This window comes from Syzygium oleosum, unplaced genomic scaffold, assembly GCF_021117445.2.
Source record: "Syzygium oleosum isolate NSW1041296 unplaced genomic scaffold, Sole_v2.1 Sole_v2.39, whole genome shotgun sequence".
In the NCBI taxonomy this organism is placed as follows: Eukaryota; Viridiplantae; Streptophyta; class Magnoliopsida; order Myrtales; family Myrtaceae; genus Syzygium; species Syzygium oleosum.
The window spans coordinates 1-71,179 of NW_026607523.1; the positions used below are offsets into that span (position 1 = coordinate 1).

The window sequence follows — 71,179 nt, forward strand, 5'->3', positions numbered from 1 at the left end:
AATAGGGGTTAGTTAGAAGTTAGGGGTTGGATAGTCTTTGGAGATGCCCCTTTTGGTGGTAGTATTAGTTTGCCCCTTTTGGCAAAATCTTGACATGAGCTCAAAACCCTCCGAGCCTCATGGAAAATCATGAAAGATCACTTTGAGCTTCCCATTTACTACTCCTGATTTTTAACCAAACAATCTGTTAAGCCTACTTGAAAACGATGCCATAATATTCTGCACAAGAAACAGAAAACAGAGATAGGGTTAACAAATGGGGAAACGAAAGGAAAGAAAAATGCTATAGTCAATTCAAGATGGTTTTCATCTTCAAAACCATTACAGGGATTTCCTGAAAATTTTCAAAAAGTACGACAGGCTTCTCAATTTAGGAGAGACATTCTCTTTTTCAAGAAACAGAAATTCATCGATTAAGCAGAAGTCCATTTCATCAGCTGAGTGATTTCACAGTTCAAGAAAGCCAAAGCCAATTACCAATAGTAAAAAACTATAACAAGAAGCACCATCACAAGAATTTGAACTGAAGCAGGTGATAAAGATAGAAAGGTGATGAACTGAAAATTGAGAGAGAAATCAGAGCAAGTAATTACCTTGTCCACCAGGAAAGTCTTCAGGCCATTGACATCTACTTCAAGAATGCAGCACATTTCCATTGCTGGAGAAGAAGACTGTAAATTTAAAACCCATCTAGAGACAAAACTTTACCGATTCATGAAAAAAGTTCTGCATATTAAAAAGCTAGAACTTTTGGGATCTTTCCCACGAGGGAATTAAGTGAAGAGTTGGACTAAGTACTCGATATGGGACGGTCAGCGCGAACTGAGAAAGAGGCCAGAGAATCTGATTTCTATGCTTGGTCAAAATACCTTTCTGACAATTGTGGGTTATAACATATAATAGACAATGGAGGGAACAAGAAGCAAGGTAATGTGTGTGTGTGTGTGTGTTTTATTTATAGGAATGCATGATCTCTCTTACTTGAGGTGGCTTCTGGTCTCATCCACCCTCAAAATACCTGTTTATCAAACCGTTACAATGGTTTGCAACGAGTTAACCCTATTACAGTATTTACAGTATCACGTGTTTGCGATAGTGTTGACTTTAGCTATCAGACTTAAATTCCGAACAAAAGACGTGCATTGTAAACATGAAGCGAAGTGCAGCCACTTTAGGTTTTTGTGCTCTGGATTTCGATTTCGTGCTAGAAGCCATAAGTTGGGGACAAAGCCCTCAAAACACATTCATAAATTTTCATTTCTGAGAAAGAGGAAATTACAGATATGACCTAAGTTCAGTCAAGTCAACATGGTCTATCATCTGATTTTAAGTTGAATATGTTGGATTCTTTCAAATCAATTCGAGCTTTGCGGAGGTTGATTTGATATACATTTACTTCAATCAAACTTGACTCCGTAAATCAATCGCAGCTTGACTCTATAGTTTTGACTGCGCCAATATGTCAATACACATCAAATCCAAATCTACTGAGTTGATAAAGCATCTTCCAGCAACTGAGACCTGATGACAAACTTTCTAGTCGAGAACCCAGAATCAAAATTTCAGACCAAGGAGTGCTTTACGGTTTTGAAGGTCAAATAGTTTGACACAATTTAACCTTTTTGCCGTTTCTAATGCCGCCCGTGAATGCACTGGCATTTGATTCTGAGGCTGCTTGTTTTTTTTAAGGTATTTGGCCGATATTCCGGGTGAAACACAAACGTAATTATTGCTTTGCCTAGGATACAATTTGCCTATAGCCCTCAATCTTTGGACTTGCAGCAGCTAGTCTAGCTTACACAGCCGCTATGTGATTAGACTTGCGCTAATATCTCAGTCGTGAGCGAGAGGCTTGATCACAATAGATAGAATTTGCTGCCGAATGTCGCCGTGCTGGACGCCGAACCCATCTCCAAACAGGTAAAGCATATGCGCAACACGAGCAGCGTTCACGGTGACATTGATGAAGGATCGGAGAAATGGCGTCTCGGCATTGCCGAAGCAACGAGCATTAATTCTTTTCCATGCTTGGTTTATCAATACCTTGATGTGCTTACGAGCAACGTCCTCTGATACATTTGCTTCTCGCATGTAACACACCACTGAGGATGGAGCATCTCCTCTGTCTCTTTCAGCCTAATCAAATAGATAAATCAGTTAACTCGTTAATCATATTCAATTTCCTAAATTTAGTTACTCCTTACATCGTGTAAGTACAAAAGCTAAGCATTTGTCCATCATGTCATATTCAATTGGTTTATAACATTTCCACAGAAGTTTGATAATTACCGTTGATGTTCCTAGGTCGTTGCAAAGTCGAATTATCATGGACACATTGTAAATCAGATCCTTGTTTCTCTGTAGCAAATCTGCTGCATCGTCCAATTTCATATGTCCCGTGAAGTAACAAGCATGAGACAAGATCAGTGGTCCAGAAGATGATGTCCATGCATTGTTTAAGTACTCTTCCAAAGATGGAGTGTAGCCCATATTGTCCCACTTTGCTTCATTAAGTAACGCTTTGCAAAAATCTTCCCACTATGGAAAAATAAGGAAAAAAGAAGATTTAATCGTAGATGATTAATTATGCAGGACATAAAATAGTTAGGGTGACATATGCATGGATATCCAGTTATCCAACAGTTTTTTCTTACAGCTTTCGTGAGATGTGGTAGCACTCGATGCCAATCTTCATCCTTGCCAATATCATAAGCGATGTCGTATGTAACATCGGGAAGCGCTCGGGAAACAGACCTTCATGCAATCGGGAAGCTGTTGAATCTGTTCTGAATCCCATCTAGAAGCATTGGACTTTCAGATTAGAGAAAATGAGCTGAACAAACACGAAAGGTAGAGATTGGGAGGCATGGTGGCCAACCTCGTAATGGCACCGGTGAAGCATTCTAGCTCCTCCAACGAACCATATAGGTCATAGATATCGTCGATCACCAGTATCAAGATGATGACCTTGGTAAGAGATTTTCGGAGAGAGCTGAACCGTGATCCCTGAGAGAGTCCAAGGGCGCACAAGAAACTTTCGACCAGCCGATCCCTCGCGAAGTTAACATGTTCGATAAGTCCCAGATCCCTCCACCACCTGAATTTACCGAAGCAACTAATCAAAATCCAAAGCTATGAAAATCACATCATGTCCGGTACACATAACTTCAAAGAAGGCAATTTCCTAGGATGAATTTAGACCATATACACCATGAGTAGTTTTTTTTTTGGTTGAAATATCATCAGTAGTTTGAGCGTGATGAAATTACCTGGATATATCTCTAAGGTCTCCTTGGTGTGTGGCTTGGACCATGTTGAAATTGAGTTTTGCAAGCTCAAGCAGATTACTTTGCTTGTCCTCCTGTTGCTCATACAAGCCAATTTGCCATTTGATGTTGAACCACTGGACCCTCCAGTGCATCGGAAGCTCCAAAGCATGGACGGCACGTTTCAAGAGCTGACCATCCAAACCGGAGACTCTCTCTCGGACAATCCCAGTTGAGAAGGCTTTCGCTTCATCCAAAATGTTTTCGCCTTCCAAAGCCAGATGTGAAGCCTAAAGAAGCTCTATCATATCTTCAACATCTTCGCAGTTGCTTCCGTTCAATGTGTTCCTTCCTTCCTTGAACATCCTTAATTCATCTGATTACAAAATGAAAGTCGAAGATTTACGGCCGGACAGAACCAACAATAATTGCTGATAGTACTAATTATACTCGATGTTAATAAATATTAGAAAGTACGACGACTGATGACTAAGAAGATGTTATTGGAAAACAGTGAATAATGGCATATGAACTTTGAGCGGATTGTATGCATTCAATTCGATAAAACCTCTCTGTGGACGAAACCTTCTTCACCGTCTAGTCCACAATTACACTTTCCTTTAGTGATCCTCTCTCTAGAAACAAGAAGGTTTTTCAGTAGAGCTAAGTCCCAATAGGTATGACTGCTACGGAAGGAACCAACTTTTGTGGAGTAATCTTCAGTACCTATAGCATTATTCGTTGATTTATTTGGCTTGTGCTGTCATTTGTTAGTAACATCTCAGACGAAGGAAATCACACACATCCATATTTACGACTTACCTTGTGAAACGACATGGTCATGCTGTCTGAGGAGTCTAAACCGAAATGCACTGGCATAGAGCCGATCTTCCACGTTGAAAACGCCACCGTTGGTGGATGCAACGGTTTCAAGAGCTTCTTTTATTTCAGTGACAAAAAGGTTGGACAGCCCCAATTTTCTCATGCTGTCAATCAACTCTAACTTGAGGAGTGAATCGACTGCTTCTGATAACATTGGCTTTACTTCCTCCACGAGCCGTTCTACCCGTTCTTTAGTTCCTTCTTTCTACAGAATCGAGTCGAATTCGTAAGATCGAAATCTACCTCGAAAAGGCCTCAATTAATTCAACCTATAGAGCAATGCCAAGATGTTGTGATTATACTACTTTATCCTTTACGAATTTATGGTAAAATATATTGCAAAGTCTTGATTGCTTCTAATAAGGTTTTATCTAGACTCATTCTAATTGACCGGTTTAATCATATTTTAAGAAGTAACAACCAAAATAATGTGGACTCGTTATGTTTCTAATAACATGATTGATTTTTTTATTATCGCGATTGACTTTGTTGTATAGTGAGTCTGAAATGGTTGGTTTCATTTCAATCCCTAGAGGACTCAACCGTGAGCAAGCTAATTTTTCAGAAAAATTTAGTACATGCAAATGTATATAGCTAGATGAATTGGTTTTTTACATGCATGTTAGCTATAAATCAAGTCTAGATGATGGCTGATATATAGGATTACCACACATATTAAGATCATGTATGTGATGTTACAAATCAATTTAGCAAAATACTACCTTGCTCGAATTAAAAAATAAATAAAATCAACGTGTGTCTCATGTGCAATACTTGAATAAAGGAGTACAACCAAAAAACCAACCGGTTCGATAATTAACGATCAAATTTGATGGAACTTATGAGCACGGGAGGTACAAATTAGAATCTTACGAGGTCGTTGTTGTTGTTAAGCGACTGGAGGAAAACGTATTTCCAAAGGTTAGGTCTATAATTGGCCGATCTTTTTTTATGCAACTTGTCTCCGACTTGCGGCGAATCCGCTTGGCTAGGCTGGAACTGGGCTTGTTCTGTTTTGTACTCCATGACGAATGAGTGGAAGTTGAGAAGATTGGTGAGATAACGAATTTGTACGAGTTTAGTGATGGAATGAGTGTGAGTGTTGTTGAGCACAATGCTTCAATTTGTATAGGCGAGTTCGAGGTGGGAGTGTTGTTGAGCACAAGAAGCCCCACATGTCAACCTTGTACTCGGTCGGTCTCATCTCCGACCACACACAGTAATCACGAATCACATGAGAACACGACACAACATAAGATAGCAATGCGCTTGCTTCGTATGGGACAGATGAGGTTACGAGTCGTGTTGGCACTGTCCATGCCTCACATGGGCCATTTAAGGTTATGAGTCAAATTAGCAAATATCCGCCCATGTTTCTCATGCCTTAGTCCAAACAAAACTAGATGAATCTATAAATGCCTGACTAGAAAAACGCAAGCCCCGTTCGTCCAACCAAAAAAATCAGATTTAAGAGATTATCTAGGAATAAAGTGGGTGCGCAAGGATTTTTGTTGGTAGAATACTACACTCTATGATCTTAATCAAGTAGGGCATGCTGTTGTTAGGATCGATTTTTTCTAGATAAGCATGGACTCCTCTAGGATTAATGTCTACAAGTCTCTAGTTTAATAGGTTATACTTTATCGCGACCTCCTCGAACGGAGTGGACCACCTAGGGTTTGGCTAATGAATTACTAAGCTTACGCCTAACTCGGGTTCTTCCAAGCACGTACCAATTTGCAACTAGCAAAACGCAAGCCACATTTGTCTAACAAAAATCAAGCACTCTATATCTTAATCAAGTTGGCTATGTTGATGTCTTAGACTCTCTAGGATTAATGTCTACAAGTCTCTAGTTTAATAACGACCTACTGGGAGACCACAGGGTTTGGCTAATGAATTACTAAGCTTATGCTACCTCGTTTAAGCACATACCAATTTGCAACTAGCAAAACGCAGCCACATTTGTCTAATCAAAAATCAGATTGAAGAGATTATGGACATTTGTTGGTAGAATACTACACTATATGATCTTAATCAAGTTGGCTATGTTGATGTCTAGAAAAGCATAGACTCTCTAGGATTAATGTCTACAAGTCTCTAGTTTAATAGGTTGTAGTTGAAGTTTGTGGCCAGGTTAAAACAAGAAGAAAGTCTTTGGCTAATGCAGAGATAAACTGTATGTGTAAGTTGGTGGATTGAGTCTATGAATAGGCAAAGCTGGTGGGTACGTGTATGAAAGAAAGAAGCATCCCGTGTACACAAGCCCTTGACGTACAAAATTTTATCGAATTTCTAGTGGTCCTTCTTTGTGAAATTCCGAAATCCGACCCACTTGGGATTTATGAAATGGATGATTTTATGGACGTGCTTGTAGTTAGATCTTGCCCGGAACTGATCACTCCTAGGAAACTAACCGATAGGGAATGGCTAATTAGGGATTTAAATTCGCGCGACCAAATAAACTCGATCGTGAATCGACTTTCGACCATAAAAATTGTCGAGGTGACATTTTGAGCCAATGTAGGCCGATCCAAGGATAGTTAGGGATCAATTCGCCGCTGTCATATCAGTGGATCGCGGGTGATTCCGCTTGACCACGAGATGAATTGACGAATGACCCCAAACCTATACCAATCGATCGTGCCGTCGGAACTAGCGATCGATCCTCACAATTAAGTGACAACCGAGGTCGTCACGACCTGAGCAAACTTAAACGTGGCATGATTCAGTATCGGCCACGGGTCAAATGTGCGAATTTCCCCAAAAGCCACCCGTTAGTTCGAGATACGCTCAAGTTACGTAAATTAAATTTGATCCTTAATTAGAAACCAAGTTTGGGCATCGGAAATTGTGAAGGTCATGACAGGATAATCGGACGATGTTGTCATTAGCTCGGTTAGCCTCTTAGTTGTCCGGATTCTTCAGAAAAAAAGAATTTCGGCGAGAAATGGAAAATGACCGTTTTACCCCTGGGATTTTATTAAGGCCAAGTATAATGGGAGAGGGGCCATTTGGTCATTTCACACCTACTGTAGAAATAAAAAAATTTGGACAATTTTGCCCTTGAAAATTTTGTGAAATTCCAATTTTGCCCCTGGATATTTTTGGCGAGGATTAATCTGGACCGTTGATCTTAGGATAAGATCGAATCGTGGCCGTTGATTTGGAATATAGAGAGAGGGGCATGATGGTCATTTGCTTGGAGATTAGACACCAATTATTGCCTCTTTAGTATATATCTCTGATTTTCTCTCTCTCCCCCTCATTCTCTCTCTTATTCACGCCAATCTCTCTCTCACCCCTCCCTCGGCCAAGCCTTCCTCCCCCACCGTGAAGTGGCCAGCCGGCCACCCCCTTCGGCGCCGCTTCCTCGCCGAGCCGGAGCCACCGCCGCCGCCGTGGCCGCTCACCATCACCACCACCACCGCCTCACGTCTCTCTCTCTCTCTCTCCTGTTTGTGCCCCACCGAAACACCACCAGCCCCATCTCAACCCTTGTTCAGCTGGGAAAACCAGCAGCCAATCGCCGCCGGCAACCCTCACCGATTGTTGCCGCTGCCGCTTCTGTTCGCTCCCTGTCCAGCCGCTGTTGAGGCCTCAATTTCGCGTATGAATCACAAGTAAGTGATATCCTAACCCTCGCCTAGGATAACGGGCATTTTCGGGTTAGTTCGGGGCCGTTTTAGTGAGTTTTAGGGGTTAATCGTGGGACAACGGTGGGACTGATTTGGCTGAGTGTTTTGGGAGAAATTGTGATGATTTTTTAGGTGGATTTGAGGTTAGAATTGATTGGTTAGGTAATCGGAATGATTCCGAGTGATTATTGTGGCTTATTGCGCGAAAAACGGGCCTAAATGCGCCGTTATAGTGATTTTCCATGGTGGCCGAGTTACTGTTCATGCTGTGGCCGAATTAGTGCATTTTGGTGATTAAAATATAGTGCGTGTTGGTTTTGGGGTTGTCGGTAGGAGTACGACACCCGTGAATGGCGGAATTTTGCCTAAAATGCAGAAATTCGGGTTAATTGTGCACGTGCGAATTGAATTGGGTTGGCTGGTTTGTGTGGCTATTATGGCTTGAAATACACATGAAAATGTTGAATTTGTGCCCATGTTAGTGGCTCTGATTGTGAGCCCAATGGCGGCCTTGTATGCTTGTTGAATTGTGAATTGATTGATTGAAATGTGGACCGTTATATGCGCGCATGGACTGAATTGAATTGACTGGCAATTGGCCATGATTGGGTGTTAATTGAGCATGTGAAATGCATGAGGTTTGATGCGTGCATGGGCCGAATTTGATCGGCTGGTATATTGGCATGCTGGCGTGTAAATCGAGCGAGCGAATAAATGATAAATTGTGTGTGATGTTGTATGAGTGGTCACGAAAATCCCTGAGGCGGTACTATTACGCGGGGAATTGAGCCGTCTTGAGGCTGTACTACTACGCGGGTTGATGCCCGGTACTACCGGAAGACTGCCAACCTGAGGCGTGTACTTCAACGCGGGTTGTGCAGTAGGTGGTGGATGTTGAGCCTGAGGCGGTACCATTACGCGAGGCGGCTAAGGAGTGTTGTGAATATGAGTTGGTCGCAGTGAACCTGAGGCGGTACTATTACGGAGGTCACTGGCGAGTTGAGTGAAAATAGTGTGATGAGGCAGGATCGAGTGTTGGAATGTGGGATTGGAAATGCCATGTGTTCGACTTGTGTATCGGGCATGAAATTAATTTGAAATGTCAATGTGATTGGAAATTATATAGTTGAGACTAACCTGCAGATTGCGCGGATCAAAAGCCCATGTAAGTACAATTGGATGCATGATGTGTTTATTGGGTGATCTCATGTTTGGTCTTGTCTGGAGGTACGTGTTAGCCTAGGTGGGGTTTAGGGTTTCGCTTGCTGAGAAGTGTTCTCACGGTTTTATTTAAAACCATTTAGCTGATCGAAGTTCCAGCGGAGTCGGGAGACAAGGACAATCCGATTGAGATCAATACTGAATCCAAGTCTTGAGAGGAACAGACTGGCATCGACGAGACTGATGCTGAGTGAACCCCCCCTTTAGGGCAAATAGGGGTTAGTTAGAAGTTAGGGGTTGGACAGTCTTTGGAGACGCCCCTTTTGGTGGTAGTATTAGTCTGCCCCTTTTGGCAAAATCTTGACATGAGCTCAAAACCCTCCGAGCCTCATGGAAAATCATGAAAGATCACTTTCAGCTTCCCATTAACTACTCCTGATTTTTGACCAAACATTCTGTTAAGCCTACTTGAAAACGATGCCATAATATTCTGCACAAGAAACAGAAAACAAAGAGAGGGTTAACAAATAGGGAAACGAAAGGAAAGAAAAATGCTATAGTGAATTCAGGATGGTTTTAATCTTCAAAACCATTACAGGGATTACCTGAAAATCTTCAAAAAGTACGACAGGCTTCTCAATTTAGGAGAGACATTCTCTTTTTCAAGAAACAGAAATTCATCGATTAAGCAGAAGTCCATTTCATCAGCTGAGTGATTTCACAGTTCAAGAAAGCCAAAGCCAATTACCAATAGTAAAAAACTATAACAAGAAGCACCATCACAAGAATTTGAACTGAAGCAGGTGATAAAGATAGAAAGGTGATGAACTGAAAATTGAGAGAGAAATCAGAGCAAGTAATTACCTTGTCCACCAGGAAAGTCTCAAGGCCATTGACATCTACTTCAAGAATGCAGCACATTTCCATTGCTGGAGAAAAAGACTGTAAATGTAAAACCCATCTAGAGACAAAACTTTACCGATTCATGAAAAAAGTTCTGCATATGAAAAAGCTAGAACTTTTGGGATCTTTCCCACGAGGGAATTAAGTGAAGAGTTGGACTAAGTACTCGATATGGGACGGTCAGTGCGAACTGAGAAAGAGGCCAGAGAATCTGATTTCTATGCTTGGTCGAAATACCTTTCTGACAATTATGGGTTATAACATATAATAGACAATGGAGGGAACAAGAATCAAGGTAATGTGTGTGTGTGTGTGTGTGTGTTTTATTTATAGGAATGCATGATCTCTCTTACTTGAGGTGGCTTCTGGTCTCATCCACCCTCAAAATACCTGTTTATCAAACCGTTACAATGGTTTGCAACAGTTAACCCTATTACGAGTATTTACAGTATCACGTGTTTGCGATAGTGTTGACTTTAGCTATCAGACTTAAATTCCGAACAAAAGACGTGCATTGTAAACATGAAGGGAAGTGCAGCCACTTTAGGTTTTTGTGCTCTGGATTTCGATTTCGTGCTAGAAGCCATAAGTTGGGGACAAAGCCCTCAAAACACATTCATAAATTTTCATTTCTGAGAAAGAGGAAATTACAGATATGACCTAAGTTTAGTCAAGTCAAATGGTCTATCATCTGATTTTAAGTTGAATATGTTGGATTCTTTCAAATCAATTCGAGCTTTGCGGAGGTTGATTTGATATACATTTACTTCAATCAAACGTGACTCCGTAAATCAATCGCAGCTTAACTCTATAGTTTTGACTGCGCCAATATGTCAATACAACATCAAATCCAAATCTACTGAGTTGATAAAGCATCTTCCAGCAACTGAGACCTGATGACAAACTTTCTAGTCAAGAACCCAGAATCAAAATTTCAGACCAAGGAGTGCTTTACGGTTTTGAAGGTCAAATAGTTTGACACAATTTAACCTTTTTGCCGTTTCTAATGCCGCCCGTGAATGCACTGGCATTTGATTCTGAGGCTGCTTGTTTTTTTTTAAGGTATTTGGCCGATATTCCGGGTGAAACACAAACGTAATTATTGCTTTGCCTAGGATACAATTTGCCTATAGCCCTCAATCTTTGGACCTGCAGCAGCTAGTCTAGCTTACACAGCCGCTATGTGATTAGACTTGCGCTAATATCTCAGTCGTGAGCGAGAGGCTTGATCACAATAGATAGAATTTGCTGCCGAATGTCGCCGTGCTGGACGCCGAACCCATCTCCAAACTGGTAAAGCATATGCGCAACACGAGCAGCGTTCACGGTGACATTGATGAAGGGTCGGAGAAATGGCGTCTCGGCATTGCCGAAGCAACGAGCATTAATTCTTTTCCATGCTTGGTTTATCAATACCTTGATGTGTTTACGAGCAACGTCCTCTGATACATTTGCTTCTCGCATGTAACACACCACTGAGGATGGAGCATCTCCTCTGTCTCTTTCAGCCTAATCAAATAGATAAATCAGTTAACTCGTTAATCATATTCAATTTCCTAAATTTAGTTACTCCTTACATCGTGTAAGTACAAAAGCTAAGCATTTGTCCATCATGTCATATTCAATTGGTTTATAACATTTCCACAGAAGTTTGATAATTACCGTTGATGTTCCTAGGTCGTTGCAAAGTCGAATTATCATGGACACATTGTAAATCAGATCCTTGTTTCTCTGTAGCAAATCTGCTGCATCGTCCAATTTCATATGTCCCGTGAAGTAACAAGCATGAGACAAGATCAGTGGTCCAGAAGATGATGTCCATGCATTGTTTAAGTACTCTTCCAAAGATGGAGTGTAGCCCATATTGTCCCACTTTGCTTCATTAAGTAACGCTCTGCAAAAATCTTCCCACTATGGAAAAATAAGGAAAAAAGAAGATTTAATCGTAGATGATTAATTATGCAGGACATAACATAGTTAGGGTGACATATGCATGGATATCCAGTTATCCAACAGTTTTTTCTTACAGCTTTCGTGAGATGTGGTAGCACTCGATGCCAATCTTCATCCTTGCCAATATCATAAGCGATGTCGTATGTAACATCGCGAAGCGCTCGGAAACAGACCTTCATGCAATCGGGAAGCTGTTGAATCTGCTCTGAATCCCATCTAGAAGCATTGGACTTTCCAATTAGAGAAAATGAGCTGAACAAACACGAAAGGTAGAGATTGGGAGGCATGGTGGCCAACCTCGTAATGGCACCGGTGAAGCATTCTAGCTCCTCCAACGAACCATATAGGTCATAGATATCGCCGATCACTAGTATCAAGATGATGACCTTGGTAAGAGATTTTCGGAGAGAGCTGAACCGTGATCCCTGAGAGAGTCCAAGGGCACACAAGAAACTTTCGACCAGCCGATCCCTCGCGAAGTTAACATGTTCGATAAGTCCCAGATCCCTCCACCACCTGAATTTACCGAAGCAACTAATCAAAATCCAAAGCTATGAAAATCACATCATGTCCGGTACACATAACTTCAAAGAAAGCAATTTCCTAGGATGAATTTAGACCATATACATCATGAGTAGTTTTTTTTTGGTTGAAATATCATCAGTAGTTTGAGCGTGATGAAATTACCTGGATATATCTCTAAGGTCTCTTTGGTGTGTGGCTTGGACCGTGTTGAAATTGAGTTTTGCAAGCTCAAGCAGATTACTTTGCTTGTCCTCCTGTTGCTCATACAAGCCAATTTGCCATTTGATGTCGAACCACCGGACCCTCCAGTGCATCGGAAGCTCCAAAGCATGGACGGCACGTTTCAAGAGCTGACCATCCAAACCGGAGACTCTCTCTCGGACATTCCCAGTTGAGAAGGCTTTCGCTTCATCCAAAATGTTTTCGCCTTCCAAAGCCAGATGTGAAGCCTCAAGAAGCTCTATCATATCTTCAACATCTTCGCAGTTGCTTCCGTTCAATGTGTTCCTTCCTTCCTTGAACATCCTTAATTCATCTCATTACAAAATGAAAGTCGAAGATTTACGGCCGGACAGAACCAACAATTATTGCTGATGGTACTAATTATACTCGATGTTAATAAATATTAGAAAGTACGACGACTGATGACTAAGAAGATGTTATTGGAAAACAGTGAATAATGGCATATGAACTTTGAGCGGATTGTATGCATTCAATTCGATAAAACCTCTCTGTGGACGAAACCTTCTTCACCGTCTAGTCCACAATTACACTTTCCTTTAGTGATCCTCTCTCTAGAAACAAGAAGGTTTTTCAGTAGAGCTAAGTCCCAATAGGTATGACTGCTAGGGAAGGAACCAACTTTTGTGGAGTAATCTTCAGTACCTATAGCATTATTCGTTGATTTATTTGGCTTGTGCTGTCATTTGTTAATAACATCTCAGACGAAGGAAATCACACACATCCATATTTACGAATTACCTTGTGAAACGACGTGGTCATGCTGTCTGAGGAGTCTAAACCGAAATGCACTGGCATAGAGCCGATCTTCCACGTTGAAAACGCCACCGTTGGTGGATGCAACGGTTTCAAGAGCTTCTTTTATTTCAGTGACAAAAAGGTTGGACAGCCCCAATTTTCTCATGCTGTCAATCAACTCTAACTTGAGGAGTGAATCGACTGCTTCTGATAACATTGGCTTTACTTCCTCCACGAGCCGTTCTACTCGTTCTTTAGTTCCTTCTTTCTACAGAATCGAGTCGAATTCGTAAGATCGAAATCTACCTCGAAAAGGCCTCAATTAATTCAACCTATAGAGCAATGCCAAGAGATTATACTACTTTATCCTTTATGAATTTATGGTAAAATATATTGCAAAGTCTTGATTGCTTCCAGAAGTAACAGCCAAAATAATGTGACTGTTATTATCGCGATTGACTTTGTTGTATTATCTGAAATGGTTGTTTCTTTAGCGAATTTATGGTAAAATCAAGTCTAGATGATGGCTATAAATCAAGTCTAGATGATGGCTGATATATGGGATAACCACACATATTAAGATCATGCATGTGATGGTACAAATAAATTTAGCAAAATACTACCTTGCTCGAATTAAAAAATAAATAAAATCAACGTGTGTCTCATGTGCAATACTTGAATAAAGGAGTACAACCAAAAAACCAACCGGTTCGATAATTAACGATCAAATTTGATGGAACTTATGAGCACGGGAGGTACAAATTTGAATCTTACGAGGTCGTTGTTGTTGTTAAGCGACTGGAGGAAATTGTATTTCCAAAGGTTAGGCCTATAATTCGCCGATCTTCTTTGATGCAACTTGTCTCCGACTTGCGGCGAATCCGCTTGGCTAGGCTGGAACTGGACTTGTTCTGTTTTGTACTCCATGACGAATGAGTGGAAGTTGAGAAGATTGGTGAGATAACGAATTTGTACGAGTTTAGTGATGGAATGAGTGTGAGTGTTGTTGAGCACAATGCTTCAATTTATACAGGCGAGTTCGAGTTGGAAGTGTTGTTGAGCACAAGAAGCCCCACATGTCAACCTTGTACTCGGTCGGTCTCATCTCCGACCACACACAGTAATCACGAATCACATGAGAACACGACACAACATAAGATAGCAATGCGCTTGCTTCGTATGGGACAGATGAGGTTACGAGTCGTGTTGGCACTGTCCATGCCTCACATGGGCCATTTAAGGTTATGAGTCAAATTAGCAAATATCCGCCCATGTTTCTCATGCCTTAGTCCAAACAAAACTAGATGAATCTATAAATGCCTGACTAGAAAAACGCAAGCCCCGTTCGTCGAACCAAAAAAATCAGATTTAAGAGATTATCTAGGAATAAAGTGGGTGCGCAAGGATTTTTGTTGGTAGAGTACTACACTCTATGATCTTAATCAAGTAGGGCATGCTATTGTTAGGATCGATTTTTTCTAGATAAGCATAGACTCCTCTAGGATTAATGTCTACAAGTCTCTAGTTTAATAGCTCGTACTTTATCGCGACCTCCCCGAACGGAGTGGACCACCTAGGGTTTGGCTAATGAATTACTAAGCTTACGCCTAACTCGGGTTCTTCCAAGCACGTACCAATTTGCAACTAGCAAAACGCAAGCCACATTTGTCTAACAAAAAATCAGATTTAAGAGATTATGGATATTTGTTGGTAGAATACTACACTCTATGATCTTAATCAAGTTGGCTATGTTGATGTCTAGAAAAGCATAGACTCTCTAGGATTAATGTCTACAAGTCTCTAGTTTAATAGGTCGTACTTTATCGCGACCTACCTGAACGGAGTGGACCACCTAGGGTTTGGCTAATGAATTACTAAGCTTATGCCTAACTCGGATTCTTCTAAGCACATACCAATTTGCAACTAGCAAAACGCAAGCCACATTTGTCTAACCAAAAATCAGATTGAAGAGATTATGGACATTTGTTGGTAGAATACTACACTATATGATCTTAATCAAGTTGGCTATGTTGATGTCTAGAAAAGCATAGACTCTCTAGGATTAATGTCTACAAGTCTCTAGTTTAATAGGTTGTAGTTGAAGTTTGTGGCCAGGTTAAAACAAGAACAAAGTCTTTGGCTAATGCAGAGATAAGCTGTATGTATAAGTTGGTGGATTGAGTCTATGAATAGGCAAAGCTGGTGGGTACGTGTATGAAAGAAAGAAGCATCCCGTGTACACAAGCCCTTGACGTACAAAATTTTATCGAATTTCTAGTGGTCCTTCTTTGTGACATTCTGAAATCCGCCCCACTTGGGATTTATGAAATGGATGATTTTATGGACGTGCTTGTAGTTAGATCTTGCCCGAAACTGATCACTCCTAGGAAACTAACCGATAGGGAATGGCTAATTAGGGATTTAAATTCGCGCGAGCAAATGAACTCGATCGTGAATCGACTTTCGACCATAAAAATTGTCGAGGTGACATTTTGAGCCAATGTAGGCCGATCCAAGGATAGTTAGGAATCAATTCGCCGCTGTCATATCAGTAGATCGCGGGTGATTTCGCTTAACCACGAGATGAATTGACGAATGACCCCAAACCTATACCAATCGATCGTGCCGTCGGAACTAGCGATCGATCCTCACAATTAAGTGACAACCGAGGTCGTCACGACCTGAGTAAACTTAAACGTGGCATGATTCAGTATCGGACACGGGTCAAATGTACAAATTTCCCTAAAAGCCACCCGTTATTCGAGATACGCTCAAGTTACGTAAATTAAATTTGATCATTAATTAGAAACCAAGTTTGGACATCGGAAATTGTGAAGGTCATGACAGGATAATCGGACGATGTTGTCATTAGCTCGGTTAGCCTCAGATTTGTCCGGATTCTTCAGAAAAAAAGAATTTCGGCGAGAAATGGAAAATGACCGTTTTACCCCTGGGATTTTATTAAGGCCAAGTATAATGGGAGAGGGGCATTTTGGTCATTTCACACCTACTTTAGAAATAAAAAAATTTGGACAATTTTGCCCTTGAAAATTTTGTGAAATTCCAATTTTGCCCCTGGATATTTTTGGCGAGGATTAATCTGGACCGTTGATCTTAGGATAAGATCGAATCGTGGCCGTTGATTTGGAATATAGAGAGAGGGGTATGATGGTCATTTTGCTTGGAGTTTAGACACCAATTATTGCCTCTTTAGTATATATCTCTCATTTTCTCTCTCTCCCCCTCATTCTCTCTCTCACTCACGCCAATCTCTCTCTCACCCCTCCTTCGGCCAGCCGGCCACCCCCCTCGCCGCCGTTTCCTCGCCGAGCCGGAGCCACCGCCGCCGCCGTGGCCGCTCACCATCTCCACCACCACCGCCTCACATCTCTCTCTCTCTCTCTCCTGTTTTTGCCCCACCGAAACACCACCAGCCCCATCTCAGCCCCTGTTCAGCCGCGGAAAACCAGCAGCCAATCGCCGCCGGCGAGTCGCCGATAACCCTCACCGCTTGTTGCCGCTGCCGCTGCTATTCGCTCCCTGTCCAGCCGTTGTTGAGGCCTCAATTTCGCATATGAATCACAAGTAAGTGATATCCTAACCCTCGCTTAGGATAACGAGTATTTTCGGGTTAGTTCGGGGCCGTTTTAGTGTGTTTTAGGGGTTAATCGTGGGACAACGGTTGGACTGATTTGGATGAGTGTTTTGGGAGAAATTGTGATGATTTTTGAGGTGGATTTGAGGTTAGAATTGATTGGTTAGGTAATCGGAAAGATTCCGAGTGATTATTGTGGCTTATTGCGCGAAAAACGGGTCTAAATGCGCCGTTATAGTGATTTTCCATGGTGGCCGAGTTACTGTTCATGCTGTGGCCGAATTAGTGCATTTTGGTGATTAAAATATAGTGCGTGTTGGTTTGGGGGTTGTCGGTAGGAGTACGACACCCGTGAATGGCGGAATTTCGCCTAAAATGCAGAAATTCGGGTTAATTATGCACGTGCGAATTGAATTGGGTTGGCCGGTTTGTGTGGCTATTATGGCATGAAATACACATGAAAATGTTGAATTTATGCCCATGATAGTGGCTGTGATTGTGAGCCCAATGGCGGCCTTGTATGCTTGTTGAATTGTGAATTGATTGATTGAAATGTGGACCGTTATATGCGCGCATGGACTGAATTGAATTGACTGGCAATTGGCCATGATTGGGTATTAATTGAGTATGTGAAATGCATGAGGTTTGATGCGTGCATGGGCCGAATTTGATCGAATGGTATATTGGCATGCTGGCGTGTAAATCGAGCGAGCGAATAAATGATAAATTGTGTGTGATGTTGTATGAGTGGTCACGAAAATCCCTGAGGCGGTACTATTACGCGGGGAATTGAGCCGTCTTGAGGCTGTACTACTACGCGGGACGATGCCCGGTACTACCGGAAGACTGCCAACCTGAGGCGTGTACTTCAACGCGGGTTGTGCAGTAGGTGGTGGATGTTGAGCCTGAGGCGGTACCATTACGCGGGCAAGATACATAGCCTGAGGCGGTACCATTACGCGGGCTAAGGAGTGTTGTGAATATGAGTTGGTCGCAGTGAACTTGAGGCGGTATTATTACGCAGGTCACTGGCGAGTTGAGTGAAAATAGTGTGATGAGGCAGGAACGAGTGTTGGAATGTGGGATTGGAAATGCCATGTGTTCGACTTGTGTATCGGGCATGAAATTAATTTGAAATGTGCTTGTGATTGGAAATTATATAGTTGAGACTAACCTGCAGATTGCGTGGATCAAAAGCCAATGTAAGTACAATTGGATGCATGATGTGTTTATTGGGTGATCTCATGTTTGGTCTTGTCTGGAGGTACGTGTTAGCCTAGGTGGGGTTTAGGGTTTCGCTTGCTGAGAAGTGTTCTCACGGTTTTATTTAAAACCATTTAGCTGATCGAAGTTCCACCGGAGTCGGGAGACAAGGACAATCCGATTGAGAGGAACAGACTGGCATCGACGAGACTGATTCTGAGTGAACCCCCCCTCTAGGGCGAATAGGGGTTAGTTAGAAGTTAGGGGTTGGATAGTCTTTGGAGACGCCCCTTTTGGTGGTAGTATTAGTCTGCCCCTTTTGGCAAAATCTTGACATGAGCTCAAAACCCTCCGAGCCTCATGGAAAATCATGAAAGATCACTTTCAGCTTCCCATTTACTACTCCTGATTTTTGACCAAACAAACTGTTAAGCCTACTTGAAAACGATGCCATAATATTCTGCACAAGAAACAGAAAACAGAGAGAGGGTTAACAAATGGGGAAACGAAAGGGAGGAAAAATGCTATAGTCAATTCCGGATGGTTTTAATCTTCAAAACCATTACAGGGATTACCTGAAAATCTTCAAAAAGTACGACAGGCTTCTCAATTTAGGAGACACATTCTCTTTTTCAAGAAACAGAAATTCATCGATTAAGCAGAAGTCCATTTCATCAGCTGAGTGATTTCACAGTTCAAGAAATCCAAAGCCAATTACCAATAGTAAAAAACTATAACAAGAAGCACCATCACAAGAATTTGAACTGAAGCAGGTGGTAAAGACAGAAAGGTGATGAACTGAAAATTGAGAGAGAAAGCAGAGCAAGTAATTACCTTGTCCACCAGGAAAGTCTCAAGGCCATTGACATCTACTTCAAGAATGCAGCACATTTCCATTGCTGGAGAAGAAGACTGTAAATTTAAAACCCATCTAGAGACAAAACTTTACCGATTCATGAAAAAAGTTCTGCATATGAAAAGCTAGAACTTTTGGGATCTTTCCCACGAGGGAATTAAGTGAAGAGTTGGACTAAGTACTCGATATGGGACGGTCAGTGCGAACTGAGAAAGAGGCCAGAGAATCTGATTTCTATGCTTGGTCAAAATACCTTTCTGACAATTGTGAGTTATAACATATAATAGACAATGGAGGGAACAAGAAGCAAGGTAATGTGTGTGTGTGTGTGTGTTTTATTTATAGGAATGCATGATCTCTCTTACTTGAGGTGGCTTCTGGTCTTATCCACCCTAAAAATACCTGTTTATCAAACCGTTAAAATTGTTTGCAACAGTTAACCCTATTACGAGTAGTTACAGTATCACGTGTTTGCGATAGTGTTGACTTTAGCTATCAGACTTAAATTCCGAACAAAAGACATGCATTGTAAACATGAAGGGAAGTGCAGCCACTTTAGGTTTTTGTGCTCTCGATTTCGATTTCGTGCTAGAAGCCATAAGTTGGAGACAAAGCCCTCAAAACACATTCATAAATTTTCATTTCTGGGAAAGAGGAAATTGCATATATCACCTAAGTTCAGTCAAGTCAACATGGTCTATCATCTGATTTTAAGTTGAATATGTTGGATTCTTTCAAATCAATTCGAGCTTTACGGAGGTTGATTTGATAAACATTTACTTCAATCAAACTTGACTCCGTAAATCAATCGCAGCTCCACTCTATAGTTTTGACTACGCCAATATGTCAATACAACATCAATTCCAAATCTACTGAGTTGATAAAGCATCTTCCAGCAACTGAGACCTGATGACAAACTTTCTAGTCAAGAACCCAGAATCAAAATTTCAGACCAAGGAGTGCTTTACGCTTTTGAAGGTCAAATAGTTTGACACAATTTAACCTTTTTGCCATTTCTAATGCCGCCCGTGAATGCACTGGCATTTGATTATGAGGCTGCTTATTTTTTTTTAAGGTATTTGGCCGATATTCCGGGTGAAACACAAACGTAATTATTGCTTTGCCTAGGATACAATTTGCCTATAGCCCTCAATCTTTGGACCTGCAGCAGCTAGTCTAGCTTACACAACCGCTATGTGATTAGACTTGCGCTAATATCTCAGTCATGAGCGAGAGGCTTGATCACAATAGATAGAATTTGCTGCCGAATGTCGCCGTCCTGGACGACGAACCCATCTCCAAACTGGTAAAGCATATGCGCAACACGAGCAGCGTTCACGGTGACATTGATGAAGGGTCGGAGAAATGGCGTCTCGACATTGCCGAAGCAACGAGCATTAATTCTTTTCCATGCTTGGTTTATCAATACCTTGATGTTCTTACGAGCAACGTCCTCTGCTACATTTGCTTCTCGCATGTAACACACCACTGAGGATGGAGCATCTCCTCTGTCTCTTTCAGCCTAATCAAATAGATAAATCAGTTAACTCGTTAATCGGATTCAATTTCCTAAATTTAGTTACTCCTTACGTCGTGTAAGTACAAAAGCTAAGAATTTGTCCATGATGTCATATTCAATTGGTTTATAATATTTCCACAGAAGTTTGATAATTACCGTTGATGTTCCTAGGTCGTTACAAAGTCGAATTATCATGGACACATTGTAAATCAGATCCTTGTTTCTCTGTAGCAAATCTGCTGCATCGTCCAATTTCATATGTCCCGTGAAGTAACAAGCATGAGACAAGATCAGTGGTCCAGAAGATGATGTCCATGCATTGTTTAAGTACTCTTCCAAAGATGGAGTGTAGCCCATATTGTCCCACTTTGCTTCATTAAGTAACGCTTTGCAAAAATCTTCCCACTATGGAAAAATAAGGAAAAAAGAAGATTTAATCGTAGATGATTAATTATGCAGGACATAAAATAGTTAAGGTGACATATGCATGCATATCCAGTTATCCAACAGTTTTTTCTTACAGCTTTCGTGAGATGTGGTAGCACTCGATGCCAATCTTCATCCTTGCCAATATCATAAGCGATGTCGTATGTAACATCGCGAAGCGCTCGGAAACAGACCTTCATGCAATCGGGAAGCCGTTGAATCTACTCTGAATCCCATCTAGAAGCATTGGACTTTCCAATTAGAGAAAATGAGCTGAACAAACACGAAAGGTAGAGATTGGGAGGCATGGTGGCCAACCTCGTAATGGCACCGGTGAAGCATTCTAGCTCCTCCAACGAACCATATAGATCGTAGATATCATCGATCACCAGTATCAAGATGATGACCTTGGTAAGAGATTTTCGGAGAAAGCTGAACCGTGATCCCTGAGAGAGTCCAAGGGCGCACAAGAAACTTTCGACCAGCCGATCCCTCGTGAAGTTAACATGTTCGATAAGTCCCAGATCCCTCCACCACCTGAATTTACCGAAGCAACTAATCAAAATCCAAAGCTATGAAAATCACATCATGTCCGGTACACATAGCTTCAAGGAAGGCAATTTCCTAGGATGAATTTAGACCATATACATCATGAGTAGTTTTTTTTTTGGTTGAGATATCATCACTAGTTTGAGCGTGATGAAATTACCTGGATATATCTCTAAGGTCTCTTTGGTGTGTGGCTTGGACCGTGTTGAAATTGAGTTTTGCAAGCTCAAGCAGATTACTTTGCTTGTCCTCCTGTTGCTCATACAAGCCAATTTGCCATTTGATGTCGAACCACTGGACCCTCCAGTGCATCGGAAGCTCCAAAGCATGGACGGCACGTTTCAAGAGCTGACCATCCAAACCGGAGACTCTCTCTCGGAGAATCCCAGTTGAGAAGGCTTTCGCTTCATCCAAAATGTTTTCGCCTTCCAAAGCCACGGGATGAATTGACGAATGACCCCAAACCTATACCAATCGATCGTGCCGTTGGAACTATCGATTGATCCTCACAATTAAGTGACAACCGAGGTCGTCACGACCTGAGTAAACTTAAACGTGACATGATTCAGTATCGGCCACGGGTCAAATGTGCGAATTTCCCCAAAAGCCACCCGTTAGTTCGAGATACGCTCAACTTACGTAAATTAAATTTGATCATTAATTAGAAACCAAGTTTGGGCGTCGGAAATTGTGAAGGTCATGACAGGATAATCGGATGATGTTGTAATTAGCTGTTAGCCTCGATTTGTCCGGATTCTTCAAAAATTCGAATTTCGGCGAGAAATGGAAAATGACGATTTTACCCTGGGATTTTATTAAGGCCAAGTATAATGGGAGACGGGCATTTTGGTCATTTCACACCTACTTTAGAAATAAAAAATTTTGGACAATTTTGCCCTTGAAAATTTTGTGAAATTTCAATTTTGCCCATGGATATTTTTGGCGAGGATTAATCTGGACCGTCGATCTTAGGATAAGATCGAATCGTGGCCGTTGATTTGGAATATAGAGAGAGGGGTATGATGGTCATTTTGCTTGGAGATTAGACACCAATTATTGCCTCTTTAGTATATATCTCTCATTTTCTCTCTCTCCCCCTCATTCTCTCTCTCACTCACGCCAATCTCTCTCTCACCCCTCCCTCGGCCAAGCCTTCCTCCCCCTCCCACCGTGAAGTGGCCAGCCGGCCACCCCCTTCGCCGCCGCTTCCCCGCCGAGCCGGAGCCACCGCCGCCGCCGTGGCCGCTCACCATCACCACCACCACTGCCAATCGCCGCCGCTCGTGACCGCCGGCGAGTCGCCGGTAACCATCACCGCTTGTTGCCGCTGCTGCTGCTGTTCGCTCCCTGTCCAGCCGCTGTTGAGGCCTCAATTTTGTGTATGAATCACAAGTAAGTGATATCCTAACCCTCGCCTAGGATAACGGGTATTTTCGGGTTAGTTCGGGGCCGTTTTAGTGAGTTTTAGGGGTTAATCGTGGGACAACGGTCGGACTGATTTGGCTGAGTGTTTTGGGAGAAATTGTGATGATTTTTGAGATGGATTTGAGGTTAAAATTGATTGGTTAGGTAATCGGAATGATTCCGAGTGATTATTGTGGCTTATTGCGCATAAAACGGGCCTAAATGCGCCGTTGTAGTGATTTTCCATGGTGGCCGAGTTACTGTTCATGCTGTGGACGAATTAGTGCATTTTGGTGAGTAAAATATAGTGCATGTTGGTTTGGGGGTTGTCGGTAGGAGTACGATACCCGTGAATGGCTGAATTTCGCCTAAAATGCAGAAATTTAGGTTAATTGTGCACGTGCGAATTGAATTGGGTTGGCTGGTTTGTGTGGCTATTATGGCTTGAAATACACATGAAAATGTTGAATTTATGCCCATGTTAGTGGCTGTGATTGTGAGCCCAATGGCGGCCCTGTATGCTTGTTGAATTGTGAATTGATTGATTGAAATGTGGACCGTTATATGCGCGCATGGACTGAATTGAATTTACTGGCAATTAGCCATGATTGGGTGTTAATTGAGCATGTGAAATGCATGAGGTTTGATCCGTGCATGGACCGAATTTGATCGGCTGGTATATTGGCATGCTGGCGTGTAAATCGAACGAGCGAATAAATGAGAAATTGTGTGTGATGTTGTATGAGTGGTCACGAAAATCCCCGAGGCGGTACTATTACGCGGGGAATTGAGCCGTCTTGAGGCTGTACTACTATGCAGGACGATGCCCGGTACTACCGGAAGACTGCCAACCTGAGGCGTGTACTTCAACGCGGGTTGTGCAATAGGTGGTGGATGTTGAGCCTGAGGCGGTACCATTACGCGGGCAAGATACATAGCCTGAGGTGGTACCATTATGCGGGCTAAGGAGTGTTGTAAATATGAGTTGGTCGCAGTGAACCTGAGACGGTACTATTACGCAGGTCACTGGCGAGTTGAGTGAAAATAGTGTGATGAGGCAGGATCGAGTGTTGGAATGTGGGATTGGAAATGCCATGTGTTCGACTTGTGTATCGGGCATGAAATTAATTTGAAATGTGCATGTGATTGGAAATTATATAGTTGAGACTAACCTGCAGATTGCGCGGATCAAAAGCCCATGTAAGTACAATTGGGTGCATGATGTGTTTATTGGGTGATCTCATGTTTGGTCTTGTCTGGAGGTACGTGTTAGCCTAGGTGGGGTTTAGGGTTTCGCTTGCTGAGAAGTGTTCTCACGGTTTTATTTAAAACCATTTAGCTGATCGAAGTTCCACCGGAGTCGGGAGACAAGGACAATCCGATTGAGATCAATGCTGAATCCAAGTCTTCAGAGGAACAGACTGGCATCGACGAGATTGATTCTGAGTGAACCCTCTAAGGCGAATAAGGGTTAGCTAGAAGTTAGGGGTTGGACAGTCTTTGGAGACGCCCCTTTTGGTGGTAGTATTAGTCTGCCCCTTTTGGCAAAATCTTGACATGAGCTCAAAACCCTCCGAGCCTCATGGAAAATCATGAAAGATCACTTTCAGCTTCCCATTTACTACTCTTGATTTTTGACCAAACAATCTGTTAAGCCTACTTGAAAACAATGCCATAATATTCTGCACATGAAACAGAAAACAGAGAGAGGGTTAACAAACGGGGAAACGAAAGGAAAGAAAAATGCTATAGTCATTTCAGGATGGTTTTAATCTTCGAAACCATTACAGGGATTACCTGAAAATCTTCAAAAAGTACGATAGGCTTCTCAATTTAGGAGAGACATTCTCTTTTTCAAGAAATAGAAATTCATCGATTAAGCAGAAGTCCATTTCATCAGCTGAGTGATTTCACAGTTCAAGAAAGCCAAAGCCAATTACCAATAGTAAAAAACTATAACAAGAAGCACCATCACAAGAATTTGAACTGAAGTAGGTGATAAAGACAGAAAGGTGATGAACTGAAAATTGAGAGAGAAAGCAAAGGAAGTAATTACCTTGTCCACAAGGAAAGTCTCAAGGCCATTGACATCTACTTCAAGAATGCAGCACATTTCCATTGCTGGAGAAGAAGATTGTAAATTTAAAACCCATCTAGAGACAAAACTTTACCGATTCATGAAAAAAGTTCTGCATATGAAAAAGCTAGAACTTTTGGGATCTTTCCCACGAGGGAATTAAGTGAAGGGTTGGACTAAGTACTCGATATGGGACGGTCAGTGCGAACTGAGAAAGAGGCAAGAGAATCTGATTTCTGTGCTTGGTCAAAATACCTTTCTGACAATTGTGGGTTATAACATATAATAAACAATGGAGGGAACAAGAAGCAAGGTAATGTGTGTGTGTGTGTGTGTTTTATTTATAGGAATGCATGATCTCTCTTACTTGAGGTGGCTTCTGGTCTCATCCACCCTCAAAATACCTGTTTATCAAACCGTTACAATGGTTTGCAACAGTTAACCATATTACGAGTATTTACAGTATCACGTTTTTGCGATAGTGTTGACTTTAGCTATCAGACTTAAATTCCGAACAAAAGACGTGCATTGTAAACATGAAGCGAAGTGCAGCCACTTTAGGTTTTTGTGTAACAGCCCGAATTTCGGCGTAAATTCCGGGATCAATAAAATTGACATTATTTCGCATTTTATTTTGGTAAGTCTCGCCCAGAGCTGATCACTCTAGGGATACTAACCAGTGGAGTATGGCTAACTAGGAAAATCGGTACGTGGACCAGGGACCCGATCGTGAATCGGGCACCGATCACAAGAAATGACGAGGGAATATTTTGGTCCAACGTGGGCCGATCTCAGAAAAAGTGATGGATTTGGTTTGGCCAAGGCTAACGATGTACAATCGGATCGCAGGTGATTCTACACGACCGAAACTGCACGTGGCCAACCAGTCTTGAATTGGAACCGAATGATCGCGACCTCTGGGACTAGTGATAATTTCTCATCTTCTCAATGATCGAGATCGTCATGGTTCGGATAACCCTAGGTCGATACGCGTAACCCCTAAACAGCTGCCCGTTAGTGAGAGACTCTGAAATTGGAAATTTAGCGAGCTTTGGTCACAAAATTGGACCCGGACTTCGGTGTCGATCTTCGAGGGCTTGAGAAGCTATTTTTACGATTCTGACGTCATATTATGCTGGCCACGCACGTTTGGGGATAGTACGGTTGAAAAATGGAATTTCGACCCGGAAGTCAAAAATTACGATTTTGCCCCTCTGGACCCCAACGTTGATTCTGAGGCCGTCTGAGGTTATTTTTCACGGCCGATGTCAATTTAGGGTGGCCACGCGCATTTAGAGTTGTTTCGGTCAAAAATTGGAATTTTGGCTCGGAAGTGAAAAATAATATTATTTTATTCCCAGAACTCGGTAGTCGATTTTCAAAGGCTTAAGAGGCTATTTTCGCGATTCCGACGCCATATTATGTTGGCCACACTCATTTAGGGTTGATTTAGCCAAAAATTGGAATTTCGCCCCAGGACCGGAAAAATGACCATTTTGCCCCTCAGATATTTTCGGGTCCGAATTTTTGGGAAATTTTTGGGATAATTATTAAGGGTCTTCAGCTGCATTATTGGACCTAATTACCTTTTTGCCCATCAATTATTGGATAGGAATGATTCAAGGCCGTTGGATTAGGGGCATTTTCGTCAATTGCCCGGATCGGCGACACTTGGCATCCTAAGCCCCCAACATTTGACCGGTTGGACCCCCCCTCTCTCTCCTCCTCCTTCATTCGGCCAAGACCCCCACCAAGCAGCCCCTCCTCCACGTTTTCCTCCTCCTCCGCCGGTTTTCCTTACCGCCGTGAATCGTTGGCCGCCGCCGTCCAGCTGCTGCTCCGCCTTACCTCACCTCGCCAGCACTACCCTCCCGCCGTTCTCTCTCTATCTCTCCCTCGTCCCCGTTCTCTCTCTCTCCCTTGTTGTCCGTCCAGCCAAGGAACGCCGGAGCACCGCCGGACCGCCGTTCCGCCGCCGTGACCCACCAGCCATCTATACGTCGCCGTACGTCATTGTCTTGTACAATGTCCGTACGGGGGTCCGTACGCCGTCCGTATGTCGTCCGCCGGGAACTCCGCCACCGGTTTCACTGTTTATCGGTGATCGGCCGTCATTCCTCGTCGTCGTGATCTAGAATTTAAGTGAGTATACCTCCTAAACCCGGATTAGGACTGATAGTGCATTTTTTTGGACTGACTTAGGTATTATCGGTGTATTTTGGACTGGCTTAGGTAGTATCAGTGTATAATTCGGACTGGATTGAGGATTGTTTGGTGGAAATAAAATTCGAGGAATTTAGTGCGATTATTATAGATAATTATTGGGCTCGGATTAATGGAATAGTGGCTATCCGTATTTTGGGGAAATGTACCGGATTATAACGGGCAGTAAGAATTGCTAGCTGAATGGACATGATTACCCGGAGTGATTGGCTATTGATTGATTGGTGATTAATTGTGCTTAATTGTGAAATGCCATATTGTGTGCTCGTGTGACTGAATTGGACAGTATGTGATTGGCCAATTGTAGCTTGAGTCGAATGCTGAATTGAGATTTGTGTACTGGACAGCATAGTATTAGATGGGCCAATTGAGCACGTGTTTGTGGCATTGAATTGATTGGGCGCTTGAGTTATTGTTTGATGCTCATGGTGCATGGTGTGGCATTACATGGACACGCATTGCGTATGCCGAGTATGAGGCATGAATTGAAATTGTGCGAGAATGCGTGTCTGCCATGAGCATGTGATCACCTAATATTCCCTGATGCGTTTTACGTGGGGTTCATATAATAACTGGCAGTGTGTGTATGTGTGATCACAATTCGCCCTGAAGCGTATTACGCGGGGTGTGCCGTCCTCATGCACTTTGAAGCAGGACGATACCCGGTTAGTCCGGAAGATGACCATCCTGATGCGTTTTACGCGGGCTCTGGTTCGTGAGGAGATCAGTGTTGCGCTTCATGCACTTTAAAGCAGGCAAGAGACACTGGGCCAGATCGGTGTTGCGCCTCATGCACTTTGAAGCAGGCAAGAGACACTAGGCCAGATCGGTGTTGCGCCTCATGTACTTTGAAGCAGGTTAGACGCACCGGGCCGGGAATTGTGTTGACTCGAGTCGTAATAATTATTAATAATTGAGACAGTGTGTAGAGTGAACCGAAATGGAAGCATGACATGACATTGACATTGCATGCATAGAGTACATGACCCGGCATGTGAGATGAATACTGTGAGCATGAGCATGCGTGTGGTGCACGTGGGACCATTGTATTCGCGCATGTGCCTTGGGAATTTTAATGAACTGCCTAACCTGCAGGGTAATTTTTATGTTCTATTTGGGTCGAGGGCCAAGTTATTGTTTGCGTACTATGTTGTTTTGCCTGTCAGGAGAATGCATGCTAGCCTAGCCTAGGTTTAGGGGCTGTACTCGCTGAGATTCGTCTCATGATTGTAAAAATCCACATTTTCAGACCCCCAGCCGTAAAGATGCCGAATCCACCGCTTTTTGGAATACCTATACAGATACATCAGTATACAAGTACATACCCCGCATGAAATGGGGAATCTTATGTGAGATACCGATCCGTGGTGTTTATAAACGTGGGAGAGTATTTTCATCAGACTCAGGAATATGTAGCTTGGTGCTTGAGAGATGCAGATGGAAACCTCGGGCAACCCCTTAGGACTTTTGACGTGCCGGTTGGTCAAGATGGATTGATGGATCCACAAATGGCTGATGGTGGGATTGTGGATCCCCAGATCATAGACGAGCCGGTCGATGTAAATCCGATACCCGCGATGTGGTATGAGGACCCCGAACCGATGGAAGAGAAGCCAGAACCCGAGCCGATGGATCAAGACTCAAGCGAGGACGGAGAAGTCGCTGAGGTAGGATATGACGAAGAGCTGGGAGTGGACGACGAGTTAGGTTTCTACCTAGATCCAGAGTTGGAGCAGGACTCTAAAGATGAGCGAGCCCAAGCCGAAGATATGGATTCTGAACTGTCCGAGTCTTTAGAGAATCCTTCAGAGGAGCCGTCGGATGACACTACTGGGTCTTCCGACCCTGAGTAGGAACCCTAGGTTTATCCTGAGCCATAGCTAGTAGTGAGGGCTGGTAACTTTTTGAATGTAGCCCTCTCTTTGAGTTAGTCTGACCTCCCTAGCCACTTCCATTTTTGACCACGTGGCTGCTGACTGTGTAGGTGTGGACTTGTATCTTTTTATAGTTGGTTATGGATGTTTGTAAAGAAGTTTTCAATAGCAATGTATAGTGCAAGTATGTTTTCATCATCGTTGGTTGCTTGTTTGGTTATCCTTGGCTCATGTATATACTGTCAGGGTTTGTTATTTATTACTTTCGCTTGTGCTTTACTCTCGGTTTGGGCATTGGGTCGGCGACGCTTCCTGGGACGTCGCACACAATCAAATCGACCTTTGCGTGGGAGGTTACCGCTTCGTGGGGTACGGGGCGTGACATTTTGTGCTCTGGATTTCGATTTCGTGCTAGAAGCCACAAGTTGGGGACAAAGCCCTCAAAACACATTCATAAATTTTCATTTCTGAGAAAGAGGAAATTGCAGATATGACCTAAGTTCAGACAAGTCAACATGGTCTATCATCTGATTTTAAGTTGAATATGTTGGATTCTTTCAAATCAATTCGAGCTTTGCGGAGGTTGATTTGATATACATTTACTTCAATCAAACTTGACTCCGTAAATCAATCGCAGCTTGACTCTATAGTTTTGACTGCGCCAATATGTCAATACAACATCAAATCCAAATCTACTGAGTTGGTAAAGCATCTTCCAGCAACTAAGACCTGATGACAAACTTTCTAGTTAAGAACCCAGAATCAAAATTTCAGACCAAGGGGTGTTTTACGGTTTTGAAGGTCAAATAGTTTGACACAATTTAACCTTTTTGCCGTTTCTAATGCCGCCCGTGAATGCACTGGCATTTGATTCTGAGGCTGCTTGTTTTTTTTAAGGTATTTGGCCGATATTCCGGGTGAAACACAAACGTAATTATTGCTTTGCCTAGGATACAATTTGCCTAGATTTAAGAGATTATCTAGGAATAAAGTGGGTGCGCAAGGATTTTTGTTGGTAGAATACTACACTCTATGATCTTAATCAAGTAGGGCATGCTGTTGTTTTGATCAATTTTTTCTAGATAAGCATAGACTCCTCTAGGATTAATGTCTACAAGTCTCTAGTTTAATAGGTCGTACTTTATCGCGACCTCCCCGAACGGAGTGGACCACCTAGGGTTTGGCTAATGAATTACTAAGCTTACGCCTAACTCGGGTTCTTCCAAGCACGTAACAATTTGCAACTAGCAAAACGCAAGCCACATTTGTCTAACAAAAAATTAGATTTAAGAGATTATGGATATTTGTTGGTAGAATACTACACTCTATGATCTTAATCAAGTTGGCTATGTTGATGTCTAGAAAAGCATAGACTCTCTAGGATTAATGTCTACAAGTCTCTAGTTTAATAGGTCGTACTTTATCGCGACCTACCTGAACGGAGTGGACCACCTAGGGTTTGGCTAATGAATTACTAAGCTTATGCCTAACTCGGATTCTTCTAAGAACATACCAATTTGCAACTAGCAAAACGCAAGCCACATTTGTCTAACCAAAAATCAGATTGAAGAGATTATGGATATTTGTTGGTAGAATACTACACTATATGATCTTAATCAAGTTGGCTATGTTGATGTCTAGAAAAGCATAGACTCTCTAGGATTAATGTCTACAAGTCTCTAGTTTAATAGGTTGTAGTTGAAGTTTGTGGCCAGGTTAAAACAAGAAGAAAGTCTTTGGCTAATGCAGAGATAAACTGCATGTATAAGTTGGTGGATTGAGTCTATGAATAGGCAAAGCTGGTGGGTACGTCATCCCGCGTACACAAGCCCTTGACGTACAAAATTTTATCGAATTTCTAGTGGTCCTTCTTTGTGAAATTCCGAAATCCGACCCACTTGGGATTTATGAAATGGATGATTTTATGGACGTGCTTGTAGTTAGATCTTGCCCAGAACTAATCACTCATGGGAAACTAACCGATAGGGAATGGCTAATTAGGGATTTAAATTCGCGCGACCAAATAAACTCGATCGTGAATCGACTTTCGACCATAAAAATTGTCGAGGTGACATTTTGAGCCAATGTAGGCCGATCCAAGGATAGTTAGGGATCAATTTGCCGCTGTCATATCAGCGGATCGCGGGTGATTCCGTTTGACCACGAGATGAATTGACGAATGACCCCAAACCTATACCAATCGATCGTGCCGTCGGAACTAGCGATCGATCCTCACAATTAAGTGACAACCGAGGTCGTCACGACCTGAGTAAACTTAAACGTGGCATGATTCAGTATCGGCCACAGTTCAAATGTACGAATTTCCCCAAAAGCCACCCGTTAGTTCGAGATACGCTCAACTTACGTAAATTAAATTTCATCATTAATTAGAAACCAAGTTTGGGCATCGGAAATTCTGAAGGTCATGATAGGATAATTGGACGATGTTGTCATTAGCTCGGTTAGCCTCAGATTTGTCCGGATTCTTCAGAAAAAAAGAATTTCGGCGAGAAATGAAAAATGACCATTTTACCCCTGGGATTTTATTAAGGCCAAGTATAATGGGAGAGGGGCATTTTGGTCATTTCACACCTACATTAGAAATAAAAAAATTTGGACAATTTTGCCCTTGAAAATTTTGTGAAATTCCAATTTTGCCCCTCGATATTCTTGGCGAGGATTAATCTGGACCGTCGATCTTAGGATAAGATCGAATCGTGGCCGTTGATTTGGAATATAGAGAGAGGGGTATGATGGTCATTTTGCTTGGAGATTAGACACCAATTATTGCCTCTTTAGTATATATCTCTCACCCCTCCCTCGGCCAAGCCTTCCTCCCCCTCCCACCGTGAAGTGGCCAGCCAGCCACCCACTTCGCCGTCGCTTCCCGCCGAGCCGGAGCCACCGCCGCCACCGTGGCCGCTCACCATCACCACCACCACTGCCTCACGTCTCTCTCTCTCCAGCTTTTACCCCACCGAAATACCACCAGCCCCATCTCAGCCCCTAATCAGCCACAGAAAACAAGCAGCCAATCGCCGCCGCTCGTGACCGCCGGCGAGTCGCCGGTAACCCTCACCGCTTGTTGCCGCTGCCACTGCTGTTCGCTCCCTGTCCAGCCGCTGTTGAGGCCTCAATTTCGCGTATGAATCACAAGTAAGTGATATCCTAACCCTCGCTTAGGATAACGGGTATTTTTGGGTTAGTTCGGGGCCGTTTTAGTGAGTTTTAGGGGTTAATCGTGGGACAACGGTCGGACTGATTTGGCTGAGTGTTTTGGGAGAAATTGTGATGATTTTTGAGGTGGATTTGAGGTTAGAATTGATTGGTTAGGTAATCGGAATGATTCCGAGTGATTATTGTGGCTTATTGCGCGAAAAACGGGCCTAAATGCGCCGTTATAGTGATTTTCCATGGTGGCCGAGTTACTGTTCATGCTGTGGCCGAATTAGTGCATTTTGGTGATTAAAATATAGTGCGTGTTGGTTTGGGGGTTGTCGGTAGGAGTACGACACCCGTGAATGGCGGAATTTCGCCTAAAATGCAGAAATTCGGGTTAATTGTGCACGTGCGAATTGAATTGGGTTGGCTGGTTTGTGTGGCTATTATGGCTTGAAATACACATGAAAATGTTGAATTTATGCCCATGTTAGTGGCTGTGATTGTGAGCCCAATGGCGGTCTTGTATGCTTATTGAATTGTGAATTGATTGATTGAAATGTGGACCGTTATATGCGCGCATGGACTGAATTGAATTGACTGGCAATTGGCCATGATTGGGTATTAATTGAGCATGTGAAATGCATGAGGTTTGATGCGTGCATGGGCCGAATTTGATCGGCTGGTATAATGGCATGCTGGCGTGTAAATCGAGCAAGCGAATAAATGATAAATTGTGTGTGATGTTGTATGAGTGGTCACGAAAATCCCTGAGGCGGTACTATTACGCGGGGAATTGAGTCGTCTTGAGGCCGTACTACTACGCGGGACGATGCCCGGTACTACCGGAAGACTGCCAACCTGAGGCGTGTACTTCAACGCGGGTTGTGCAATAGGTGGTGGATGTTGAGCCTGAGGCGGTACCATTATGCGGGCTAAGGAGTGTTGTGAATATGAGTTGGTCGCAGTGAACCTGAGGCGGTACTATTACGGAGGTCACTGGCGAGTTGAGTGAAAATAGTGTGATGAGGCAGGATCGAGTGTTGGAATGTGGGATTGGAAATGCCATGTGTTCGACTTGTGTATCGGGCATGAAATTAATTTGAAATGTCAATGTGATTGGAAATTATATAGTTGAGACTAACCTGCAGATTGCGCGGATCAAAAGCCCATGTAAGTACAATTGGATGCATGATGTGTTTATTGGGTGATCTCATGTTTGGTCTTGTCTGGAGGTACGTGTTAGCCTAGGTGGGGTTTAGGGTTTCGCTTGCTGAGAAGTGTTCTCACGGTTTTATTTAAAACCATTTAGCTGATCGAAGTTCCAGCGGAGTCGGGAGACAAGGACAATCCGATTGAGATCAATACTGAATCCAAGTCTTGAGAGGAACAGACTGGCATCGACGAGACTGATGCTGAGTGAACCCCCCCTCTAGGGCAAATAGGGGTTAGTTAGAAGTTAGGGGTTGGACAGTCTTTGGAGACGCCCCTTTTGGGGGTAGTATTAGTTTGCCCCTTTTGGCAAAATCTTGACATGAGCTCAAAACCCTCCGAGCCTCATGGAAAATCATGAAAGATCACTTTCAGCTTCCCATTTACTACTCCTGATTTTTGACCAAACAATCTGTTAAGCCTACTTGAAAACGATGCCATAATATTCTGCACAAGAAACAGAAAACAAAGAGAGGGTTAACAAACGGGGAAACGAAAGGAAAAAAAAATGCTATAGTCAATTCAGGATGGTTTTAATCTTCAAAACCATTACAGGGATTACCTGAAAATCTTCAAAAAGTACGACAGGCTTCTCAATTTAGGAGAGATATTCTCTTTCTCAAGAAACAGAAATTCATCGATTAAGCAGAAGTCAATTTCATCAGCTGAGTGATTTCACAGTTCAAGAAAGCCAAAGCCAATTACCAATAGTAAAAAACTATAACAAGAAGCACCATCACAAGAATTTGAACTCAAGCGGGTGATAAAGATAGAAAGGTGATGAACTGAAAATTGAGAGAGAAATCGAGCAAGTAATTACCTTGTCCACCAGGAAAGTCTCAAGGCCATTGACATCTACTTCAAGAATGCAGCACATTTCCATTGCTGGAGAAGAAGACTGTAAATTTAAAACCCATCTAGAGACAAAACTTTACCGATTCATGAAAAAAGTTCTGCATATGAAAAAGCTAGAACTTTTGGGATCTTTCCCACGAGGGAATTAAGTGAAGAGTTGGACTAAGTACTCGATATGGGACGGTCAGTGCGAACTGAGAAAGAGGCCAGAGAATCTGATTTCTATGCTTGGTCAAAATACCTTTCTGACAATTGTGGGTTATAACATATAATAGACAATGGAGGGAACAAGAAGCAAGGTAATGTGTGTGTGTGTGTGTGTGTGTTTTATTTATAGGAATGCATGATCTCTCTTACTTGAGGTGGCTTCTGGTCTCATCCACCCTCAAAATACCTGTTTATCAAACCGTTACAATGGTTTGCAACAGTTAACCCTATTACGAGTATTTACAGTATCACGTGTTTGCGATAGTGTTGACTTTAGCTATCAGACTTAAATTCCGAACAAAAGACGTGCATTGTAAACATGAAGCGAAGTGCAGCCACTTTAGGTTTTTGTGCTCTGGATTTCGATTTCGTGCTAGAAGCCATAAGTTGGGGACAAAGCCCTCAAAACACATTCATAAATTTTCATTTCTGAGAAAGAGGAAATTACAGATATGACCTAAGTTCAGTCAAGTCAACATGGTCTATCATCTGATTTTAAGTTGAATATGATGGATTCTTTCAAATCAATTCGAGGTTTGCGGAGGTTGATTTGATATACATTTACTTCAATCAAACTTGACTCCGTAAATCAATCGCAGCTTGACTCTATAGTTTTGACTGCGCCAATATGTCAATACAACATCAATTCCAAATCTACTGAGTTGATAAAGCATCTTCCAGCAAGTGAGACCTGATGACAAACTTTCTAGTCAAGAACCCAGAATCAAAATTTCAGACCAAGGAGTGCTTTACGGTTTTGAAGGTCAAATAGTTTGACACAATTTAACTTTTTTGCCGTTTCTAATGCCTCCCGTGAATGCACTAGCATTTGATTCTGAGGGTGCTTGTTTTTTTTAAGGTATTTGGCCGATATTCCGGGTGAAACACAAACGTAATTATTGCTTTGCCTAGGATACAATTTGCCTATAGCCTTCAATCTTTGAACCTGCAGCAATTAGTCTAGCTTACACAGCCGCTATGTGATTAGACATGCGCTAATATCTCAGTCGTGAGCGAGAGGCTTGATCACAATAGATAGAATTTGCTGCCGAATGTCGCCGTCCTGGACGCCGAACCCTTCTCCAAACTGGTAAAGCATATGCGCAACACGAGCAGCGTTCATGGTGACAATGATGAAGGGTCGGAGAAATGGCGTCTCGGCATTACCGAAGCAACGAGCATTAATTCTTTTCCATACTTGGTTTATCAATACCTTGATGTGCTTACGAGCAACGTCCTCTGATACATTTGCTTCTCGCATGTAACACACCACTGAGGGTGGAGCATCTCCTCTGTCTCTTTCAGCCTAATCAAATAGATAAATCAGTTAACTCAATCAGATTCAATTTCCTAAATTTAGTTACTCCTTACGTCGTGTAAGTACAAAAGCTAAGAATTTGTCCATCATGTCATATTCAATTGGTTTATAACATTTCCACAGAAGTTTGATAATTACCGTTGATGTGCCTAGGTCGTTGCAAAGTCGAATTATCATGGACACATTGTAAATCAGATCCTTGTTTCTCTGTAGCAAATCTGCTGGATCGTCCAATTTCATATGTCCCGTGAAGTAACAAGCATGAGACAAGATCAGTGGTCCAGAAGATGATGTCCATGAATTGTTTAAGTACTCTTCCAAAGATGGAGTGTAGCCCATATTGTCCCACTTTGCTTCATTAAGTAACGCTTTGCAAAAATCTTCCCACTATGGAAAAATAAGGAAAAAAGAAGATTTAATCGTAGATGATTAATTATGCAGGACATAAAATAGTTAGGGTGACATATGCATGGATATCCAGTTATCCAACAGTTTTTTCTTACAGCTTTCGTGAGATGTGGTAGCACTCGATGCCAATCTTCATCCTTGCCAATATCATAAGCGATGTCGTATGTAACATCGCGAAGCGCTCGGAAACAGACCTTCATGCAATCGGGAAGCTGTTGAATCTGCTCTGAATCCCATCTAGAAGCATTGGACTTTCCAATTAGAGAAAATGAGCTGAACAAACACGAAAGGTAGAGATTGGGAGGCATGGTGGCCAACCTCGTAATGGCACCGGTGAAGCATTCTAGCTCCTCCAACGAACCATATAGGTCGTAGATATCGTCGATCACCAGTATCAAGATGATGACCTTGGTAAGAGATTTTCGGAGAGAGCTGAACCGTGATCCCTGAGAGAGTCCAAGGGCGCACAAGAAACTTTCGACCAGCCGATCCCTCGCGAAGTTAACATGTTCGATAAGTCCCAGATCCCTCCACCACCTGAATTTACCGAAGCAACTAATCAAAATCCAAAGCTATGAAAATCACATCATGTCCGGTACACATAGCTTCAAAGAAGGCAATTTCCTAGGATGAATTTAGACCATATACATCATGAGTAGTTTTTTTTTTGGTTGAAATATCATCAGTAGTTTGAGCGTGATGAAATTACCTGGATATATCTCTAAGGTCTCTTTGGTGTGTGGCTTGGACCGTGTTGAAATTGAGTTTTGCAAGCTCAAGCAGATTACTTTGCTTGTCCTCCTGTTGCTCATACAAGCCAATTTGCCATTTGATGTCGAACCACTGGACCCTCCAGTGCATCGGAAGCTCCAAAGCATGGACGGCACGTTTCAAGAGCTGACCATCCAAACCGGAGACTCTCTCTCGGACAATCCCAGTTGAGAAGGCTTTCGCTTCATCCAAAATGTTTTCGCCTTCCAAAGCCAGATGTGAAGCCTCAAGAAGCTCTATCATATCTTCAACATCTTCGCAGTTGCTTCCGTTCAATGTGTTCCTTCCTTCCTTGAACATCCTTAATTCATCTCATTACAAAATGAAAGTCGAAGATTTACGGCCGAACAGAACCAAGAATAATTGCTGATAGTACTAATTATACTCGATGTTAATAAATATTAGAAAGTACGACGACTGATGACTAAGAAGATGTTATTGGAAAACAGTGAATAATGGCATATGAACTTTGAGCGGATTGTATGCATTCAATTCGATAAAACCTCTCTGTGGACGAAACCTTCTTCACCGTCTAGTCCACAATTACACTTTCCTTTAGTGATCCTTTCTCTAGAAACAAGAAGGTTTTTCAGTAGAGCTAAGTCCCAATAGGTATGACTGCTACGGAAGGAACCAACTTTTGTGGAGTAATCTTGAGTACCTATAGCATTATTCGTTGATTTATTTGGCTTGTGCTGTCATTTGTTAGTAACATCTCAGACGAAGGTAATCACACACATCCATATTTACGAATTACCTTGTGAAACGACATGGCCATGCTGTCTGAGGAGTCTAAACCGAAGTGCACTGGCATAGAGCCGATCTTCCACGTTGAAAACGCCACCGTTGGTGGATGCAACGGTTTCAAGAGCTTCTTTTATTTCAGTGACAAAAAGGTTGGACAGCCCCAATTTTCTCATGCTGTCAATCAACTCTAACTTGAGGAGTGAATCGACTACTTTTGATAACATTGGCTTTACTTCCTCCACAAGCCGTTCTACCCATTCTTTAGTTCCTTCTTTCTATAGAATCGAGTCGAATTCGTAAGATCGAAATCTACCTCGAAAAGGCCTCAATTAATTCAACCTATAGAGCAATGCCAAGATGTTGTGATTATACTACTTTATCCTTTACGAATTTATGGTAAAATATATTGCAAAGTCTTGATTGCTTCTAATAAGGTTTTATCTAGACTCATTCTAATTGACCGGTTTAATCATATTTTAAGAAGTAACAGCCAAAATAATGTGGACTCGTTATGTTTCTAATAACATGATTGATTTTTTTATTATCGCGATTGACTTTGTTGTATAGTGAGTCTGAAATGGTTGGTTTCATTTCAATCCCTAGAGGACTCAACCGTGAGCAAGCTAATTTTTCAGAAAAATTTAGTACATGCAAATGTATATAGCTAGATGAATTGGTTTTTTACATTCTTGTTAGCTATAAATCAAGTCTAGATGATGGCTGATATATAGGATAACCACACATATTAAGATCATGCATGTGATGTTACAAATCAATTTAGCAAAATACTACCTTGCTCGAATTAAAAAATAAATAAAATCAACGTATGTCTCATGTGCAATACTTGAATAAAGGAGTACAACCAAAAAACCAACCGGTTCGATAATTAACGATCAAATTTGATGGAACTTATGAGCACGGGAGGTACAAATTAGAATCTTACTAGGTCGTTGTTGTTGTTAAGCAACTGGAGGAAATCGTATTTCCAAAGGTTAGGCCTATAATTGGCCGATCTTCTTTGATGCAACTTGTCTCCGACTTGCGGCGAATCCGCTTGGCTAGGCTGGAACTGGACTTGTTCTGTTTTGTACTCCATGACGAATGAGTGGAAGTTGAGAAGATTGGTGAGATAACGAATTTGTACGAGTTTAGTGATGGAATGAGTGTGAGTGTTGTTGAGCACAATGCTTCAATTTATATAGGCGAGTTCGAGTTGGGAGTGTTGTTGAGCACAAGAAGCCCCACATGTCAACCTTGTACTCGGTCGGTCTCATCTCCGACCACACACAGTAATCACGAATCACATGAGAACACGACACAACATAATATAGCAATGCGCTTGCTTCGTCTGGGACAGATGAGGTTACGAGTCGTGTTGGCACTGTCCATGCCTCACATGGGCCATTTAAGGTTATGAGTCAAATTAACAAATATCCGCCCATGTTTCTCATGCCTTAGTCCAAACAAAACTAGATGAATCTATAAATGCCTGACTAGAAAAAGGCAAGCCCCGTTCGTCGAACCAAAAAAATCAGATTTAAGAGATTATCTAGGAATAAAGTGGGTGCGCAAGGATTTTTGTTGGTAGAGTACTACACTCTATGATCTTAATCAAGTAGGGCATGCTGTTGTTAGGATCAATTTTTTCTAGATAAGCATAGACTCCTCTAGGATTAATGTCTACAAGTCTCTAGTTTAATAGGTCGTACTTTATCGCGACCTCCCCGAACGGAGTGGACCACCTAGGGTTTGGCTAATGAATTACTAAGCTTACGCCTAACTCGGGTTCTTCCAAGCACGTACCAATTTGCTACTAGCAAAACGCAAGCCACATTTGTCTAACAAAAAATCAGATTTAAGAGATTATGGATATTTGTTGGTAGAAAACTACACTCTATGATCTTAATCAAGTTGGCTATGTTGATGTCTAGAAAAGCATAGACTCTCTAGGATTAATGTCTACAAGTCTCTAGTTTAATAGGTTGTACTTTATCGCGATCTACCTGAACGGAGTGGACCACCTAGGGTTTGGCTAATGAATTACTAAGCTTATGCCTAACTCGGATTCTTCTAAGCACATACCAATTTGCAACTAGCAAAACGCAAGCCACATTTGTCTAACCAAAAATCAGATTGAAGAGATTATGGACATTTGTTGGTAGAATACTACACTATATGATCTTAATCAAGTTGGCTATGTTGATGTCTAGAAAAGCATAGACTCACTAGGATTAATGTGTACAAGTCTCTAGTTTAATAGGTTGTAGTTGAAGTTTGTGGCCAGGTTAAAACAAGAAGAAAGTCTTTGGCTAATGCAGAGATAAACTGTATGTATAAGTTGGTGGATTGAGTCTATGAATAGGCAAAGCTGGTGGGTACGTGTATGAAAGAAAGAAGCATCCCGTGTACACAAGCCCTTGACGTACAAAATTTTATCGAATTTCTAGTGGTCCTTCTTTGTGACATTCTGAAATCCGACCCACTTGGGATTTATGAAATGGATGATCTTATGGACGTGCTTGTAGTTAGATCTTGCCCGAAACTGATCACTCCTAGGAAACTAACCGATAGGGAATGGCTAATTAGGGATTTAAATTCGCGCGACCAAATAAACTCGATCGTGAATCGACTTTGGACCATAAAAATTGTCGAGGTGACATTTTGAGCCAATGTAGGCCGATCCAAGGATAGTTAGGGATCAATTTGCCGCTGTCATATCAGTGGATCGCGGATGATTTCGCTTGACCACGAGATGAATTGACGAATGACCCCAAACCTATACCAATCGATCGTGCCGTCGGAACTAGCGATCGATCCTCACAATTAAGTGACAACCGAGGTCGCCACGACCTGAGCAAACTTCAACGTGGCATGATTCAGTATCGGCCATGGGTCAAATGTGCGAATTTCCCCAAAAGCCACCCGTTAGTTCGAGATACGCTCAAGTTACGTAAATTAAATTTGATCATTAATTAGAAACCAAGTTTGGGCATTGGAAATTGTGAAGGTCATGACAGGATAATCGGACGATGTTGTCATTAGCTCGGTTAGCCTCAGATTTGTCCGGATTCTTCAGTAAAAAAGAATTTCGGCGAGAAATGGAAAATGACCGTTTTACCCCTGGGATTTTATTAAGGCCAAGTATAATGGGAGAGGGGCATTTTGGTCATTTCACACCTACTTTAGAAAATAAAAAAATTTGGACAATTTTGCCCTTGAAAATTTTGTGAAATTCCAATTTTGCCCCTGGATTTTTTTGGCGAGGATTAATATGAACCGTCGATCTTAGGATAAGATCGAATCGTGGACGTTGATTTGGAATATAGAGAGAGGGGTATGATGGTCATTTTGCTTGGAGATTAGACACCAATTATTGCCTCTTTAGTATATATCTCTCATTTTCTCTCTCTCTCCCTCATTCTCTCTCTCACTCACGCCAATCTCTCTCTCACCCCTCCTTCGGCCAGCCGGCCACCCCCTTCGCCGCCGCTTCCTCGCCGAGCCGGAGCCAGTGGCCGCCGCCGTGGCCGCTCACCATCACCACCACCACCGCCTCACGTCTCTCTCTCTCTCTCCTATTTTTGCCCCACCGAAACACCACCAGCCCCATCTCAGCCCCTGTTCAGCCGCGGAAAACCAGCAGCCAATCGCCGCCGGCGAGTCGCCGATAACCCTCACCACTTGTTGCCGCTGCCGCTGCTGTTCGCTCCCTGTCCAGCCGTTGTTGAGGCCTCAATTTCGTGTATGAAGCACAAGTAAGTGATATCCTAACCCTCGCTTAGGATAACGGGTATTTTCGGGTTAGTTCGGGGCCGTTTTAGTGAGTTTTAGGGGTTAATCGTGGGACAACGGTTGGACTGATTTGGCTGAGTGTTTTGGGAGAAATTGTGATGATTTTTGAGGTGGATTTGAGGTTAGAATTGATTGGTTAGGTAATCGGAATGATTCCGAGTGATTATAGTGGCTTATTGCGCGAAAAACGGGCCTAAATGCGTTGTTATAGTGATTTTCCATGGTGGCCGAGTTACTGTTCATGCTGTGGCCGAATTAGTGCATTTTGGTGATTAAAATATAGTGCGTGTTGGTTTGGGGGTTGTCGGTAGGAGTACGACACCCGTGAATGGCGGAATTTCGCCTAAAATGCAGAAATTCGGGTTAATTGTGCACGTGCGAATTGAATTGGGTTGGCTGGTTTGTGTGGCTATTATGGCTTGAAATACACATGAAAATGTTGAATTTATGCCCATGTTAGTGGCTGTGATTGTGAGCCCAATGGCGGCCTTGTATGCTTGTTGAATTGTGAATTGATTGATTGAAATGTGGACCGTTATATGCGCGCATGGACTGAATTGAATTGACTGGCAATGGGCCATGATTGGGTGTTAATTGAGCATGTGAAATGCATGAGGTTTGATGCGTGCATGGGCCGAATTTGATCGGCTGGTATATTGGCATGCTGGCGTGTAAATCGAGCGAGCGAATAAATGATAAATTGTGTGTGATGTTGTATGAGTGGTCACGAAAATCCCTGAGGCGGTACTATTACGAGGGGAATTGAGCCGTCTTGAGGCTGTACTACTACGCGGGATGATGCCCGGTACTACCGGAAGACTGCCAACCTGAGGCGTGTACTTCAACGCGGGTTGTGCAGTAGGTGGTGGATGTTGAGCCTGAGGCGGTACCATTACGCGGGCTAAGGTGTGTTGTGAATATGAGTTGGTCGCAGAGAACCTGAGGCGGTACTATTACGCAGGTCACTGGCGAGTTGAGTGAAAATAGTGTGATGAGGCAGGAACGAGTGTTGGAATGTGGGATTGGAAATGCCATGTGTTCGACTTGTGTATCGGGCATGAAATTAATTTGAAATGTGCATGTGATTGGAAATTATATAGTTGAGACTAACCTGCAGATTGCGCGGATCAAAAGCCCATGTAAGTACAATTGGATGCATGATGTGTTTATTGGGTGATCTCATGTTTGGTCTTGTCTGGAGGTACGTGTTAGCCTAGGTGGGGTTTAGGGTTTCGCTTGCTGAGAAGTGTTCTCACGGTTTTATTTAAAACCATTTAGCTGATCGAAGTTCCAGGGGAGTCGGGAGACAAGGACAATACGATTGAGATCAATACTGAATCCAAGTCTTGAGAGGAACAAACTGGCATCGACGAGACTGATTCTGAGTGAACCCCCCCTTTAGGGCGAATAGGGGTTAGTTAGAAGTTAGGGGTTGGATAGTCTTTGGAGATGCCCCTTTTGGCGGTAGTATTAGTCTGCCCCTTTTGGCAAAATCTTGACATGAGCTCAAAACCCTCCGAGCCTCATGGAAAATCATGAAAGATCACTTTCAGCTTCCCATTTACTACTCCTGATTTTTGACCAAACAAACTGTTAAGCCTACTTGAAAACGATGCCATAATATTCTGCACAAGAAACAGAAAACAGATAGAGGGTTAACAAACGGGGAAACGAAAGGAAAGAAAAATGCTATAGTCAATTCAGGATGGTTTTAATCTTCAAAACCATTACAGGGATTACCTGAAAATCTTCAAAAAGTACGACAGGCTTCTCAATTTAGGAGAGACATTCTCTTTTTCAAGAAACAGAAATTCATCGATTAAGCAGAAGTCCATTTCAACAGCTGAGTGATTTCACAGTTCAAGAAATCCAAAGCCAATTACCAATAGTAAAAAACTATAACAAGAAGCACCATCACAAGAATTTGAACTGAAGCAAGTGGTAAAGACAGAAAGGTGATGAACTGAAAATTGAGAGAGAAAGCAGAGCAAGTAATTACCTTGTCCACCAGGAAAGTCTTCAGGCCATTGACATCTACTTCAAGAATGCAGCACATTTCCATTGCTGGAGAAGAAGACTGTAAATTTACAACCCATCTAGAGACAAAACTTTACCGATTCATGAAAAAAGTTCTGCATATGAAAAGCTAGAATGTTTGGGATCTTTCCCACGAGGGAATTAAGTGAAGAGTTGGACTAAGTACTCGATATGGGACGGTCAGTGCGAACTGAGAAAGAGGCCAGAGAATCTGATTTCTATGCTTGGTCAAAATACCTTTCTGACAATTGTGGGTTATAACATATAATAGACAATGGAGGGAACAAGAAGCAAGGTAATGTGTGTGTGTGTGTGTGTGTGTGTTTTATTTATAGGAATGCATGATCTCTCTTACTTGAGGTGGCTTCTGGTCTCATCCACCCTCAAAATACCTGTTTATCAAACCGTTACAATGGTTTGCAACAGTTAACCCTATTACGAGTATTTACAGTATCACGTGTTTGCGATAGTGTTGACTTTAGCTATCAGACTTAAATTCCGAACAAAAGACGTGCATTGTAAACATGAAGGGAAGTGCAGCCACTTTAGGTTTTTGTGCTCTGGATTTCGATTTCGTGCTAGAAGCCATAAGTTGGGGACAAAGCCCTCAAAACACATTCATAAATTTTCATTTATGAGAAAGAGGAAATTGCATATATGACCTAAGTTCAATCAAGTCAACATGGTCTATCATCTGATTTTAAGTTGAATACGTTGGATTCTTTCAAATCAATTCGAGCTTTACGGAGGTTGATTTGATATACATTTACTTCAATCAAACTTGACTCCGTAAATCAATCGCAGCTTGACTCTATAGTTTTGACTCCGCCAATATGTCAATACAACATCAAATCCAAATCTACTGAGTTGATAAAGCATCTTCCAGCAAGTGAGACCTGATGACAAACTTTCTAGTCAAGAACCCAGAATCAAAATTTCAGACCAAGGAGTGCTTTACGGTTTTGAAGGTCAAATAGTTTGACACAATTTAACCTTTTTGCCATTTCTAATGCCGCCCGTGAATGCACTGGCATTTGATTCTGAGGCTGCTTATGTTTTTTTAAGGTATTTGGCCGATATTCCGGGTGAAACACAAACGTAATTATTGCTTTGCCTAGGATACAATTTGCCTATAGCCCTCAATCTTTGGACCTGCAGCAGCTAGTCTAGCTTACACAGCCGCTATGTGATTAGACTTGCGCTAATATCTCAGTCGTGAGCGAGAGGCTTGATCACAATAGATAGAATTTGCTGCCGAATGTCGCCGTCCTGGACGCCGAACCCATCTCCAAACTGGTAAAGCATATGCGCAACACGAGCAGCGTTCACGGTGACAATGATGAAGGGTCGGAGAAATGGCGTCTCGGCATTGCCGAAGCAACGAGCATTAATTCTTTTCCATGCTTGGTTTATCAATACCTTGATGTGCTTACGAGCAACGTCCTCTGATACATTTGCTTCTCGCATGTAACACACCACTGAGGATGGAGCATCTCCTCTATCTCTTTCAGCCTAATCAAATAGATAAATCAGTTAACTCCTTAATCAGATTCAATTTCCTAAATTTAGTTACTCCTTACGTCGTGTAAGTACAAAAGCTAAGAATTTTTCCATCATGTCATATTCAATTGGTTTATAACATTTCCACAGAAGTTTAATCATTACCGTTGATGTTCCTAGGTCGTTGCAAAGTCGAATTATCATGGACACATTGTAAATCAGATCCTTGTTTCTCTGTAGCAAATCTGCTGCATCGTCCAATTTCATATGTCCCGTGAAGTAACAAGCATGAGACAAGATCAGTGGTCCAGAAGATGATGTCCATGCATTGTTTAAGTACTCTTCCAAAGATGGAGTGTAGCCCATATTGTCCCACTTTGCTTCATTAAGTAACGCTTTGCAAAAATCTTCCCACTATGGAAAAATAAGGAAAAAAAGAAGATTTAATTGTAGATGATTAATTATGCAGGACATAAAATAGTTAGGGTGACATATGCATGGATATCCAGTTATCCAACAGTTTTTTCTTACAGCTTTCGTGAGATGTGGTAGCACTCGATGCCAATCTTCATCCTTGCCAATATCATAAGCGATGTCGTATGTAACATCGCGAAGCGCTCGGAAACAGACCTTCATGCAATCGGGAAGCTGTTGAATCTGCTCTGAATCCCATCTAGAAGCATTGGACTTTCCAATTAGAGAAAATGAGCTGAACAAACACGAAAGGTAGAGATTGGGAGGCATGGTGGCCAACCTCGTAATGGCACCGGTGAAGCATTCTAGCTCCTCCAACGAACCATATAGGTCGTAGATATCGTCGATCACCAGTATCAAGATGATGACCTTGGTAAGAGATTTTCGGAGAGAGCTGAACCGTGATCCCTGAGAGAGTCCAAGGGCGCACAAGAAACTTTCGACCAGCCGATCCCTCGCGAAGTTAACATGTTCGATAAGTCCCAGATCCCTCCACCACCTGAATTTACCGAAGCAACTAATCAAAATCCAAAGCTATGAAAATCACATCATGTCCGGTACACATAACTTCAAAGAAGGCAATTTCCTAGGATGAATTTAGACCATATACATCATGAGTAGTTTTTTTTTTGGTTGAAATATCATCAGTAGTTTGAGCGTGATGAAATTACCTGGATATATCTCTAAGGTCTCTTTGGTGTGTGGCTTGGACCATGTTGAAATTGAGTTTTGCAAGCTCAAGCAGATTACTTTGCTTGTCCTCCTGTTGCTCATACAAGCCAATTTGCCATTTGATGTCGAACCACTGGACCCTCCAGTGCATCGGAAGCTCCAAAGCATGGACGGCACGTTTCAAGAGCTGACCATCCAAACCGGAGACTCTCTCTCGGACAATCCCAGTTGAGAAGGCTTTCGCTTCATCCAAAATGTTTTCGCCTTCCAAAGCCAGATGTGAAGCCTCAAGAAGCTCTATCATATCTTCAACTTCTTCGCAGTTGCTTCCGTTCAATGTGTTCCTTCCTTCCTTGAACATCCTTAATTCATTTGATTACAAAATGAAAGTCGAAGATTTATGGCCGGACAGAACCAAGAATAATTGCTGATAGTACTAATTATACTCGATGTTAATAAATATTAGAAAGTACGACGACTGATGACTAAGAAGATGTTATTGGAAAACAGTGAATAATGGCATATGAACTTTGAGCGGATTGTATGCATTCAATTCGATAAAACCTCTCTGTGGACGAAACCTTCTTCACCGTCTAGTCCACAATTACACTTTCCTTTAGTGATCCTCTCTCTAGAAACAAGAAGGTTTTTCAGTAGAGCTAAGTCCCAATAGGTATGACTGCTACGGAAGGAACCAACTTTTGTGGAGTAATCTTCAGTACCTATAGCATTATTCGTTGATTTATTTGGCTTGTGCTGTCATTTGTTAGTAACATCTCAGACGAAGGAAATCACACACATCCATATTTACGAATTACCTTGTGAAACGACATGGCCATGCTGTCTGAGGAGTCTAAACCGAAGTGCACTGGCATAGAGCTGATCTTCCACGTTGAAAACGCCACCGTTGGTGGATGCAACGGTTTCAAGAGCTTCTTTTATTTCAGTGACAAAAAGGTTGGACAGCCCCAATTTTCTCATGCTGTCAATCAACTCTAACTTGAGGAGTGAATCGACTGCTTCTGATAACATTGGCTTTACTTCCTCCACGAGCCGTTCTACCCGTTCTTTAGTTCCTTCTTTCTACAGAATCGAGTCGAATTCGTAAGATCGAAATCTACCTCGAAAAGGCCTCAATTAATTCAACCTATAGAGCAATGCCAAGATGTTGTGATTATACTACTTTATCCTTTACGAATTTATGGTAAAATATATTGCAAAGTCTTGATTGCTTCTAATAAGGTTTTATCTAGACTCATTCTAATTGACCGGTTTAATCATATTTTAAGAAGTAACAACCAAAATAATGTGGACTCGTTATGTTTCTAATAACATGATTGATTTTTTTATTATCGCGATTGACTTTGTTGTATAGTGAGTCTGAAATGGTTGGTTTCATTTCAATCCCTAGAGGACTCAACCGTGAGCAAGCTAATTTTTCAGAAAAATTTAGTACATGCAAATGTATATAGCTAGATGAATTGGTTTTTTACATTCATGTTAGCTATAAATCAAGTCTAGATGATGGCTGATATATAGGATAACCACACATATTAAGATCATGCATGTGATGTTAGAAATCAATTTAGCAAAATACTAACTTGCTCGAATTAAAAAATAAATAAAATCAACCTGTGTCTCATGTGCAATACTTGAATAAAGGAGTACAACCAAAAAACCAACCGGTTCGATAATTAACGATCAAATTTGATGGAACTTATGAGCACGGGAGGTACAAATTAGAATCTTACGAGGTCGTTGTTGTTGTTAAGCGACTGGAGGAAATCGTATTTCCAAAGGTTAGGCCTATAATTGGCCGATCTTCTTTGATGCAACTTGTCTCCGACTTGCGGCGAATCCGCTTGGCTAGGCTGGAACTGGACTTGTTCTTTTTTGTACTCCATGACGAATGAGTGGAAGTTGAGAAGATTGGTGAGATAACGAATTTGTACGAGTTTAGTGATGGAATGAGTGTGAGTGTTGTTGAGCACAATGCTTCAATTTATATAGGCGAGTTCGAGTTGGGAGTGTTGTTGAGCACAAGAAGCCCCACATGTCAACCTTGTACTCGGTCGGTCTCATCTCCGACCACACACAGTAATCACGAATCACATGAGAACACGACACAACATAAGATAGCAATGCGCTTGCTTCGTATGGGACAGATGAGGTTACGAGTCGTGTTGGCACTGTCCATGCCTCACATGGGCCATTTAAGGTTATGAGTCAAATTAGCAAATATCCGCCCATGTTTCTCATGCCTTAGTCCAAACAAAACTACATGAATCTATAAATGCCTGACTAGAAAAACGCAAGCCCGTTTCGTCGAGCCAAAAAAATCAGATTTAAGAGATTATCTAGGAATAAAGTGGGTGCGCAAGGATTTTTGTTGGTAGATTACTACACTCTATGATCTTAATCAAGTAGGGCATGCTGTTGTTAGGATCAATTTTTTTCTAGATAAGCATAGACTCCTCTAGGATTAATGTCTACAAGTCTCTAGTTTAATAAGTCGTACTTTATCGCGACCTCCTCGAACGGAGTGGACCACCTAGGGTTTGGCTAATGAATTACTAAGCTTACGCCTAACTCGGGTTCTTCCAAGCACGTACCAATTTGTAACTAGCAAAACGCAAGCCACATTTGTCTAACAAAAAATCAGATTTAAGAGATTATGGATATTTGTTGGTAGAAAACTACACTCTATGATCTTAATCAAGTTGGCTATGTTGATGTCTAGAAAAGCATAGACTCTCTAGGATTAATGTCTACAAGTCTCTAGTTTAATAGGTCGTACTTTATCGCGACCTACCTGAACGGAGTGGACCACCTAGGGTTTGGCTAATGAATAACTAAGCTTATGCCTAACTCGGATTCTTCTAAGCACGTACCAATTTGCAACTAGCAAAACGCAAGCCACATTTGTCTAACCAAAAATCAGATTGAAGAGATTATGGACATTTGTTGGTAGAATACTACACTATATGATCTTAATCAAGTTGGCTATGTTGATGTCTAGAAAAGCATAGACTCTCTAGGATTAATGTCTACAAGTCTCTAGTTTAATAGGTTGTAGTTGAAGTTTGTGGCCAGGTTAAAACAAGAAGAAAGTCTTTGGCTAATGCAGAGATAAACTGTATGTTTAAGTTGGTGGATTGAGTCTATGAATAGGCAAAGCTGGTGGGTACGTGTATGAAAGAAAGAAGCATCCCGTGTACACAAGCCCTTGACGTACAAAATTTTATCGAATTTCTAGTGGTCCTTCTTTGTGACATTCTGAAATCCGACCCACTTGGGATTTATGAAATGGATGATTTTATGGACGTGCTTGTAGTTAGATCTTGCCCGGAACTGATCACTCCTAGGAAACTAACCGATAGGGAATGGCTAATTAGGGATTTAAATTCGCGCGACCAAATAAACTCGATCGTGAATCGACTTTCGACCATAAAAATTGTCGAGGTGACATTTTGAGCCAATGTAGGCCGATCCAAGGATAGTTAGGGATCAATTCGCCGCTGTCATATCAGTGGATCGCGGGTGATTCCGCTTGACCACGAGATGAATTGACGAATGACCCCAAACCTATACCAATCGATCGTGCCGTCGGAACTAGCGATCGATCCTCACAATTAAGTGACAACCGAGGTCGTCACGACCTGAGCAAACTTAAACGTGGCATGATTCAGTATCGGCCACGGGTCAAATGTGCGAATTTCCCCAAAAGCCACCCGTTAGTTCGAGATACGCTCAAGTTACGTAAATTAAATTTGATCATTAATTAGAAACCAAGTTTGGGCATCGGAAATTGTGAAGGTCATGACAGGATAATCGGGCGATGTTGTCATTAGCCCGATTAGCCTCAGATTTGTCCGGATTCTTGAGAAAAAAAGAATTTCGGCGAGAAAATGGATAATGACCGTTTTACCCCTGGGATTTTATTAAGGCCAAGTATAATGGGTGAGGGGCATTTTGGTCATTTCACACCTACTTTAGAAATAAAAAAATTTGGACAATTTTGCCCTTGAAAATTTTGTGAAATTCCAATTTTGCCCCTGGATATTTTTGGCGAGGATTAATCTGGACCGTCGATCTTAGGATAAGATCGAATCGTGGCCGTTGATTTGGAATATAGAGAGAGGGGTATGATGGTCATTTTGCTTGGAGATTAGACACCAATTATTGCCTCTTTAGTATATATCTCTCATTTTCTCTCTCTCCCCCTCATTCTCTCTCTCACTCACGCCAATCTCTCTCTCACCCCTCCCTCGGCCAAGCCTTCCTCCCCCTCCCACCGTGAAGTGGCCAGCCGGCCACCCCCTTCGCCGCAGCTTCCTCGCCGAGCCGGAGCCACCGCCGCCGCTGTGGCCGCTCACCATCTCCACCACCACCGCCTCACGCCTCTCTCTCTCTCTCTCTCTCTCTCTCTCTCTCCTGTTTTTGCCCCACTGAAACACCACCAACCCCATCTCAGCCCCTGTTCAGCTGCGGAAAACCAGCAGCCAATCGCCGCCGGTAACCCTCACTGCTTGTTGCCGCTGCCGCTGCTGTTCGCTCCCTGTCCAGCCGCTTTTGAGGCCTCAATTTCGCGTATGAATCACAAGTAAGTGATATCCTAACCCTCGCCTAGGATAACGGGTATTTTCGGGTTAGTTCGGGGCCGTTTTAGTGAGTTTTAGGGGTTAATCGTGGGACAATGGTTGGACTGATTTGGCTGAGTGTTTTGGGAGAAATTGTGATGATTTTTGAGGTGGATTTGAGGTTAGAATTGATTGGTTAGGTAATCGGAATGATTCCGAGTGATTATTGTGGCTTATTGCGCGAAAAACGGGCCTAAATGCGCCGTTATAGTGATTTTCCATGGTGGCCGAGTTACTGTTCATGCTGTGGCCGAATTAGTGCATTTTGGTGATTAAAATATAGTGCGTGTTGGTTTTGGGGTTGTCGGTAGGAGTACGATACCCATGATTGGCGGAATTTCGCCTAAAATGCAGAAATTCGGATTAATTGTGCACGTGCGAATTGAATTGGGTTGGCTGGTTTGTGTGGCTATTATGGCTTGAAATACACATGAAAATTTTGAATTTATGCCCATGTTAGTGGCTGTGATTGTGAGCCCAATGGCGGCCTTGTATGCTTGTTGAATTGTGAATTGATTGATTGAAATGTGGACCGTTATATGCGCGCATGGACTGAATTGAATTGACTGGCAATTGGCCATGATTGGGTGTTAACTGAGCATGTGAAATGCATGAGGTTTGATGCGTGCATGGGCCGAATTTGATCGGCTGGTATATTGGCATGCTGGCGTGTAAATCGAGCGAGCGAATAAATGATAAATTGTGTGTGATGTTGTATGAGTGGTCACGAAAATCCCTGAGGCGGTACTATTACGCGGGGAATTGAGCCGTCTTGAGGCTGTACTATTACGCGGGACGATGCCCGGTACTACCGGAAGACTGCCAACCTGAGGCGTGTACTTCAACGCGGGTTGTGCAGTAGGTGGTGGATGTTGAGCCTGAGGCGGTACCATTACGCGGGCAAGATACATAGCCTGAGGCGGTACCATTACGCGGGCTAAGGAGTGTTGTGAATATGAGTTGGTCGCAGTGAACCTGAGGCGGTACTATTACGCAGGTCACTGGCGAGTTGAGTGAAAATAGTGTGATGAGGCAGGATCGAGTGTTGGAATGTGGGATTGGAAATGCCATGTGTTCGACTTGTGTATCGGGCATGAAATTAATTTGAAATGTCAATGTGATTGGAAATTATATAGTTGAGACTAACCTGCAGATTGCGCGGATCAAAAGCCCATGTAAGTACAATTGGATGCATGATGTGTTTATTGGGTGATCTCATGTTTGGTCTTGTCTGGAGGTACGTGTTAGCCTAGGTGGGGTTTAGGGTTTCGCTTGCTGAGAAGTGTTCTCACGGTTTTATTTAAAACCATTTAGCTGATCGAAGTTCCAGCGGAGTCGGGAGACAAGGACAATCCGATTGAGATCAATACTGAATCCAAGTCTTGAGAGGAACAGATGCGCATCGACGAGGCGATCTTCGAGTGAACCCCCTTTAGGGCAAATAGGGGTTAGTTAGAAGTTAGGGGTTGGACAGTCTTTGGAGACGCCCCTTTTGGTGGTAGTATTAGTCTGCCCCTTTTGGCAAAATCTTGACATGAGCTCAAAACCCTCCGAGCCTCATGGAAAATCATGAAAGATCACTTTCAGCTTCCCATTTACTACTCCTGATTTTTGACCAAACAATCTGTTAAGCCTACTTGAAAACGATGCCATAATATTCTGCACAAGAAACAGAAAACAAAGAGAGGGTTAACAAATGGGGAAACAAAAGGAAAGAAAAATGCTATAGTCAATTCAGGATGGTTTTAATCTTGAAAACCATTACAGGGATTACCTTAAAATCTTCAAAAAGTACGACAGGCTTCTCAATTTAGGAGAGACATTCTCTTTTTCAAGAAACAGAAATTCATCGATTAAGCAGAAGTCCATTTCATCAGCTGAGTGATTTCACAGTTCAAGAAAGCCAAAGCCAATTACCAATAGTAAAAAACTATAACAAGAAGCACCATCACAAGAATTTGAACTGAAGCAGGTGATAAAGATAGAAAGGTGATGAACTGAAAATTGAGAGAGAAATCAGAGCAAGTAATTACCTTGTCCACCAGGAAAGTCTCAAGGCCATTGACATCTACTTCAAGAATGCAGCACATTTCCATTGCTGGAGAAGAAGACTGTAAATTTAAAACCCATCTAGAGACAAAACTTTACCGATTCATGAAAAAAGTTCTGCATATGAAAAAGCTAGAACTTTTGGGATCTTTCCCACGAGGGAATTAAGTGAAGAGTTGGACTAAGTACTCGATATGGGACGGTCAGTGCGAACTGAGAAAGAGGCCAGAGAATCTGATTTCTATGCTTGGTCAAAATACCTTTCTGACAATTATGGGTTATAACATATAATAGACAATGGAGGGAACAAGAAGCAAGGTAATGTGTGTGTGTGTGTGTGTGTGTTTTATTTATAGGAATGCATGATCTCTCTTACTTGAGGTGGCTTCTGGTCTCATCCACCCTCAAAATACCTGTTTATCAAACCGTTACAATGGTTTGCAACAGTTAACCCTATTACGAGTATTTACAGTATCACGTGTTTGCGATAGTGTTGACTTTAGCTATCAGACTTAAATTCCGAACAAAAGACGTGCATTGTAAACATGAAGGGAAGTGCAGCCACTTTAGGTTTTTGTGCTCTGGATTTCGATTTCGTGCTAGAAGCCATAAGTTGGGGACAAAGCCCTCAAAACACATTCATAAATTTTCATTTCTGAGAAAGAGGAAATTACAGATATGACCTAAGTTCAGTCAAGTCAACATGGTCTATCATCTGATTTTAAGTTGAATATGTTGGATTCTTTCAAATCAATTCGAGCTTTGCGGAGGTTGATTTGATATACATTTACTTCAATCAAACTTGACTCCGTAAATCAATCGCAGCTTGACTCTATAGTTTTGACTGCGCCAATATGTCAATACAACATCAAATCCAAATCTACTGAGTTGATAAAGCATCTTCCAGCAACTGAGACCTGATGACAAACTTTCTAGTCAAGAACCCAGAATTAAAATTTCAGACCAAGGAGTGCTTTACGGTTTTGAAGGTCAAATAGTTTGACACAATTTAACCTTTTTGCCGTGTCTAATGCCGCCCGTGAATGCACTGGCATTTGATTCTGAGGCTGCTTGTTTTTTTTAAGGTATTTGGCCGATATTCCGGGTGAAACACAAACGTAATTATTGCTTTGCCTAGGATACAATTTGCCTATAGCCCTCAATCTTTGGACCTGCAGCAGCTAGTCTAGCTTACACAGCCGCTATGTGATTAGACTTGCGCTAATATCTCAGTCGTGAGCGAGAGGCTTGATCACAATAGATAGAATTTGCTGCCGAATGTCGCCGTCCTGGACGCCGAACCCATCTCCAAACTGGTAAAGCATATGCGCAACACGAGCAGCGTTCACGGAGACATTGATGAAGGGTCGGAGAAATGGCGTCTCGGCATTGCCGAAGCAACGAGCATTAATTCTTTTGCATGCTTGGTTTATCAATACCTTGATGTGCTTACGAGCAACGTCCTCTGATACATTTGCTTCTCGCATGTAACACACCACTGAGGATGGAGCATCTCCTCTGTCTCTTTCAGCCTAATCAAATAGATAAATCAGTTAACTCGTTAATCAGATTCAATTTCCTAAATTTAGTTACTCCTTACGTCGTGTAAGTACAAAAGCTAAGAATTTGTCCATCATGTCATATTCAATTGGTTTATAACATTTCCACAGAAGTTTGATAATTACCGTTGATGTTCCTAGGTCGTTGCAAAGTCGAATTATCATGGACACATTGTAAATCAGATCCTTGTTTCTCTGTAGCAAATCTGCTGCATCGTCCAATTTCATATGTCCCGTGAAGTAACAAGCATGAGACAAGATCAGTGGTCCAGAAGATGATGTCCATGCATTGTTTAAGTACTGTTCCAAAGATGGAGTGTAGCCCATATAGTCCCACTTTGCTTCATTAAGTAACGCTTTGCAAAAATCTTCCCACTATGGAAAAATAAGGAAAAAAGAAGATTTAATCGTAGATGATTAATTATGCAGGACATAAAATAGTTAGGGTGACATATGCATGGATATCCAGTTATCCAACAGTTTTTTCTTACAGCTTTCGTGAGATGTGGTAGCACTCGATGCCAATCTTCATCCTTGCAAATATCATAAGCGATGTCGTATGTAACATCGCGAAGCGCTCGGAAACAGACCTTCATGCAATCGGGAAGCTGTTGAATCTGCTCTGAATCCCATCTAGAAGCATTGGACTTTCCAATTAGAGAAAATGAGCTGAACAAACACGAAAGGTAGAGATTGGGAGGCATGGTGGCCAACCTCGTAATGGCACCGGTGAAGCATTCTAGCTCCTCCAACGAACCATATAGGTCTTAGATATCCTCGATCACCAGTATCAAGATGATGACCTTGGTAAGAGATTTTCGGAGAGAGCTGAACCGTGATCCCTGAGAGAGTCCAAGGGCGCACAAGAAACTTTCGACCAGCCGATCCCTCGCGAAGTTAACATGTTCGATAAGTCCCAGATCCCTCCACCACCTGAATTTACCGAAGCAACTAATCAAAATCCAAAGCTATGAAAATCACATCATGTCCGGTACACATAACTTCAAAGAAGGCAATTTCCTAGGATGAATTTAGACCATATACATCATGAGTAGTTTTTTTTTGGTTGAAATATCATCAGTAGTTTGAGCGTGATGAAATTACCTGGATATATCTCTAAGGTCTCTTTGGTGTGTGGCTTGGACCGTGTTGAAATTGAGTTTTGCAAGTTCAAGCAGATTACTTTGCTTGTCCTCCTGTTGCTCATACAAGCCAATTTGCCATTTGATGTCGAACCACTGGACCCTCCAGTGCATCGGAAGCTCCAAAGCATGGACGGCACGTTTCAAGAGCTGACCATCCAAACCGGAGACTCTCTCTCGGACAATCCCAGTTGAGAAGGCTTTCGCTTCATCCAAAATGTTTTCGCCTTCCAAAGCCAGATGTGAAGCCTCAAGAAGCTCTATCATATCTTCAACATCTTCGCAGTTGCTTCCGTTCAATGTGTTCCTTCCTTCCTTGAACATCCTTAATTCATCTGATTACAAAATGAAAGTCGAAGATTTACAGCCGGACAGAACCAAGAATAATTGCTGATAGTACTAATTATACTCGATGTTAATAAATATTAGAAAGTACGACGACTGATGACTAAGAAGATGTTATTGGAAAACAGTGAATAATGGCATATGAACTTTGAGCGGATTGTATGCATTCAATTCGATAAAACCTCTCTGTGGACAAAACCTTCTTCACCGTCTAGTCCACAATTACGCTTTACTTTAGTGATCCTCTCTCTAGAAACAAGAAGTTTTTTCAGTAGAGCTAAGTCCCAATAGGTATGACTGCTACGGAAGGAACCAACTTTTGTGGAGTAATCTTCAGTACCTATAGCATTATTCGTTGATTTATTTGGCTTGTGCTGTCATTTGTTAGTAACATCTCAGACGAAGGAAATCACACACATCCATATTTACGAATTACCTTGTGAAACGACATGGCCATGCTGTCTGAGGAGTCTAAACCGAAGTGCACTGGCATAGAGCCGATCTTCCACGTTGAAAACGCCACCGTTGGTGGATGCATCAGTTTCAAGAGCTTCTTTTATTTCAGTGACAAAAAGGTTGGACAGCCCCAATTTTCTCATGCTGTCAATCAACTCTAACTTGAGGAGTGAATCGACTGCTTCTGATAACATTGGCTTTACTTCCTCCACGAGCCGTTCTACCCGTTCTTTAGTTCCTTCTTTCTACAGAATCGAGTCGAATTCGTAAGATCGAAATCTACCTCGAAAAGGCCTCAATTAATTCAACCTATAGAGCAATGCCAAGATGTTGTGATTATACTACTTTATCCTTTATGAATTTATGGTAAAATATATTGCAAAGTCTTGATTGCTTCTAATAAGGTTTTATCTAGACTCATTCTAATTGACCGGTTTAATCATATTTTAAGAAGTAACAACCAAAATAATGTGGACTCGTTATGTTTCTAATAACATGATTGATTTTTTTATTATCGCGATTGACTTTGTTGTATAGTGAGTCTGAAATGGTTGGTTTCATTTCAATCCCTAGAGGACTCAACCGTGAGCAAGCTAATTTTTCAGAAAAAATTTAGTACATGCAAATGTATATAGCTAGATGAATTGGTTTTTTACATTCTTGTTAGCTATAAATCAAGTCTAGATGATGGCTGATATATAGGATAACCACACATATTAAGATCATGCATGTGATGTTACAAATCAATTTAGCAAAATACTACCTTGCTCGAATTAAAAAATAAATAAAATCAACGTGTGTCTCATGTGCAATACTTGAATAAAGGAGTACAACCAAAAAACCAACCGGTTCGATAATTAACGATCAAATTTGATGGAACTTATGAGCACGGGAGGTACAAATTAGAATCTTACGAGGTCGTTGTTGTTGTTAAGCGACTGGAGGAAATCGTATTTCCAAAGGTTAGGCCTATAATTGGCCGATCTTCTTTGATGCAACTTGTCTCCCACTTGCGGCGAATCCGCTTGGCTAGGCTGGAACTGGACTTGTTCTGTTTTGTACTCCATGACAAATGAGTGGAAGTTGAGAAGATTGGTGAGATAACGAATTTGTACGAGTTTAGTGATGGAATGAGTGTGAGTGTTGTTGAGCACAATGCTTCAATTTATACAGGCGAGTTCGAGTTGGGAGTGTTGTTGAGCACAAGAAGCCCCACATGTCAACCTTGTACTCGGTCAGTCTCATCTCCGACCACACATAGTAATCACGAATCACATGAGAACAGGACACAACATAAGATAGCAATGCGCTTGCTTCGTATGGGACAGATGAGGTTACGAGTCGTGTTGGCACTGTCCATGCCTCACATGGGCCATTTAAGGTTATGAGTCAAATTAGCAAATATCCGCCCAAGTTTCTCATGCCTTAGTCCAAACAAAACTAGATGAATCTATAAATGCCTGACTAGAAAAACGCAAGCCCCGTTTCGTCGAACCAAAAAAATCAGATTTAAGAGATTATCTAGGAATAAAGTGGGTGCGCAAGGATTTTTGTTGGTAGAGTACTACACTCTATGATCTTAATCAAGTAGGGCATGCTATTGTTAGGATCAATTTTTTCTAGATAAGCATAGACTCCTCTAGGATTAATGTCTACAAGTCTCTAGTTTAATAGCTCGTACTTTATCGCGACCTCCCGAACGGAGTGACCACCTAGGGTTTGGCTAATGAATTACTAAACTTACGCCTAACTCGGGTTCTTCCAAGCACGTACCAATTTGCAACTAGCAAAACGCAAGCCACATTTGTCTAACAAAAAATCAGATTTAAGAGATTATGGATATTTGTTGGTAGAATACTACACTCTATGATCTTAATCAAGTTGGCTATGTTGATGTCTAGAAAAGCATAGACTCTCTAGGATTAATGTCTACAAGTCTCTAGTTTAATAGGTTGTAGTTGAAGTTTGTGGCCAGGTTAAAACAAGAAGAAAGTCTTTGGCTAATGCAGAGATAAACTGTATGTATAAGTTGGTGGATTGAGTCTATGAATAGGCAAAGCTGGTGGGTACGTGTATGAAAGAAAGAAGCATCCCGTGTACACAAGCCCTTGACGTACAAAATTTTATCGAATTTCTAGTGGTCCTTCTTTGTGACATTCTGAAATCTGCCCCACTTGGCATTAATGAAATGGATGATTTTATGGACGTGCTTGTAGTTAGATCTTGCCCGAAACTGATCACTCCTAGGAAACTAACCGATAGGGAATGGCTAATTAGGGATTTAAATTCGCGCGACCAAATAAACTCGATCGTGAATCGACTTTCGACCATAAAAATTATCGAGGTGATATTTTGAGCCAATGTAGGCCGATCCAAGGATAGTTAGGGATCAATTCGCCGCTGTCATATCAGTGGATCGCGAGTGATTTCGCTTAACCACGAGATGAATTGACGAATGACCCCAAACCTATACCAATCGATCGTGCCGTCGGAACTAGCGATCGATCCTCACAATTAAGTGACAACCGAGGTCGTCACGACCTGAGTAAACTTAAACGTGGCATGATTCAGTATCGGCCACGGGTCAAATGTGCGAATTTCCCCAAAAGCCACCCGTTATTCGAGATACGCTCAAGTTACGTAAATTAAATTTGATCATTAATTAGAAACCAAGTTTGGGCATCGGAAATTGTGAAAGTCATGACAGGATAATCGGACGATGTTGTCATTAGCTCGGTTAGCCTCAGATTTGTCCGGATTCTTCATAAAAAAAGAATTTCGGCGAGAAATGGAAAATGACCGTTTTACCCCTGGGATTTTATTAAGGCCAAGTATAATGGGAGAGGGGCATTTTGGTCATTTCACACCTACTTTAGAAATAAAAAAATTTGGACAATTTTGCCCTTGAAAATTTTGTGAAATTCCAATTTTGCCCCTGGATATTTTTGGCGAGGATTAATCTGGACCGTCGATCTTAGGATAAGATCGAATCGTGGCCGTTGATTTGGAATATAGAGAGAGGGGTATGATGGTCATTTTGCTTGGAGATTAAACACCAATTATTGCCTCTTTAGTATATATCTCTCATTTTCTCTCTCTCCCCCTCATTCTCTCTCTCACTCACGCCAATCTCTCTCTCACCCCTCCTTCGGCCAGCCGGCCACCCCCCTCACCGCCGTTTCCTCGTCGAGCCAGAGCCACCGCCGCCGCCGTGGCCGTTCACCATCACCACCACCACCGCCTCACATCTCTCTCTCTCTCTCTCCTGTTTTTGCCCCACCGAAACACCACCAGCCCCATCTCAGCCCCTGTTCAGCCGCGGAAAACCAGCAGCCAATCGCCGCCGGCGAGTCGCCGATAACCCTCACCGCTTGTTGCCGCTGCCGCTGCTGTTCGCTCCTTGTCCAGCCGCTGTTGAGGCCTCAATTTCGCGTATGAATCACAAGTAAGTGATATCCTAACCCTCGCTTAGGATAACGGGTATTTTCGGGTTAGTTCGGGGCCGTTTTAGTGAGTTTTAGGGGTTAATCGTGGGACAACGGTTGGACTGATTTGGCTGAGTGTTTTAGGAGAAATTGTAATGATTTTTGAGGTGGATTTGAGGTTAGAATTGATTGGTTAGGTAATCGGAATGATTGCAAGTGATTATTGTGGCTTATTGCGCGAAAAACGGGCCTAAATGCGCCGTTATAGTGATTTTCCATGGTGGCCGAGTTACTGTTCATGATGTGGCCGAATTAGTGCATTTTGGTGATTAAAATATAGTGCGTGTTGGTTTAGGGGTTGTCGGTAGGAGTACGACACCTGTGAATGGCGGAATTTCGCCTAAAATGCAGAAATTCGGGTTAATTATGCACGTGCGAATTGAATTGGGTTGGCTGGTTTGTGTAGCTATTATGGCTTGAAATACACATGAAAATGTTGAATTTATGCCCATGTTAGTGGCTGTGATTGTGAGCCCAATGGCGGCCTTGTATGCTTGTTGAATTGTGAATTGATTGATTGAAATGTGGACCGTTATATGCGCGCATGGACTGAATTGAATAGACTGGCAATTTTTTTCTTACAGCTTTCGTGAGATGTGGTAGCACTCGATGCCAATCTTCATCCTTGCCAATATCATAAGCGATGTCGTATGTAACATCGCGAAGCGCTCGGAAACAGACCTTCATGCAATCGGGAAGCTGTTAAATCTGCTCTGAATCCCATCTAGAAGCATTGGACTTTCCAATTAGAGAAAATGAGCTGAACAAACACGAAAGGTAGAGATTGGGAGGCATGGTGGCCAACCTCGTAATGGCACCGGTGAAGCATTCCAGCTCCTCCAACGAACCATATAGGTCGTAGATATCGTCGATCACCAGTATCAAGATGATGACCTTGGTAAGAGATTTTCGGAGAGAGCTGAATCGTGATCCCTGAGAGAGTCCAAGGGCGCACAAGAAACTTTCGACCAGCCGATCCCTCGTGAAGTTAACATGTTCGATAAGTCCCCGATCCCTCCACCACCCGAATTTACCGAAGCAACTAATCAAAATCCAAAGCTATGAAAATCACATCATGTCCGGTACACATAGGTTCAAAGAAGGCAATTTCCTAGGATGAATTTAGACCATATACATCATGAGTAGTTTTTTTTTTGGTTGAAATATCATCAGTAGTTTGAGCGTGATGAAATTACCTGGATATTTCTCTAAGGTCTCTTTGGTGTGTGGCTTGGACCGTGTTGAAATTGAGTTTTGCAAGCTCAAGCAGATTACTTTGCTTGTCCTCCTGTTGCTCATACAAACCAATTTGCCATTTGATGTCGAACCACTGGACCCTCCAGTGCATCGGAAGCTCCAAAGCATGGACGGCACGTTTCAAGAGCTGACCATCCAAACCGGAGACTCTCTCTCGGACAATCCCAGTTGAGAAGGCTTTCGCTTCATCCAAAATGTTTTCGCCTTCCAAAGCCACGGGATGAATTGATGAATGACCCCAAACCTATACCAATCGATCGTGCCGTTGGAACTATCGATTGATCCTCACAATTAAGTGACCACCGAGGTCGTCACGACCTGAGTAAACTTAAACGTGACATGATTCAGTATCGGCCACGGGTCAAATGTGCGAATTTCCCCAAAAGCCACCCGTTAGTTCGAGATACGCTCAAGTTACGTAAATTAAATTTGATCATTATTTAGAAACCAAGTTTGGGCATCGGAAATTGTGAAGGTCATGACAGGATAATCGGATGATGTTGTCATTAGCTCGGTTAGCCTCAGATTTGTCCGGATTCTTCAGAAAATTCGAATTTCGACGAGAAATGGAAAATGACCGTTTTACCCCTGGGATTTTGTTAAGGCCAAGTATAATGGGAGAGGGGCATTTTGGTCATTTCACACCTACTTTAGAAATAAAAAATTTTGGACAATTTTGCCCTTGAAAATATTGTGAAATTTCAATTTTGCCCATGGATATTTTTGGCGAGGATTAATCTGGACCGTCGATCTTAGGATAAGATCGAATCGTGGCCGTTGATTTGGAATATAGAGAGAGGGGTATGATGGTCATTTTGCTTGGAGATTAGACACCAATTATTGCCTCTTTAGTAAATATCTCTCAATTTCTCTCTCTCTCCCTCATTCTCTCTCTCACTCACGTCAATCTCTATCTCACCCCTCCCTCGGCCAAGCCTTCCTCCCCCTCCCACAGTGAAGTGGCCAGCCAGCCACCCCCTTCGCCGCCGCTTCCCCGCCGAGCCGGAGCCACCGCCGCCGCCGTGGCCGCTCACCATCACCACCACCACTGCCAATCGCCGCCGCTCGTGACCGCCGGCGAGTCGCCGGTAAACCTCACCGCTTGTTGCCGCTGCTGCTGCTGTTCGCTCCCTGTCCAGCCGCTGTTGAGGCCTCAATTTCGCGTATGAATCACAAGTAAGTGATATCCTAACCCTCGCCTAGGATAACAGGTATTTTCGGGTTAGTTCGGGGCCGTTTTAGTGAGTTTTAGGGGTTAATCGTGGGACAACGGTCGGACTGATTTGGTTGAGTGTTTTGGGAGAAATTGTGATGATTTTTGAGGTGGATTTGAGGTTAGAATTGATTGGTTAGGTAATCGGAATGATTCCGAGTGATTATTGTGGCTTATTGCGCGTAAAACGGGCCTAAATGCGCCGTTGTAGTGATTTTCCATGGTGGCCGAGTTACTATTCATGCTGTGGCCGAATTAGTGCATTTTGGTGATTAAAACATAGTGCGTGTTGGTTTGGGGGTTGTCGGTAGGAGTACGATACCCGTGAATGGCAGAATTTCGCCTAAAATGCAGAAATTCAGGTTAATTGTGCACGTGCGAATTGAATTGGGTTGGTTGGTTTGTGTGGCTATTATGGCTTGAAATACACATGAAAATATTAAATTTATGCCCATGTTAGTGGCTGTGATTGTGAGCCCAATGGCGGCCCTGTATGCTTGTTGAATTGTGAATTGATTGATTGAAATGTGGACCGTTATATGCGCGCATGGACTGAATTGAATTTACTGGCAATTAGCCATGATTGGGTGTTAATTGAGCATGTGAAATGCATGAGGTTTGATGCGTGCATGGACCGAATTTGATCGGCTGGTATATTGGCATGCTGGCGTGCAAATCGAGCGAGCGAATAAATGAGAAATTATGTGTGATGTTGTATGAGTGGTCACGAAAATCCCCGAGGCGGTACTATTACGCGGGGAATTGAGCCGTCTTGAGGCTGTACTACTATGCGGGACGATGCCCGGTACTACCGGAAGACTGCCAACCTGAGGCGTGTACTTCAACGCGGGTTGTGCAGTAGGTGGTGGATGTTGAGCCTGAGGCGGTATCATTATGCGGGCAAGATACATAGCCTGAGGCGGTACCATTACGCGGGCAAGATACATAGCCTGAGGCGGTACCATTACGCGGGCAAGATACATAGCCTGAGGCAGTACCATTACGCGGGCTAAGGAGTGTTGTAAATATGAGTTTGTCGCAGTGAACCTGAGGCGGTACTATTACACAGGTCACTGGCGAGTTGAGTGAAAATAGTGTGATAAGGCAGGATCGAGTGTTGGAATGTGGGATTGGAAATGCCATGTGTTCGACTTGTGTATCGGGCATGAAATTAATTTGAAATGTGCATGTGATTGGAAATTATATAGTTGAGACTAACCTGCAGATTGCGCGGATCAAAAGCCCATGTAAGTACAATTGGGTGCATGATGTGTTTATTGGGTGATCTCATGTTTGGTCTTGTCTGGAGGTACGTGTTAGCCTAGGTGGGGTTTAGGGTTTCGCTTGCTGAGAAGTGTTCTCACGGTTTTATTTAAAACCATTTAGCTGATCGAAGTTCCACCGGAGTCGGGAGACAAGGACAATCCGATTGAGATCAATGCTGAATCCAAGTCTTCAGAGGAACAGACTGACATCGACGAGATTGATTCTGAGTGAACCCTCTAAGGCGAATAAGTTAGGGGTTGGACAGTCTTTGGAGACGCCCCTTTTGGTGGTAGTATTAGTCTGCCCCTTTTGGCAAAATCTTGACATGAGCTCAAAACCCTCCGAGCCTCATGGAAAATCATGAAAGATCACTTTCGCTTCCCATTTACTACTCCCGATTTTTGACCAAACAACTGTTAAGCCTACTTGAAAACGATGCCATAATATTCTGCACAAGAAACGAAAACGAGAGAGAGGGTTAACAAACGGGGAAACGAAAGGAAAGAAAAATGCTATAGTCAATTCAGGATGGTTTTAATCTTCTAAACCATTACAGGGATTACCTGAAAATCTTCAAAAAGTACGACAGGCTTCTCAATTTAGGAGAGACATTCTCTTTTTCAAGAAATAGAAATTCATCGATTAAGTAGAAGTCCATTTCATCAGCTGAGTGATTTCACAGTTCAAGAAAGCCAAAGCCAATTACCAATAGTAAAAAACTATAACAAGAAGCACCATCACAAGAATTTGAATTGAAGCAGGTGATAAAGACAGAAAGGTGATGAACTGAAAATTGAGAGAGAAAGCAGAGGAAGTAATTACCTTGTCCACAAGGAAAGTCTCAAGGCCATTGACATCTACTTCAAGAATGCAGCACATTTCCATTGCTGGAGAAGAAGATTGTAAATTTAAAACCCATCTAGAGACAAAACTTTACCGATTCATGAAAAAAGTTATGCATATGAAAAAGCTAGAACTTTTGGGATCTTTCCCACGAGGGAATTAAGTGAAGGGTTGGACTAAGTACTCGATATGGGACGGTCAGTGCGAACTGAGAAAGAGGCCAGAGAATCTCATTTCTGTGCTTGGTCAAAATACCTTTCTGACAATTGTGGGTTATAACATATAATAAACAATGGAGGGAACAAGAAGCAAGGTAATGTGTGTGTGTGTGTGTGTGTTTTATTTATAGGAATGCATGATCTCTCTTACTTGAGGTGGCTTCTGGTCTCATCCACCCTCAAAATACCTGTTTATCAAACCGTTACAATGGTTTGCAACAGTTAACCACATTACGAGTATTTATAGTATCACGTTTTTGCGATAGTGTTGACTTTAGCTATCAGACTTAAATTCCGAACAAAAGACGTGCATTGTAAACATGAAGTGAAGTGCAGCCACTTATAGTGATTTTCCATGGTGGCCGAGTTACTGTTCATGCTGTGGCCGAATTAGTGCATTTTGGTGATTAAAATATAGTGCGTGTTGGTTTGGGGGTTGTCGGTAGGAGTACGACACCCGTGAATGGCGGAATTTCGCCTAAAATGCAGAAATTCGGGTTAATCGTGCACGTGCGAATTGAATTGGGCTGGCTGGTTTGTGTGGCTATTATGGCTTGAAATACACATGAAAATGTTGAATTTATTCCCATGTTAGTGGCTGTGATTGTGAGCCCAATAGCGGTCTTGTATGCTTGTTGAATTGTGAATTGATTGATTGAAATGTGGACCGTTATATGCGCGCATCGACTGAATTGAATTGACTGGCAATTGGCCATGATTGGGTATTAATTGAGCATGTGAAATGCATGAGATTTGATGCGTGCATGGGCCGAATTTGATCGGCTGGTATATTGGCATGCTGGCGTGTAAATCGAGCGACCGAATAAATGATAAATTGTGTGTGATGTTGTATGAGTGGTCACGAAAATCCCTGAGGCGGTACTATTACGTGGGGAATTGAGTCGTCTTGTGGCTGTACTACTACGCGGGACGATGCCCGGTACTACCGAAAGACTGCCAACCTGAGGCGTGTACTTCAATGCGGGTTGTGCAGTAGGTGGTGGATGTTGAGCCTGAGGCGGTACCATTACGCGGGCAAGATACATAGCCTGAGGCGGTACCATTACGCGGGCTAAGGAGTGTTGTGAATATGAGTTGGTCGCAGTGAACCTGAGGCGGTACTATTACGCAGGTCACTGGCGAGTTGAGTGAAAATAGTGTGATGAGGCAGGATCGAGTGTTGGAATGTGGGATTGGAAATGCCATGTGTTCGACTTGTGTATCGGGCATGAAATTAATTTGAAATGTGCATGTGATTGGAAATTATATAGTTGAGACTAACCTGCAGATTGCGCGGATCAAAAGCCCATGTAAGTACAATTGGATGCATGATGTGTTTATTGGGTGATCTCATGTTTGGTCTTGTCTGGAGATAAGTGTTAGCCTAGGTGGGGTTTAGGGTTTCGCGAGCTGAGGAATTGTTCTCACGGTTTTATTTAAAATCATTTAGCTGATCAAAGTTCCAGCGGAGTCGGGAGACAAGGACAATCCGATTGAGATCAATACTGAATCCAAGTCTTGAGAGGAACAGACTGGCATCGACGAGACTGATTCTGAGTGAACCCCCCTTCTAGGGCGAATAGGGGTTAGTTAGAAGTTAGGGGTTGGACAGTCTTTGGAGACGCCCCTTTTGGTGGTACTATTAGTCTGCCCCTTTTGGCAAAATCTTGACATGAGCTCAAAACCCTCCGAGCCTCATGGAAAATCATGAAAGATCACTTTCAGCTTCCCATTTACTACTCCTGATTTTTGACCAAACAATCTGTTAAGCCTACTTGAAAACGATGCCATAATATTCTGCACAAGAAACAGAAAACAAAGAGAGGGTTAACAAACGGGGAAACGAAAGGAAAGAAAAATGCTATAGTCAATTCAGGATGGTTTTAATCTTCAAAACCATTACAGGGATTACCTGAAAATCTTCAAAAAGTACAACAGGCTTCTCAATTTAGGAGAGACATTCTCTTTTTCAAGAAACAGAAATTCATCGATTAAGCAGCCAATCGTCGCCGGCGAGTCGCCGATAACCCTCACCGCTTGTTGCCGCTGCCGCTGCTGTTCGCTCCCTGTCCAGCCGCTGTTGAGGCCTCAATTTCACGTATGAATCACAAGTAAGTGATATCCTAACCCTCGCTTAGGATAACCGGTATTTTCGGGTTAGTTCGGGGCCGTTTTAGTGAGTTTTAGGGGTTAATCGTGGGACAACGGTTGGACTGATTTGGCTGAGTGTTTTGGGAGAAATTGTGATGATTTTTGAGGTGGATTTGAGGTTAGAATTGATTGGTTAGGTAATCGGAATGATTCCGAGTGATTATTGTGGCTTATTGCGCGAAAAACGGGCCTAAATGCGCCGTTATAGTGATTTTCCATGGTGGCCGAGTTACTGTTCATGCTGTGGCTGAATTAGTGCATTTTGGTGATTAAAATATAGTGCGTGTTGGTTTGGGGGTTGTCGGTAGGATTACGACACCCGTGAATGGCGGAATTTCGCCTAAAATGCAGAAATTCGGGTTAATTATGCACGTGCGAATTGAATTGGGTTGGCTGGTTTGTGTGGCTATTATGGCTTGAAATACACATGAAAATGTTGAATTTATGCCCATGTTAGTGGCTGTGATTGTGAGCCCAATGGCGGCCTTGTATGCTTGTTGAATTGTGAATTGATTGATTGAAATGTGGACCGTTATATGCGCGCATGGACTGAATTGAATTGACTGGCAATTGACCAAGATTGGGTGTTAATTGAGCATGTGATATGCATGAGGTTTGATGCGTGCATGGGCCGAATTTGATCGGCTGGTATATTGGCATGCTGGAGTGTAAATCGAGCGAGCGAATAAATGATAAATTGTGTGTGATGTTGTATGAGCGGTCACCAAAATCCCTGAGGCGGTACTATTACGAGGGGAATTGAGCCGTCTTGAGGTTGTACTACTACGCGGGACGATGCCCGGTACTACCGGAAGACTGCCAACCTGAGGCATGTACTTCAACGCGGGTTGTGCAGTAGGTGGTGGATGTTGAGCCTGAGGCGGTACCATTACGCGGGCAAGATACATAGCCTGAGGCGGTACCATTACGCGGGCTAAGGTTTGTTGTGAATATGAGTTGGTCGCAGTGAACCTGAGGCGGTACTATTACGCAGGTCACTGGCGAGTTGAGTGAAAATAGTGTGATGAGGCAGGAACGAGTGTTGGAATGTGGGATTGGAAATGCCATGTGTTCGACTTGTCTATCGGGCATGAAATTAATTTGAAATGTGCATGTGATTGGAAATTATATAGTTGAGACTAACCTGCAGATTGCGCGGATCAAAAGCCCATGTAAGTACAATTGGATGCATGATGTGTTTATTGGGTGATCTCATGTTTGGTCTTGTCTGGAGGTACGTGTTAGCCTAGGTGGGGTTTAGGGTTTCGCTTGCTGAGAAGTGTTCTCACGGTTTTATTTAAAACCATTTAGCTGATCGAAGTTCCAGCGGAGTCGGGAGACAAGGACAATCCGATTGAGATCAATACTGAATCCAAGTCTTGAGAGGAACAGACTGGCATCGACGAGACTGATTCTGAGTGAACCCCCCCTCTAGGGCGAATAGGGGTTAGTTAGAAGTTAGGGGTTGGATAGTCTTTGGAGACGCCCCTTTTGGTGGTAGTATTAGTCTGCCCCTTTTGGCAAAATCTTGACATGAGCTCAAAACCCTCCGAGCCTCATGGAAAATCATGAAAGATCACTTTCAGCTTCCCATTTACTACTCCTGATTTTTTACGTAACAAACTGTTAAGCCTACTTGAAAACGATGCCATAATATTATGCACAAGAAACAGAAAACAGAGAGAGGGTTAACAAACGGGGAAACGAAAGGAAAGAAAAATGCTATAGTCAATTCAGGATGGTTTTAATCTTCAAAAACATTACAGGGATTACCTGAAAATCTTCAAAAAGTACGACAGGTTTCTCAATTGAGGAGAGACATTCTCTTTTTCAAGAAACAGAAATTCATCGATTAAGTAGAAGTCCATTTCATCAGCTGAGTGATTTCACAGTTCAAGAAATCCAAAGCCAATTACCAATAGTAAAAAACTATAACAAGACGCACCATCACAAGAATTTGAACTGAAGCAGGTGGTAAAGACAGAAAGGTGATGAACTGAAAATTGAGAGAGAAAGCAGAGCAAGTAATTACCTTGTCCACCAGGAAAGTCTTCAGGCCTTTGACATCTACTTCAAGAATGCAGCACATTTCCATTGCTGGAGAAGAAGACTCTAAATTTAAAACCCATCTAGAGACAAAACTTTACCGATTCATGAAAAAATTTCTGCATATGAAAAGCTAGAACGTTTGGGATCCTTCCCACGAGGGAATTAAGTGAAGAGTTGGACTAAGTACTCGATATGGGACGGTCAGTGCGAACTGAGAAAGAGGCCAGAGAATCTGATTTCTATGCTTGGTCAAAATACCTTTCTGACAATTGTGGGTTATAACATATAATAGACAATGGAGGGAACAAGAAGCAAGGTAATGTGTGTGTGTGTGTGTGTGTTTTATTTATAGGAATGCATGATCTCTCTTACTTGAGGTGGCTTCTGGTCTCATCCACCTTCAAAATACTTGTTTATCAAATCGTTACAATGGTTTGCAACAGTTAACCCTATTACGAGTATTTACAGTATCACGTGTTTGCGATAGTGTTGACTTTAGCTATCAGACTTAAATTCCGAACAAAAGACGTGCATTGTAAACATGAAGGGAAGTGCAGCCACTTTAGGTTTTTGTGCTCTGGATTTCGATTTCGATTTCGTGCTAGAAGCCATAAGTTAGGGACAAAGCCCTCAAAACACATTCATAAATTTTCATTTCTGAGAAAGAGGAAATTGCATATATGACCTAAGTTCAATCAAGTCATCATGGTCTATCATCTGATTTTAAGTTGAATATGTTGGATTCTTTCAAATCAATTCGAGCTTTGCGGAGGTTGATTTGATATACATTTATTTCAATCAAACTTGACTCCGTAAATCAATCGCAGCTTGACTCTATAGTTTTGACTGCGCCAATATGTCAATACAACATCAAATCCAAATCTACTGAGTTGATAAAGCATCTTCCAACAACTGAGACCTGATGACAAACTTTCTAGTCAAGAACCCAGAATCAAAATTTCAGACCAAGGAGTGCTTTACGGTTTTGAAGGTCAAATAGTTTGACACAATTTAACCTTTTTGCCGTTTCTAATGCCGCCCGTGAATGCACTGGCATTTGATTCTGAGGCTGCTTATTTTTTTTTAAGGTATTTGGCCGATATTCCGGGTGAAACACAAACGTAATTATTGCTTTGCCTAGGATACAATTTGCCTATAGCCCTCAATCTTTGGACCTGCAGCAGCTAGTCTAGCTTACAATCCCGCTATGTGATTAGACTTGCGCTAATATCTCAGTCGAGAGCGAGAGGCTTGATCACAATACATAGAATTTGCTGCCGAATGTCGCCGTCCTGGACGCCGAACCCATCTCCAAACTGGTAAAGCATATGCGCAACACGAGCAGCGTTCACGGTGACAATGATGAAGGGTCGGAGAAATGGCGTCTCGGCATTGCCGAAGCAACGAGCATTAATTCTTTTCCATGCTTGGTTTATCAATACCTTGATGTGCTTACGAGCAACGTCCTCTGATACATTTGCTTCTCGCATGTAACACACCACTGAGGATGGAGCATCTCCTCTGTCTCTTTCAGCCTAATCAAATAGATAAATCAGTTAACTCGTTAATCAGATTCAATTTCCTAAATTTAGTTACTCCTTACGTCGTGTAAGTACAAAAGCTAAGAATTTGTCCATCATGTCATATTCAATTGGTTTATAACATTTCCACAGAAGTTTGATAATTACCGTTGATGTTCCTAGGTCGTTGCAAAGTCGAATTATCATGGACACATTGTAAATCAGATCCTTGTTTCTCTGTAGCAAATCTGCTGCATCGTCCAATTTCATATGTCCCGTGAAGTAACAAGCATGAGACAAGATCAGTGGTCCAGAAGATGATGTCCATGCATTGTTTAAGTACTCTTCCAAAGATGGAGTGTAGCCCATAGTGTCCCACTTTGCTTCATTAAGTAACGCTTTGCAAAAATCTTCCCACTATGGAAAAATAAGGAAAAAAGAAGATTTAATCGTAGATGATTAATTATGCAGGACATAAAATAGTTAGGGTGACATATGCATGGATATCCAGTTATCCAACAGTTTTTTCTTACAGCTTTCATGAGATGTGGTAGCACTCGATGCCAATCTTCATCCTTGCCAATATCATAAGCGATGTCGTATGTAACATCGCGAAGCGCTCGGAAATAGACCTTCATGCAATCGGGAAGCTGTTGAATCTGCTCTGAATCCCATCTAGAAGCATTGGACTTTCCAATTAGAGAAAATGAGCTGAACAAACACGAAAGGTAGAAATTGGGAGGCATGGTGGCCAACCTCGTAATGGCACCGGTGAAGCATTCTAGCTCCTCCAACGAACCAT

General features: G+C 42.3%; 4 protein-coding genes and 4 pseudogenes across 5 annotated transcripts; all 8 read right to left on the reverse strand.

The window, feature by feature from the left end:
- Positions 1-1,560: 1,560 nt before the first annotated feature.
- Positions 1,561-5,174, reverse strand: LOC130135941 ((E,E)-alpha-farnesene synthase-like; annotated as a pseudogene).
- Positions 5,175-10,926: 5,752 nt separating this feature from the next.
- On the reverse strand, positions 10,927-13,488 carry LOC130135940 ((E,E)-alpha-farnesene synthase-like). 2 transcript variants are annotated; one of them, XM_056305834.1, is made up of 6 exons: positions 13,310-13,488; positions 12,491-12,863; positions 12,101-12,319; positions 11,878-12,019; positions 11,513-11,761; positions 10,927-11,359 (listed from the first exon to the last, which is right to left on the reverse strand). In XM_056305834.1, the coding sequence occupies exons 1-6, from the start codon at positions 13,470-13,472 to the stop codon at positions 11,057-11,059; spliced, it is 1,449 nt and encodes a 482-aa protein (XP_056161809.1). In that variant the 5' UTR covers positions 13,473-13,488; the 3' UTR covers positions 10,927-11,056. The 2 variants fall into 2 exon arrangements, with proteins under 2 accessions (XP_056161809.1, XP_056161808.1); XM_056305833.1 differs by having other exon boundaries at positions 11,878-12,319.
- A 6,676-nt stretch (positions 13,489-20,164) lies between these two features.
- Positions 20,165-21,886, reverse strand: LOC115668973 ((E,E)-alpha-farnesene synthase-like; annotated as a pseudogene).
- Positions 21,887-35,468: 13,582 nt separating this feature from the next.
- Positions 35,469-38,870, reverse strand: LOC130135938 ((E,E)-alpha-farnesene synthase-like). Its single transcript, XM_056305831.1, has 7 exons — positions 38,653-38,870; positions 37,720-37,984; positions 36,901-37,273; positions 36,510-36,728; positions 36,287-36,428; positions 35,922-36,170; positions 35,469-35,771 (listed from the first exon to the last, which is right to left on the reverse strand). Exons 1-7 carry the CDS (start codon positions 38,803-38,805, stop codon positions 35,469-35,471), a joined length of 1,704 nt encoding a protein of 567 aa, XP_056161806.1. The 5' UTR covers positions 38,806-38,870.
- Positions 38,871-44,617: 5,747 nt separating this feature from the next.
- Positions 44,618-48,140, reverse strand: LOC130135935 ((E,E)-alpha-farnesene synthase-like). Its single transcript, XM_056305829.1, has 7 exons — positions 47,936-48,140; positions 47,005-47,267; positions 46,184-46,558; positions 45,793-46,011; positions 45,570-45,711; positions 45,204-45,452; positions 44,618-45,050 (listed from the first exon to the last, which is right to left on the reverse strand). Exons 1-7 carry the CDS (start codon positions 48,086-48,088, stop codon positions 44,748-44,750), a joined length of 1,704 nt encoding a protein of 567 aa, XP_056161804.1. The 5' UTR covers positions 48,089-48,140; the 3' UTR covers positions 44,618-44,747.
- Positions 48,141-53,972: 5,832 nt separating this feature from the next.
- On the reverse strand, positions 53,973-57,442 carry LOC130135937 ((E,E)-alpha-farnesene synthase-like; annotated as a pseudogene).
- Positions 57,443-60,562: 3,120 nt separating this feature from the next.
- Positions 60,563-68,903, reverse strand: LOC130135906 (alpha-farnesene synthase-like). Its single transcript, XM_056305769.1, has 3 exons — positions 68,841-68,903; positions 61,057-61,361; positions 60,563-60,902 (listed from the first exon to the last, which is right to left on the reverse strand). The coding sequence occupies exons 1-3, from the start codon at positions 68,901-68,903 to the stop codon at positions 60,563-60,565; spliced, it is 708 nt and encodes a 235-aa protein (XP_056161744.1).
- A 1,186-nt stretch (positions 68,904-70,089) lies between these two features.
- LOC130135907 (alpha-farnesene synthase-like) overlaps positions 70,090-71,179 on the reverse strand; it is a 3,394-nt pseudogene continuing 2,304 nt past the window's right edge.

Coding starts and splice junctions, on each gene's coding strand:
- LOC130135940 (XM_056305833.1), bottom strand. CDS start 13,472: ATGAGAAAATTGGGGCTGTCCAACCTTTTTGTCACTGAAATAAAAGAA. Junction 12,864..13,309: donor TGACCACGTCGTTTCACAAG/GTAATTCGTAAA, acceptor TTTTGTAATGAG/ATGAATTAAGGATGTTCAAG. Junction 11,360..11,512: donor ACGACCTAGGAACATCAACG/GTAATTATCAAA, acceptor CTATTTGATTAG/GCTGAAAGAGACAGAGGAGA.
- LOC130135906 (XM_056305769.1), bottom strand. CDS start 68,903: ATGGAAATGTGCTGCATTCTTGAAGTAGATGTCAAAGGCCTGAAGACT. Junction 61,362..68,840: donor AGACTTTCCTGGTGGACAAG/GTAATTACTTGC, acceptor CGATTGGTATAG/GTTTGGGGTCATTCATCAAT. Junction 60,903..61,056: donor GACCTTAGAGAAATATCCAG/GTAATTTCATCA, acceptor GATTTTGATTAG/TTGCTTCGGTAAATTCGGGT.
- LOC130135935 (XM_056305829.1), bottom strand. CDS start 48,088: ATGGAGTACAAAAAAGAACAAGTCCAGTTCCAGCCTAGCCAAGCGGAT. Junction 45,712..45,792: donor TTCACCGGTGCCATTACGAG/GTTGGCCACCAT, acceptor CAATGCTTCTAG/ATGGGATTCAGAGCAGATTC. Junction 45,051..45,203: donor ACGACCTAGGAACATCAACG/GTAATGATTAAA, acceptor CTATTTGATTAG/GCTGAAAGAGATAGAGGAGA.
- LOC130135938 (XM_056305831.1), bottom strand. CDS start 38,805: ATGGAGTACAAAACAGAACAAGTCCAGTTCCAGCCTAGCCAAGCGGAT. Junction 37,274..37,719: donor TGGCCATGTCGTTTCACAAG/GTAATTCGTAAA, acceptor TTTTGTAATGAG/ATGAATTAAGGATGTTCAAG. Junction 35,772..35,921: donor ACGACCTAGGCACATCAACG/GTAATTATCAAA, acceptor CTATTTGATTAG/GCTGAAAGAGACAGAGGAGA.